The sequence below is a fragment of the Oreochromis niloticus genome, linkage group LG23 (genome assembly GCF_001858045.2).
Source record: "Oreochromis niloticus isolate F11D_XX linkage group LG23, O_niloticus_UMD_NMBU, whole genome shotgun sequence".
Lineage (NCBI taxonomy): Eukaryota > Metazoa > Chordata > Actinopteri > Cichliformes > Cichlidae > Oreochromis > Oreochromis niloticus.
Window position 1 is genome coordinate 4,765,664 of NC_031986.2, and position 72,089 is coordinate 4,837,752.

The 72,089-nt window shown below is 41.1% G+C and overlaps 1 protein-coding gene and 1 long non-coding RNA gene across 5 annotated transcripts; both read right to left on the reverse strand.

Moving 5' to 3' along the window:
• Positions 1-4,284: 4,284 nt before the first annotated feature.
• On the reverse strand, positions 4,285-9,137 carry LOC112843756 (uncharacterized). The gene is made up of 3 exons (XR_003216246.1): positions 9,092-9,137; positions 6,460-6,561; positions 4,285-4,414 (listed from the first exon to the last, which is right to left on the reverse strand). It is a non-coding gene; the product is annotated as an uncharacterized LOC112843756 (long non-coding RNA).
• A 15,395-nt stretch (positions 9,138-24,532) lies between these two features.
• On the reverse strand, positions 24,533-56,500 carry LOC102078426 (fidgetin). Of its 4 annotated transcripts, none has more exons than XM_025903222.1 (3): positions 56,213-56,500; positions 55,338-55,370; positions 24,533-30,765 (listed from the first exon to the last, which is right to left on the reverse strand). In XM_025903222.1, exons 2-3 carry the CDS (start codon positions 55,360-55,362, stop codon positions 28,484-28,486), a joined length of 2,307 nt encoding a protein of 768 aa, XP_025759007.1. In that variant the 5' UTR covers positions 55,363-55,370; positions 56,213-56,500; the 3' UTR covers positions 24,533-28,483. The 4 variants fall into 4 exon arrangements, with proteins under 4 accessions (XP_025759007.1, XP_019207780.1, XP_025759008.1 ...); XM_019352235.2 differs by having other exon boundaries at positions 55,338-55,368; positions 56,209-56,500; XM_025903223.1 differs by lacking the exon at positions 56,213-56,500 and adding an exon at positions 55,592-56,200 and having other exon boundaries at positions 55,338-55,368.
• Positions 56,501-72,089: the final 15,589 nt, after the last annotated feature.

A 72,089-nucleotide genomic window follows, 5' to 3' on the forward strand; every position in this document is an offset into this window, starting at 1 on the left:
AAGGCCAGAGTGGGCCATTAGAGTGGTGTAATGTTGCTCTGGGGCCTTCTGATGGATGGCCATCGGCGCTACGGCCCTATTTGCACACAGTCACCTCTGTGGTAGCTGCTATTAGCAGGACATGGGAGGTAAGGGCTAAGGGATGGTGGTGAGGTTTCTGTACCAAGGTTTTATTATTAGAGAGCTGTATGTGTTTGTTTTCCACTGTATGTGCCGGTGTGAGTATGTGAGTGCGTTCAGATTTGTGTATTTGTGAGCATGTGTTACTGCAATTATGAATGAGTGTGCACGCGCGCGTGTGTGTGTGTGCTTCGACTCTTTAACAGACAGATGTTGCGCTCCCCACTCTCTACTCTATCTAACGTGTCTGTCTCTCTCAGTGGACGGCGGTAGTAGGCAGCAAACACACTCAGTGTAATTAAGACAAATTAGCCCGGATGGCAGCTTTCAATAACACCAACATATGTTGGGAGGTTTGTGTACAGAAGAATACAATCAAAATCATCATTAGCTAATCAATTATAGAAAACAGAGTCAAATTTTCCATCTTGAAGCTCTTGTCGATTAATAAGCATTTATATTTTAAATAGGTTTATTTTATTCCTCTCTCCTTCGTGCTACTTTCATAACTCTTTCTTTCTTTTTTTCATTTGGCTGAAAAACGACAAATTGGAATCAGAAAGCCTTTATTGTCATTGTACTTGGCAATACAATTTAATTAGGAGTTTTAAGCCTGTGTGCTGATTTAAAATAAATAAACACATACAAGCATAAAAAAACAGTTCTCAGATAACACATAATATAAATGAAATGGATGAGGTAGCATCAAGTGCAGGATAAAGGTTACAGATAAAATGACACATGTTAAGTTCATGTTTTGGTGCATGGTAGGAAACAAACAACTACTAACAGCCCTGACAGTATAAAATGCTTTTTCCAGGTCTGAAAAATGTTGACGTCTCTGGTTGTAAAAACACTTCTGATCTTATAGAAATCTACGGGAAAGTAACTTTAAGGCTTGACTTCTGATTCTTCTGATTGGCTAATGAGTTTTCAGCCAAGTTGTTAGGTAGTGTCAGACCCACCCAGTGAAGACTCCCAATGTGAGTATTCAAAACAGGAATTCAGATATCAGTGAATAACATCCTGGTACCTGGATCCATCTTTCATACTGTCTATGATTATAACACTATAGTTGCCTTTGCTGCCTCCGTACTTGGCTTCCAGTTATCAACTTTCTTAGAAACAACACGTTTCCAAACATCAAATAAACAATCCTGCTTAATTAGACATAGGGTTTTAAAGAGCTCAGCAATGGCTTTTCATGACTGCACAATAACATTCATAACTGCAGTCAGTTTACAGTGTTGATTAGTCATCAGAGTACTTTTTTGGGGAAGGCATAAATGCTGCAAGTTGTTTTTGTTGTCTAAAAGCACAAATCCTCCCGTAAAATGCTGATTGTATAAACTGGAGGTGCACAGTACATAATGTATTGTTAAATGACTGACTCAAACCTTTTTCTACCTTGAGTTCAGTTAAATAAACTTACTAGAAGCCTTAATTCTCTTCATGTCAGCTCTCCTTTGTTACGACATGTGCTTTCTTTTTTGCCACTTTCTCTGATTATCTTCACTTTTGCCCCCTCCCCCACATTTTCACTTACGAAACTTTTTGTTCAGATATGCAGCTTACAGTACTACGAACAGTTAACAGTAAGTTCTGAACAATGGGTGCTTGATTTCAGACAAAAGCAGCTTGTCATTTCTATTTGGCCCTTGTGAAATGAAATGAAACAAATACATTGTATCATGCTGTCACTAGGTAAACTAATAACTAGTTGTTTGAAAGCTCTTGTTTAATAGATACTGTAATCCTAGAAGAGTACCACTAAAACAGTTTCATCCCTTAAGATTCTTTTAAATTTTCTCACATTCACCTTTTTTTCCTCTTTGTGCCCCTTTTTATCTATGCTCTCTATCGCTCTTTGTTTCTTTTGCCTCATTCCCTCCCCTTCTTCTCCATCTCTCTGTCTTGCTCTATCACTCTCTATGTCACTCGCCTTCTCCTCACATCTCTCTCCATCCCCGCAACATTTCAAAAGAATGAATTACTTTGGGCTGTCACTTGGCCCTGGCCGAGAATTCATTTTTGTGGGTCAAGTGTTTCAAACTGTCATTTTTGACAGGAACCTTCTCATATAATAACTACATGGATGGACCTTGACTTGGGGAGTTTTAGTTTCTCTCTCCCCCTCTCTCACTCACTCTCTTCTCCCTCTCTCTCTTCTTTTCATATGCATTCCAAAAAGATCTCATTGTTGGTGCCAAAAGAAGGAGCTGGAGAGACGGGGAACGTGGAGAGTGAAGTCTTGAAAAACGTGGCGTCGGAGAGATCAGTACTCGATTAATAGATTCAACTTGACCACATGCAAAGTTTTATGAGGAGAGAAAATATCAAGGGCCCTTGCGAAAAATACGTCTAAGGAGAGGGTCACTCAACAGTGCCAGTATTTAACTATGGCAAGGTCTACACATAAGTAAGTCATGGAAGAAAAGGAAAGTGCATAAAAATATTATGCTCACATGTGTGAAGTCAAGTAAAGATGGAATTGAATGAATTTAAAGCCTGTGTGTGTGTGTGTGTGTGTGTGTGTGTGTGTGTGTGTGTGTGTGTGTGTGTTTGTGTGAGGACAGAAAATTGGAAGTTTACTATAGTTGTGGGGACCAACACTTATGGAGACAATATACCTGTCCCCACAAGACTGAAGGCACTTTTGAGGCTCAAAATGTGGTTTTAGTGTCAAAGTTACAGTTAGGTTATGGTTAGGGTTAGGCTAAGGGTTAAGATTAGGCATTCATCTTTGATGGTTAGGGTTAGGGTAAGTGGCTAGGGAAAGCATTATGTCATATAGATGTCCTCGCTAAGATATGAAAATTAGTATGTGTGTGTGTGTGTGTGTGTGTGTGTGTGTGTGTGTGTGTGTGTGTGTGTGTGTATTTGGGTGTGTGTGTAGGTGTTTGGGCATGTGTGTGTGTGTGTGTTTGCTGGGGACAGCAGGGCTTCAATGGCATTGGACTTGAGCAGACAATCTATTTACAGTGTGCTCAGGGGAGCTTATAAACAAATGTTGAGTAATTTCAGCCAGGAGTAATTACCCTTGCTGCTGACAAGGAGAGTGTGTTAGCACTCCCCTTCACCCTCTGCCCTGTCCAGAAGGCTCCAAGCTTATGTGCAAACACACACACATGCGCGCACACACGCACACACAGAAACTTGCACAGATATGCACAGTAGAACTTCCTTGCATATGTGTGGCGTTGTTGCAGCAGTTAATATGGAAAGCACCCATTCAGGCTCTTGGTTTATCCTCATATTTCAAATCATATTTGAAATCCACCTGCATTCTTGGAAAAAGTACTTTTGTTTTCCACTCTTGAGCCTGAATATTTCAAATTAAAAGCTTATGAGCTATATGCTCACATTAAGCAAGGCCAATATTTCAACCAATAAGGTCAAGTATGTAAAGGTAATTCCAGTTACTGTATTCCCACAAAAAGATTCTGTATATAAGCATCATAATTTTTGCTGCTATGAATTTGTGTCATTTCCACTGAAGAACAAGAAGTTACTTAATGCAGTAGATTTCAAGCTTTCTTTAGATTCCTTTACACTGGCTACCACAGTGCTTTGAGAATCACAAAATGGGCTTGTATTTGACATTTCTTTCCCTAGAATCACAGTTCTCAAAGTCTGTGCTAATAAGACAAGGAAAAGAAACACAATTGCACATTTTATACATCTGCAATTTATGTTACAAGCCAGTGGTTTTTTGTCAAGACAAGCAAGGAAAGCAGTACTTAGATTTTCAAATCTAAAAGCAGACAGAAATCAAATGTACCATAGTTTTGGCTTGTTTGGCACATTTAGATGTTTCAGAACAAATTACAACAAACCTAACCCATGTAAATACTAAATACAGTTATTGAATGATGATTTCATTTATCAAGCGGGAATAAAATATCTGATTGTACCAACTTTGGCAGCAAGAACTACAATGAAGCATTTGCATTATCTGGCAATAAGTATTTCATGTTGTTGTGTAGTCATCAGGCCAACAGATCATGTTATTGAATAAAAAAATAAATAAAATAAAAAAGCAATCAAAGTCACATTCATTGTTCTATTGTTTTACATTTTAATCATTTGAAAGACTTAATTAAAGGATTGAAATGTAACTAACAAACAGGCAAATTAATTTTCACCTTAACCTTTGAAAGCCAAGCAGGCCAGATACAGGCTTTATCCTGTCTGATCAATTACAATCTCTCAGCTCGCATGGAATGGATTCCCATGCAGATTGAGCTGGATCAATCTGCATTCCTCATCAATCGATGCAACAGCTTTTCCAGACCTTTGAGAGGTATGATTAGGAGATGAGAAGATAATGACTGGAGGAATAACACACAGTCAAAACCGACAATTTTGAATCAGAATGGGGCAAATATAACCAGTTCTGAGTCAAGAAAAGGAAATACACCACATGGTGAAGAGAAGCAAGAGAAAAAGTGCTTCTGGTATTCAGCTTTTAAAATTCCAATCACTGGAGCTTTAAGGGCAATAGATGAAGTCTTTTCCTCCTTCATCCGTTTCTCTACTCCCCCAACCTTTGATTCCCTTTTGATGTGAGAAAGGTGACTGCTTAGGTTTGGTCTCATGACAGCTGAGCGTCACTTGTATTCTGGTGTAACAATTAAGCACGGTGTTGTGTGAAATAAACTGAGCAAAACCCAGTTGTGAAAATCATTAAAAAAATATTGCTGGGTGCAAGTTCAATTCAATTCAGTTCAATTCAGTTTAATTTATACAGCGCCAAATCACAACAACGGTCGCATCAATGCATTTTATATTGTAAGGTAGACCCTACAATAATACATACAGAGAAAAACCCAACAATCATATGATCCCCTATGAGCAAGCACTTTGGCGACAGTGGGAAGGACAAACTCCCTTTTAACAGGAAGAAACCTCCGACAGAACCAGGCTCAGGGAGGGACGGGGCCATCTGCTACGACCGGTTGGGGAGAGAGAAGGAAGTGGTCAATTTTTGGTTTGGTCAAATCAGTTGTAATCGCTTTTTTTGCATTCCTAAATTTGAGGCCTTTCCACAAAGGCATGCTGGAATTAGGATTACAACCAACATTTTTATGTTTTGTTTTGTTTTTTAATACCCTCACAAAGCAGGTGCTATGATTCTGTATACATTTTTAGCAATGAAAAGAAAATTTAACTAATAAGTGGGAACTGCAGGATAGGCAATCAGTGTTAGATAATCGCAATAATGGAAAAGACTTATTATTAATAGACCTTTTTAAAGCAGGATTTTTGTGCACCTGATGAATGTTACCTATTTATGTTCCATTTTGGTCCAGTCCAAGTCCAAGAAATATATATGGATAATTCAAGGCCATTTCACGTTCCACATATATATTTAATGTAAAATATTGATTATATCAGCTTTAACAATATTTTCCTGATATTAATAATATCTGTCTCAAAATGTTTTTCTTTGAGACAGATGCTGACCTAACAAATAGTTAAAGCATCCATATAGGAAATAAACATTGGCACTGGTCAGTATCAAACATTGTTGACTAATGATTGCCTACTGACATATTTATTTATTCATTTTCAGTGTTAACAATTGAATATGGAAAATAGCTTCACCAGTGACCTTATATATATTGAGTATATACAAATATATATATATATATATGTATATACTCACAGTATAATTCGTGTGTCACTGTAGAATGTAAAGCTTTGTTCATGGCAACAAACCTACATCCTTTACCTCTGCTGGGAATGAAAGTGGAGGTTATTGGAGGGAAAGTCACATTTTCACATTCCACTGAACCATTTCAATGTCAAACTTCTCTGCTGCATCCTTCACTTTATATATGGTGGAGAAATACATTCTATATTTTTTGCTTTCTACTTATAGAATGCATCATTTGCATTTTAGCACACTCTGCTCAATTGACATATCCAGCAGACGTGCACATTCGCGAGACTCTGCACGTATATACTGCGCCAGTATATCTTGCTGTAAAATACAATCTGTACTTCTTTGTCCTGTCTTTGAACATTTTTTCCCCCAGCTGATATAATATGCTGGGAGGGTGGTGGGCTACGTTAGGTGCCATTGTGTTGCTTTGGCTGCGGACTGCAAGAAGTTGTGCTTGGCATGAGGCCCAGAAGCAAGGTGAGGACAAACACTCCCAACAAACACTCAATGACGTCCACAAATTTATAGACGCTGCTACAGATTATGCATTGTTAGTCTGTGTGTGCGTGTTAGTTTGTGTAGGTGGTTGGATGGGTAGGTAGTAGGGATGAGTGTTGTGACACCTGTCAGCATGTGTTTGAGTGTGTGCACATATGTCTGAGCAGGTCCACCTTTTGTCTGAGCTGAGATTTGGAAAGGCTTCACTTTGCACAGGCTCCTTAATTCTCCCTTAATTCGTTTGTGCTCCAGATTCACTTGGCTGCTAGGATAACCTGGGAATGATAATGAGGTGGGAGGGAAAGAAACAGATAGAATGAGGCAGAGAGAAAGACAGAGAGAGAGTGAGGGACATGAAAACATCACAGCACACGGCACCTCCTTCAGTTCCCCCTTTGAATGTGTTCAGAATGGATTTAAGGCTTTTCACTGAGTCTTTTAAGAGAAGATGGATCTTATTAGTGTTGATTGCTAGTCATAGGACGTTTTCTGCCTCGGGAAACCACTTAACCCTTTCACAGATGCCCACAGACTGTAGCATTAGTAGGGTTGGGGTTTGATAACATTTTATCAAATATGAATCTCATATAGACTCCACGTGTCAAATCCTTTCAAAGGCCTTTTCCAATGTATTATAATTAGGCACAGCCCTGGTACCACACACGGATGTTGGCAGTGAAAGATTGTGTAACACCTCAGATTTTATACATTGCTATATTATTAATTACTTCATGTAAATACTTGATGCCTTAGTTTAAAGCTTTTACTCGTCAATTCAAATTAATTTATAAAGCACATTTAAAAACAATGTGCTGTCATTTTCAAGTCTAGTTTTAAAAGACTCGCTGCACGGAGCATATTTGACTGTTAGAGGAATGCTCTTCCACAGTTTGAGGGCAAAGACAGAGAACACCTCTGAGTTTAAATCTAGAGGGGGGGGGGCAGTCAGGGACTGGAGGGACCAGGAAGCAGAGTAGGAGATCTAAGAAGGAGCCACACCATAAAAGGCTTTACAGACAAACCTGAAGATCTTGAAATCAATTTTAAACCTCACTGTCAACCAGGGAAGAGAAACTAAAACAGGTATAATATCTCTTTTTTGGGGAGCTAAGAAGTTGAACAAGTTGAAGATGGGACAGACAGGACTGACTGTAAAATAAGTGCATAAAGTAAATAAGAGCATGAATGACAATTTTCAGTTCTATCACAGAAAGAAAAGGCAGAATCTTTAGTATAGAGTATAACTAAGTATAACTAAAATTTCATAGTATGATGAAGCATTCAGAGGTCCTGTTTGAAACTAAGGGGCTGAGCCCAACTCCTGAAAAACAACCCCCATAATTCTGCCTCCAATAAACTTTACATTTGTCACAATGCAGTCAGATAAGTACTGTTCTCTTGGCAACTCATCTATCGGATTGCCAGACAAGGAAGCACAATTCGTCATTCAAGTCCAGTCCAGTGGTGGTATGCTTTACACCATAGCATCTGATGCTTTGAGTTGGACTTGGTAATGTAAGGATTGAATGCAACTGCTTGGCCATGGAAACCCATTCCATGAAGCTCTCTACATACTGTTCTTGAGCTAATCCGAAGTCCACGTGAAATTGGGAGGTCTGTACCGACTGACTCTCCAGAAAGTTGGTGACTTCTGCACAATATGCAACTCAGCATCTTCTGACATCGTTCTGTGATTTTACGTGGCCTACTACTAGCTGAGTTGCTGTTGTTCCCAACCGCTTCCATTTGGCTATATTACAACTAAGACTTGACTATGGAATATTTGGCCATGAGGAACTTTCACAACTGGACTGGACTTATCATAATAACAAGCAATTCACTGAACTCCTGAGGGTGTGACCTGTTCTTTCACAAATGTTTGTAGAAGCAGTCTGCATGCCTATGTGCTTGATTTTAGGAACCTGTGTCCACAGAAGTGGTCGAAATACCTGAATTTAGTCATTTGGATGGGTGAGTGAATACTTTTGGTAGTATAGGGTAGGTTGGTTGCTGTTGGGTAAGGTCTTGGTACAAGGACTGGCAGTGAATGAGTTGACGAGGCCGGTCAGATCCATCTTTCTCAAGATGAAACCGGTAGGGTTATGTTGACTGAGGACACGTTTTCTCAGAATGACCTAGATGCCGGGATCCTTCCCAGACTTCCTGGAACCTTCTCTCTGGTGACAGCCAGAGGTGTTAACCCAGGGACCTTTAGTGTACTGAGGAGTAAGGAATGGAAAGGGCCATTTCTGACCAAATTCAAGAGTGTAGGAGTACATGAGAGACACTCATAGATTCAGGAGAGTTTGGTGGTCATAAACTATGACAACTCATACATCATTCTTCAAAATGTTACAGAGAGACAAGAAAAGCAACAGAGGCACCAGGTGGTGGCAGGCAGCCAGACACAGAGACTGGCCATCATCTGGTCGCTGTCTCATTAGGATGTTTGTTCGTTTAAAATCAACCAAAATCAAGCTGTGCCACAGACTGTGTTGAATGACAAAAACACACTATCCAGCAGGACTGGACTGAAACAAAAGTTCAGGCCAGGAATTTGACTTCATCCCAGAACAGATAACAGAGTGTCAATTTTATAGGCTAACCGTTTGCGTTGTTTGGGGATTATGACCTCCAATTTTTGGATATTGCTTCGTTTTATCACTGTCATTCCTCTTTTTTAAAGAGGCATGGGCAGCTGTTTTCAGCTTTAAAGGCAAAACTTATTTTCATATGTGTTGGTATAGGAAAAATGCACATACATTTAAACAAAACAATTTATCTATTGTCCATCCACTGACTCACCTTCATATGCCAGTGTCAATGCAGTTCCATTAGCCTGGAGTTCAGGGGTGGAAGAACACTGAACTGCCAGACCTGCAATTAACTGACAGCCTCCACCTGCTGTGGTAACATTGATTAGTCTAGAGCTCGTGTAGCCATGAAAGACCTGATATACATATCATCAGCATTTTAGTTTATCCATAACTTAACTGACTTGATATGAGTACAGCTGAGAACAGATGGCATAGGATACACTCTTTATGTCTAATATGGACCAAAAAATTAGATTCATTTATTTTACTTGCTCTCTTTAATTATGTTGGTTGGTATTTTGTGAAAATATAGATTCTCTGTCTCAGTATTTTCCATTTCTTTAAATCTAATTTATTTTGTCTTAAATATAAAGCAATTAATTTGAATTTAAAAGTCAATTATTTTGGGATGAATGTCCTGTCTAACAGCAAATCACCCAGAATTTTCAGGCTTTGCTTAATTGAGCTATATGCATGTCTTGGATAAATAAGTATTTCAAATTGGTTCACTTACCTCTCTGTAACTAATTGATCTTGCCTGAAACAATGGCACTAATAGAGTAGTCCCAGCAGGACACAGGCTTCCCCTCCAGGAAAGCGAACACAAAATGCTGCCACTAATTGAAATCATTTCGATTAATATGAAGCCTAATCGAGGCTAACAATGCAGCATCACAACGGGTCATGCAGTTAGAATGTATTCCTGTTCGCTCTGTCTCTTTACTGTTTTGAACCTGCACCTCTGTGTTTTGACAGTCTCGCCCTCCTCAATGCACAAAGCAACAATTCATCCTGTGGAGAAGAATGAGCAGACGGGGGGGGGGGGGGGGGGGGGGGGGGGGGGGGCTCGGAACAGGGCCGATCGATAAGTAGAGTCGGAGCTGTGATTTATTTACCGCTGTGTGTTATGTTGAGGCGAGAGGAGGGAGAAGAAAAGCCTTCTGATATGGCCACGGGCAGCCATCATAATGGGGCCCTCTCAATCTTCAGTGAGTTGCTTGTTGGATTGTCAGGCAGGTTTCCACCGCTGTTCAAAAGCGCTATCCGATCAAACCCATGAGACGCAATGACCAGACAGATGATTACTCACTGTAAACGATCCAGGAGGGGAAAAAAAAGAGAAATAACTACAGCCGATATTGATGACTCAATAGACTCAATGACAGACGATTCCATTTGTGTCTAGATAAAGTGTTGACTGTCTTGGATCAATCATAATACAGGCCTGTTATTGAGCATAAAAACCATGTTTAATATCATTAAATCCAGATCAAGCTTTTCCCTCCCTCTGCCTCCTCCCCTGGCTTTCCCTTTCCTCCTTTCCTAGAAGCTTACACATATCTGGCAGCCTGCCTTCTACAGTACAACCATGTGAGCACGAGACGGGGGGGATGGGGATATTAGTTGTTTTGTTGGTGGTGAAGGCAGAGGAGGGTGTGTGTGCGTGTATGTGTGTGTGTGTGTGTGTGTGGGGGGGGGGGGGCACAAGGAGAGATGGGAGAAAAAAAGAAACCTCGGAGGCAATCATTTCTGGAAAAGTGGTGGCAGTCAGTTTGGGTGTATGTGTTCTCTCTCTCCCTCCCTCCCCGTCTCTCTTATTTATTTATTTTGTGATTTCAGACAGTTCAGACATGGCCAACACTCAACTAAGGCCAATAACAGTTTTTAGACTCCTAATGTCATCACATTTTGACAAACTTCTCAATCTGAAGTGACCTTGTGGTGCATGCTCGCCTCTGTTCTGCATCTTCTCTATACTCCCCCTCATTTCTGAGCAGAAGTCGCCAATAGCAGGGGTTATCTGTGTTTACTGCTGAGATTTGAGTATGAAAACTATGCTTTTTACATAGCAGCCTGCTTTTGTATAGTAATGAGGGATATAGGTTCTTAGATAGCCTGTGGAATATTCTGAAAATGAAACAAAGCAGAGAAGCTGTTTTGTGTGGTAACAGAAGCAAATAAGTTCAAACTGAAGGTGTGTGTATTAACTTTTTTCTTTTTCCAAATTTCCAAATTCACTAGTGTGCGCATGTTTTTTGCATTTTTTTTAGGAAATAACTTTTGTCCACTTCTTTTTAAAATTGATTTTGTATTTAGTGTTTAAGCCATGTGAGTGACTCAAATATTGCTTACTTTTCAAATGATGTATATTACATTATATATACATTATATTCAATTCAGTTCAATTTTATTTATATAGTGCCAAATCACAACAACACAACAACAGCTTCACTGTTTCACAACAACAGTCGCCTCAAGGCGCTTTATATTGTAAGGTAGACCCTACAATAATACATACAGAGAAAAACCCAACAATCATATGACCCCTATGAGCAAGCACTTTGGCGACAGCAGTAATGAAAAACTCCCTTTTAACAGGAAGAAACCTCCAGCAGAACCAGGCTCGGGGGGGGGGGGGCATCTGCTGCGACCAGTTGGGGTGAGGGAAGGAAGACAGGATGAAAGACATGCTGTGAGCCAGAGATTAATAACAACTATGATTCGGTGCAGAGAGGTCTATTAACACATAGTGAGTGAGAAATGTGACTGAAGGAGAAATACTCAATGCATCATGGCAATCCCCCAGCAACCTACACCTATTGCAGCATAACTAAGGGCAGATTCAGGGTCACCTGATCTAACTATATGTTTTAGCAAAAATGAAAGTTTGAAGCCTAATCTTAAAAGTAGAGATAGTGTCTGTCTCCTGAATCCAAACTGGAAGCTGGTTCCACAGAAGAGGGGTCTGAAAACTGAAGGCTCTGCCTCCCATTCTACTTTTAAATACTCTAGGAACAACAAGTAGGCCTGCAGTGTGAGAGCGAAGTGCTCTAATAGGGTGATATGGTACTATAAGGTCATTAAGATAAGATGGGGCCTGATTATTTAAGACCTTGTATGTGAGGAGCAGGATTTTGAATTGAATTCTGGATTTAACAGGGAGCCAATGAAGGGAAGCCAATAGAGGAGAAATACGCTCTCTCTTTCTAGTCCCTGTCAGTACTCTTGCTGCAGCATTTTGTATTATATATATATATATATATATATATATATATATATATATATATATATATATTATATATAGTATCTTACAACTCTATAATTCTGTATGAGTAAAAATTCATATGTAAGGTAGATCTAAACCTCAGCCTGTTGGATGGTTTGCAGTTGCCTTGTGTTTTAAGGGGTTTGCACTCCATCGTCACATACGTTGAGCCAGCTGTTCTTGTAGAAAAAGATTCCTTGAAAGATAGTTACAAAGAAAACAAGGAAGTTTAAACAGTGTGCTACAAAAACTTGAAATAGATAGCTAAATGAAATACTGTTAAAATATTTTCTTAAATATTCTTAATGAACAATAAAAACTACTTAAAGTAAGTCAAATTAGAGCATAAATGGTTTTAAAAAAGGGTTGAAAAGGTTAGTTTGCTGTTAAAACTCATGGATAATTATTCAAATATGTAGCTAGAAATGAAACTTACGCAGAAGCTCAATAAGGAAGATCTGTAATCACTCATCTGGCTGCTTTCCTGCATTAAGCATTTACGATTAATGCTTTCTTAGCTGTCAATTGACATCACTATTCTAGTCCAATCATCTTCTCGCCCGCGTTGTTTGAGCCATTCAGCCTCCGCTTTGCATGGTTTAAATCTTTTGCTCTGTCATTCTCCCTTTAGACTCTGTTTCATGCAACCCACCTCTTCCCCATCCCCCCATCAGCTCTATTCAAACCTCAGTCTTCATCTTCGCTACCACCAGCCTCTAGACTGCGGAGGGTGGTGTCCTAAGTCCTATCACCACTGGAATTCCTTTTTTAAATCTCCAAGTACATTAATCCCTCTATCACAATAAATAATGTTTACTTCTTCCAAGTGATCTCTCCCAATTGAACTAATGGATAAATGGTTACCTTAATAGATCAACTGTTTAAAAAAATATGAAACTTTTGGTTTGTCATTCGGAATGACTTCTTATTTATTCTGTGATTGCTAAGACTTGGGACAACACTTTCATTAAAAAATATATATGTCTGATTGCCTAAGTTAAATAGGTTAATTCGGCTGATTGTCTAAGTTATGGTTTATTATCGCCAATGACAAATTTCATAACTGAAACTAGCTTTTAACTAGCTTAAAAATGATAAAAAGCTAATGCAAATCCACTAAACCAATGTGTGTAAACCAGGAAACGATGTGATAAACCTGTGGAAAAACCCTGGGTTGACACTCAGCTCATCAGTCAGACCCTGTCCTTGCAAGCCCCCACTTTCCCTCTCATCCTTTCCCCATCCATCCAACCACCCCCAATGCTGGAGGCCTTTGCCCTGGGGCCCATCTGACTGACAACTGTTGATTTGGATCTCTCCATCACGTGCCAGATAAAAGAAGGATTCAGGATTTATTCCAGCTTCTCTCTCCACTCCTTCCTTCCCTCTAGTCACCACCACAAATGCAATTCCCAGGCACCAGGTTTCTACAGGCCCTCCTAATGAAGTCATTCCCACTACTCATGATTTGGTGAGATTGCCACCATGACCATACCGCTCCCGCTGTTGCTGCCGCCATGATCGCCTCTTTTCTCCTCACACACCTCAGGTTTCCCATCCCCCATTCCCAATGAGCGCACTCATGTGGAAACAGCAAGTGGTTATATGCACTTTCTTGGTCCATTCCTTCCCTGCATGCATGTCTGTGTGTGTTTGTACATTTATGATGTGTTTATGTGTGTGTGTGTGTGTACATATATGGTCTTAACTAAGCTAACATAACCTAAGTGCTACTAATTGGATGCTTCCAACAGCAGTTGTGCATGATGTGGTATTATGGCCAAAATAAAAATCACATAAGAAACTACATACTGTGGTGAAACAAAATTATTGCAGCAGTAATAAATTCTCCCCAAAGTAAAGAAAAACACAAAATGACGAACAGATTTCAGTTCTTGTACAGTATGTGTTGTGATAAGAGAGGTAGAAATCAAGTTATTTCAACCTGTCAATCACTGTCTGGAAAGATGAAACCCTTTGATGAGTAATGATCAGAAAAAAACAGTAGACAGCTAATGAATCTCTCATAATGTCAGCCACACACACACAAAAAAAATCTCTTTGTGGAGGTCTCTTGCACAGCCTAATGCACATCACAGTCTCTGATAGTTCACTCAGCGACACCTCCTCAGTAGGAATCCTCCAGAGACAGCCTCACTGGCTGTCAGTTGGTCGGTCTGCCACTCACCACTATGCGCTCGTCCCCAAGTGCCTGTGAACATTCCACAAGCGCCACCAATCTGACAACAACATAAAAAAAGCAAAAGAGTGTTTCTGAAGGTATTCTCCTGTGACGCTGGCAAAAGCTTGTTTTAAGTTTTTCTGCTAAGGGAAGCGGGCATTGGAGTGAGGATGACTCACATCTTACTCCCTGTTAGCAAGGGGGCCGTGCGATCAAATGGATCAGATTTTGGCTTTTGAAATTCGATGATGGCTGCTCAGGAAGATTGTAAGAGAAGAACTGGATTGATAACAGCCAGCTGTTAAACCTAGCAAAGATCTATGATCTTGAATAGGGAAACATACCATAAGACATATAGGCCTAAAAGAAAGACTTAAAAAAGTATGGATAAACAGCCTACTCATTATTAACCAAAGTAAAGAATATCTGATAAGTGCCAATTAATATGCTTCTAACCTAGAATTTGCATGACAATAAATGCAATGCATTATCAGTATGCCAACATCATGCATTATTAAAGTTGGACACCATTAACATAATAATATATTTGCATAATCAAGACCAACATTTGCATGGAAGATGTTGTAGTGAACCATGCACAATCTCCATACTTCAGCGTAAGGTGAAGTTGTTTCTACTACACGTCCTTATTCAGTCAGTTTTAGAGTTTTGTGACATCTCGCATTAGTTCCAGTCCCATCAGAAGCACTTGTTGCTCTAATGGGACTGGGGGCGACTAGGGGCGATCATGGCTCAAGAGTTGGGAGTTCGCCTTGTAATCGGAAGGTTGCCGGTTCGAGCCCCGGCTTGGACAGTCTTGGTCGTTGTGTACTTGGGCAAGACACTTCACCTGTTGCCTACTGGTGGTGGTCAGAGGGCCTGGTACCGCCAGTGTTCGGCAGCCTCGCCTCTGTCAGTGTGCCCCAGGGTGGCTGTGGCTACAATGTAGCTTGCCATCACCAATGTGTGTGTGGATGACTGGATGTGTAAAGCGCTTTGGGGTCCTTAGGGACTAGTAAAGCGCTATACAAATACAGGCCATTTACCATAATTCAGTGCCTCGGACAAGTCTACATTGCGTACCACTTCATTTATCTGATGACAGCAGTTGTACAGTGGTTAGTTCCATTCAAACCAACTACTGCATTAAAACACAGTCCTGATATTTCCATTCTTATATATTTTAATACAATAATAATCATACATAGAATAAAAGATGGAAGTAGGTAGTATCTTAAACCTGGATTATATCTGAAGCCCACCAGATGCTGTGATTGCAAAAATACTTCTGGTCCTATCAAAGTGCCCAGAGACTGCAGATGAAAATTAGCGTGTAGTTAAATCTGGTATAAAGCATTAGTGTGATTAATGTATTTTGTACAAAGAAATAACCAAAAAAAAAAAAACAAAAAAAAAAAACCCAATAAACAAAACGGTTCACTGAATAACCCCTATAAACATTTACCATTGAGTTTATGGTCTTGTTCATTTTGGGTGAATAGAAAATTGTCAAATTGTTCATCTTGGTCATTCTATGTTTCAAAATGAAGGATTATCCCTAGTATGAAACTACATGCTCACACCTGTTAATCACAACTCGTCAGTTAAAGAGTGTCTGGCTTCATGCTCAAACCCACTCCTACTTCTCATATCTACTTAATGGTAATGGTGGAAACTGTTATTTTGAGGCTTAAAAACAGGACTTCAAAGACCAACATTGATATCGCAGTCATCATGTCCATCTTTTATACCATCTATGATGCTGTCATGCTTGGGAAAAAGGCAAATCCAAAGAGCAGACCCAGGAAAAAGTTGGAAAATTTAAATTGTTAACTGTTAAGGAGTGAATGGCTTGCTGATAGAGAGTAGTTGGTGGGAAGACTTAGCAGCACTACAGGTTTGCATATGGGAGCTCTGTCAGTTGTTGATGCTCACAAACCTAGAGATGGGTATGCAAAGTTATCACAGTTTTTCCAAGTGTCAAGCACTGGAGTGAGTACTATCACCAAAAAACTCACACATTACAGAACAAGCCTTGAAAGTAAAATAGTGTGAGATGTGTCTAAAGACACCAGGACAACTGGCAAGACACTAGTGCATGACTTAGCCAAGTCAGGAATTGTGGTAACCAAGAAGACAATCACTAGAAACTTATACAGGAATAAACTGTGTTGTTGCAGACCAAGCACAACTCTTTGTCTGAAAGTTCAAGCCAGACTGAAGTATGCTAAGGGCAACCTGGACAAAGATTATGTGTAGTGGAAGCAAGACCTTTGATAAGATTATGCAAAGCTAAAGCTCTTTGGCCATAGAGATATTGCATGTATTTGGAGGAAGAAGAGAGAGGGTTTCCACCCAAAAAACACCATCCCCACAGTGAGACCAGGTGGGAGTATCATGCTGCAGGGATGCTTCAGCATGTCTGGAAGTCTTGTCAAAGTGGAAGGAATCATGAAGAAATAAGGATATGTGAAGATTTTGAAAGAAACTGGATCTGGGTCATCAATTTGTCTTCCAAAAAGACCCAAAAAATATGTCACTCCTGATGAAGAACTACCTCTAGAAGACCAAAGTAAATTTTACTGAATGGCCTTCACAAAGCTTTGACTTGGTTCTCATTAAAAATCTGTAGGGTGAACTGAAGACCAAGGTGCATGCCAGAAGACCATTGAATGTGAAGGTGCTTGAGAAATTCACCAAAGAAGAATGGGCTGGGATTTCTCAGAAGAGGTGTGTGAGGCAACAAATGACTGCAGGACATCTAGCAAAAAGGATATATAATTGACTATCAGATTTAGGGACCTACAATCTGTAATAATTTTGACCCTGGTAGGTCTTTTGTTTTGTTTTATTTTTGTGAAATTATTTTGTTTCTGTCTTTAAAATATGGTAAATGGTAAATGGCCTGTATTTGTATAGCGCATTTACTAGTCCTGCCTAAGGACCCCAAAGCGCTTTACACATCCAGTCATCCACTCATTCACACACACATTCACACACTGGTGGAGGCAAGCTACATTTGTAGCCACAGCTGCCCTGGGGCAGACTGACAGACTGTCTTTAAAATATGATGTTTGGAAAAGCTGTGTTTTTAATTCCTTGCACTGTTTAACAGCACTTTGGATATACTTTAAAAAAATGATATATAGGCTAATAATTCTGTACTCCACACTTGATTATCAGATGCAAGCACCTGCATCAAGGACAGAAATTCCACCCAGGCACAGACCCAGAGTGAAGAGCCAGCCCACCAACACCATCTGATACTCAATAGTAAAAAGAGTTTAATAAACAAAAAGTCCAGTCCATCCAGCTGCCCCACAATAGTGATCGCCTTTAAAGCTCTTGCCGGCTTGTCTAGGTGCACCCTGTAGAAGTCTTCAGTTAAGAGATGGATCCAACAGGAATGACCAGGGAATACAACATCTATCTTCTGTTCCATATGCCTCCCAGTCCACTAGATATTGGAGTCCCCAACCTCGCCAATGGACATCCAGGATCTTGTGGATTGTATATACTGCTTCCCCACACATGTACGTGTTGAAGGATCTGTAGGGGGACAAAGTCAGTCATAATTTGTCTGCAAACGTTTAGACAATGGGAAAAGAAGGTTGATGTACTGCCACTCTGGAGTCTAAAGCAGCCACCTTGACTGCAAAGAGCTTATGAGGATCAGGTAACCAGGACAATGGTAGACTTGACAGTCTCTTGAGCTCAGAGAAGGCTTTTTTGGCTTTGGGATTCCATTTAAACGACCTGGAGAATGAGATGAGAGAGGTTAATTGTGAAACAAACTGGCTTCAGTTTCTTATAAAACATCTGTAAAAGCAGTCTTTGCACCTGTCTATAGGCCATTTCAAGACAGCTTTAACTTTCCCAAGGTCAGTCTTCATCTGCCCACCCTCAGGAATGTAGCCCAGAAAAGACACTTTTGTGACATGGAATTTGCTTTTGCTTTTTGTCACATAGAGCCTGTTTTCCTATAGATGCTCTAATACTTTCGTTACATTTTCGTTGTGTTGTTGGAGATCTCTGGAGAAAATTAGAAAATTATAAAAATAGACAAATACAAAGTTGTTCAGAAAAACCCTCAGCACATCATTGACTAAAGCCTGGAAAACTGCTGGTGCAATGATTAACCAGAAAGGCTCTATAAGATATTTAAAATGACCCGGGGGAGCACTGAATGCAACCTACACTCATCAGCTTCCCTTTTGTGCACCAGACAGTAAGCGTTGAGCAAATCGAGCTTACTGAACACAGTTACATCATTCACCGGCACAGGTGATGTGTCTTTAATGGTGATCTAAGTCATGTACTCAATAAACGGTCTCAGTGTTGTATTCTTTTTCTCAACAAAAATATAAGATGGCCATATAATACTGACAGCAAGTGAGTCTTTGATGCAGGTTTCCATGGCTTCTGTTTCAGGATCAGAGAATTTGTAGAGCCAGGTTGAAGGCAGAGGAGCTTCAGGCAACAGATCAGTGGCACATTCGTAAGGTCTGTTAGGAGGGAAAGAGCATTTTCTCCTTACAAAAAAACTTGTCCCAGGTCATGGTATTCGGGGTGCACCAATGACAAATCTGGCAGAGAACTGGCTGAACGGAAGTTAATTGGCAGGAGGCATAATCTAAGCAATGAGAAAGGCAGAAAAAACTCCAACTCTCAATTCTCCTGTCAGTCCAATTTATGTGAAGGTCATGAGTTTCTAACCAGGTAGAACCAAAAATGATTGGAGTTTGTGGTGTAGAGAATCTATGAAACTCCAGGTACTCACAGTGATTTCCTGATAGCATGAGATGAACTGGCTTGGTTCGGTACAAAATCCTGATCAGCAACTGACTGTTTAATGGAGACACAGAGAGGGGTGAGGAAAATGGTTCCAAGGGAATTCCTAACTGAAATGGCAACTGGTCCCATTTGATCAGTTCCAGAGTAAAGTAATGCTTGCAAAGACAGGCTAGTTGCAGGAAGTCGCCCACCAGTACCACCACAATTCCTGACGGACTTGGTCTTTTAATGGCATGCAACATAATGCCTAATCTGACTATGATACATGCAACCTTTTTCCTCCCTCTCTTCCTCCAGGGAAAGTTTGGTTCACCCCAGCTCAGCTCCTCAGCGATCATGAGGAAGCGCATGAATGGGAAGGTAAAGGAGGTTTCGGAAGCTGAACTTGGGGCAACTGTTGTTTTGATTTGACACTATCTAAGTATAATTGAAATGACTTAAAGTGTAGGATTTGTAGTTCTTTTCTTGTGCCTGTTCATGAAGCTGGTTATCAATCCCCCTAGCAGTCCCCTATATTCTCAAGGGAATCTTAGCTGAGTGTCATCCTTAGTGGCTCACTTACCCTTCAACTTATCACTTAGGAAATGATAGAAACCGTTTTTAAAGCCTTGTCTCCCCAACCTGCTTCATCAACCAACACTTTAAACTTGACAGGAAATTCAGATACAGATCTATTCCCCTGTTAATCATTAGACACTTGAGATTCAGCTCAGGATTCCTTAAGGGGATTGTTAAAAACCTGTTAAAACTCATCAATGAACTCATCGTAGGTGACTGAACTGATGAGGTTGGAGAGTAAATGTGAGTCCACCCAGAGAGGAGCTTGATCAGAAATGCTTTTGGTGAGCGATTAAACAACAGCGGGCACTGAAGGAGGAAATCCCCTCAGCAACCCAACTCACCCCTGAATCTCTCTGAGGTTGGAGGATGGGGAGAGCTGGAGTGACTACAGGACTTGGGTCTGGAACTGTAGATGAAGAAGCTTGAACAATCGCTCAAGGCTGAGTGATTTCAGCATTTACAATCTGGATAGCTTTGTGGCTGTATCATGAGTACTTCTATAACGGCAAGACAAGGTTAAAAATACAGTATAATATTAAAAAGGTAATATTACACTGAGTTCAGTAAACTCAGGAGATTTTTTTACAGACTTGCTCTTATGTGACAAGCAGTTAATATTAGCTGTAAACCAATGGTTCATTGATTTTATTACCTATTTTAGTTGGTTCAAGTGTTACATTAAGCATCAGAATAAAGCATTAATCTATAATTAGAAAGTATGGCCACTATTGACAACTAGTACATTGAAATGATCAACAACAACAACAAAAAAGTGAAATTAATCATAGACTGTATATAATATATTAACTTCAGTGTTACTGTAAGTGTTAACAAATAGGAGGTTTTAATGCCTATACATACATAAATACACAGTGTTAGGTGCAATTTGTTCCAAAGTAAGGTGTTACTATAACCACATTTCATTTTTCAGTAACACTTTACTTTGCCGAATTCAACAATTACATCACAGTTACAGTTATGCTGTTGCTTGTGTTACAAAGATTTTGTGCTACAATCAGCTGTTTTCAGTTCCCGTGCTGGAGTGAGATAAATGGTTGACAGTTCTGCAATTTTTGACGAGGAGTGATATGAATGTTACTTTTTTATTGCATTTAAGGATAAGAGTGCAATGGTAAAGTGCAAACTATATCCGGATCACAAACAGCTATATTATACCGCTAACACTATTTCCAAGCATTTGCGCAGACAGCTTGCTAATGCAAAGCTAGCAAAAAAGCAGAGTGAGGTTAAAGTTAAGTGTATGCTAACTCAGATCAAGCAACCAGAGCCTTCAACAGGTATCTAAAGCAGTGAACAGTCAGGCTTGCAGCACTGTAACCTTCTTGTAAATGTCTCTACAGTAGAATGACTTTTTGCAAATTGCTTTTCAGCCTCTTTGGGCTGGTTTTCAACTGTGTTGTGTTGCTGGTGTTGTGTTTATGAATAAAAATACATACAAAGTAAAAGAAAAATGGTATAAGTGATTTGTGCTGGTGTGTAGAACTGTAATTTAACATACACGGTAATAAATTACAGCTGCTTTGGTGTTAATGAAATTAACAACAGTTCCACTGCAGGGGCAACAATGAAACATGAGAGTGGATTTTTGGAAAATAAGTCTTTTATTCTCTTAGCCTCTGCTTCTCTTGTTTATCTATTTAGCCTTGTGGGTAGAGCTATGAGCATTTGTTTGGCAGTTTCTCAAGCCTCAGGTATGGACATCTTATTGTACCTGTTTTTCACGTTAACTGACCAACAGCCTTCCAGGCCTCCCTCATTGTGGCTCCCAGCTTGTGCTTCTAAGATTGCTATGGCAGTGGTGAATGTGGTGTACACTGATTTCAGTGATACTGCTAGTGGTGATGATGTGTAGAGCAATGTGCACATCTGATACAGTTTAGGGCTCCCTGTATATAGCCAGTGTGAGTTACGGGGTACTCGATTAGTTGTTTTCTGTAAGCTAACCATGAGATGATACTAAGGAATGGAAAAAGGCACAAAAGGCAAGTATAGACTTCATGATGTCACTGTTTTACTCAAGTATTAATGTGAATGACTGTTAATATAAAAAAATCTTTTTTTTCAGCTTTAATGAGAGGTAATTTCGAGGTCTATGACATTTATTGTACATTTTTCAATTTTTCATTTTTCGTAACTTTTCGTTCCACTTTCTATTATACTACATATCATAGTTTCACTGTATTATGCTTTAATGTGTATTTTGATCCACACTGCACGGGTAATTGTCAGCTACATATAGAAAATAGGCAGCACGATTAATACAATTATATTTGAATACATGGTATCATATTGTTATTTTTCATCAGATAATTTAAATTAGATAGGTATGAGTTTTCAAGTTATATTCAAAGTGAAGCAGTGTGCCCCTGATAAAACAAAGTAAAGGCACTTAGCATGTGTTCGCCTAGTTAAGATTCCCTCTCAGCAGTAATACAATGTTTCTAAGTGTCTGCTGGAAAACAAGTGGAAGGTCAAGAACATGAACAATAGCTGTTGATTCCAATTATGTGTAAAGCATTGAACAAGATGCGCTAATGATGGCGTTGTAGGGAGAAAAAAGGTGTTTATGTGCTACTCTCCCAAAGCCTGTGAAACAGTTTATTAAGCAAAGGCTTTATTTCCATAAAGGCTGATAAGACTTCAAATGATTCACTGAAAAACAGTCCTGGCATCAGCACAGCAAAGCGGAGTGTGTATTTATCTCTCCCGACGTTGGGAGACAATCAAGACAAAGATGATAGCACATTTTGAAATGCAGCACAGAGACATAATGAGATTGCAGCTACTTCAGGAACAAAACCAGACAAAATGTTTTTGTTTTTTTTTTCATAAATGACTCCTTGTTTTATTCACACGCACCAAAAAAGGGCCATCGTTTTCAATTAATGAAGCAGGGAATTGAGTCCGAGGTCCTGCGGGATATGGATTAACTATGATGGCTTGAGGGCCCAATCTCACACTGAGTCTGTGCTGTGGTGCTGCGTGGAAGAATTTTTCATTGAAGGCCTCTGCTTCCGCCCCCCCTCCAACTCATCCATCCATTCCTCATACTAAGGTGAGTTGCTTCAGTGTAGACCGCTATTAGTGGTAGGGGGAGATAAAACTGTAAGTGTTGCTCCCAATTAGTGCATCAGTGACCGCTCTGTGCCTCCTCCACGGCGAAGCCTGCGAGGAAGGGAAGGAAGGAGGAGAGAAAGAAAGATGGGAGGAAAGGATGGCAGGAAAAAAGGGAATTGTGTGAAGATGATGGCCGTCGAAAGGAATAAAAGAAGTGAGCTGGTTAAAGAGCTAGCGAGATAAAGAGAAGACAAGAGATGAAACAAAGTGAGGATAGTGAGTGAGTGGCGGTGGTGTAGGAGGAGGCGGAGGGAGACAGAAAAGTGACTAAAAATGGCTTAACCATTCATTTTGAGTGGCGAGACAGGTCCTATTAACATTTAACAGCGTTTGCGCAACTTGGTGTGGAGGTTAGGATGCAAATGAGGAGGAATTAAAACTGGCCAGAGGTTTGTCATTGATGGATTGCAGTCTGGCGGTACTCACCACTTCCTAGTGTCCATCACAGACGATTACTGTATAATTAAACCTTATTTCTGGACTCTCCGACGCATAATTACTTGTGTGGGAATGTAACCATCATCTAAAAGCTCCAGCAAAATGCTTTAGCATTTAGTCTGGCAGGCTGCAGTCATTTCACAAGAGCAGCTAGACAGATAGAGCCATCTGATGATCGGCAAAAGAACAGTCACTTTTAATAAGAGGTGGGAAAAAAAATATTAGGCGACAGTGTGCTGATTATAGGAAAATTAGGCTTTCAAGTGGTAAAGTCCTTTGTGTTATTTGCATAATTTATTCCAGCTTTACCCCCGTTCAGTCGCCTCCGATTTTTTTTCTTTTTTTGTGAGCTGTGGGCAATTTCCTCTCATATTTGAATAGATTGCACATTTAAGACTACTTAAGGAAAATGATCACTTAACATATTTTAATTGTTGTGCAAAAGAGTGAGCGGAGGTGTGAGGCACAGCTTATGGAGGGAGGAGGACCTTTAGAAAATGAAGAGGACAGTGTTTTGGCAGATAACCTCGGGGTGCAAACGCACACACTGGAAAAATGTAAACCTTTAAATTGTGAGTAAAGCTCAAGTCCGGCTGCTGGACTTAATTTTCCAATAGTCCCCTGCTGATCAACCATAGCGTCATAAATACGGGTTATTTCTTTGTGTCGAAAAAAATCAGATGGGGAAATAGCTGTATATACGTCATGAATTATTTATGATCATAGCATGTGTAGCATATTTCAAAGTGGAAAAATAAAGAAAACGGCAGCCCTCGATGCACTTTAACCTTGTGACGTGTTCGAGTTTTCAGAGATAATTACGGAGGCTACGCGGCAGCTTCCCACACTTCACCAGTAGCTATATAATGACACCTCGGAAATATAGCGGGTAAATGCACATCATTTTCATTAAGAGCACTCACATAATCCAAATTCTTTGTGATGGAGAATCATAATTAATGCTTTAATGTTTTGGTCTTGCCACTCTTAGCATAGCAAGAGAAATGAATTGTTACATTTTAATGAGAGAAGCGACAGTGCTGGCTTCCTGTGCAACACGGATGATTTTATAATTGCACACAAGGGTGACTAACACAAGGCTCATTAAGGGGATTTTTCAGCTGGGCTATTTTTTGGCAGGACAATACATTTATTTTTCCATTCTACTGATAAATAAATTCAGTTATTAATCTTTTACCTCCAATTTATCCCTCAGAGCCTTAACTTTATGCTTCCAATAAAAAAAAAAAAAAAAAAACATATACAAGATGTAATCTCCCAAGAAAATGTCTTTAATGAATTGTTTGTTGCTGCTTGTATCTCAGATTACATGAAAATACATTTAAGTTGACTGCAAGTATGGCAACATATTCACACATATAAACAAGTGGTGCATTTGTATTGTATGTATAGATATGTACAACAGAAACACATTACACTCTGTTTTAAAGTTGTGCAAGTGTGTTATATATACTAACAATTTATAAAATTTAACACACTAAATCAAAAAAATAAAATTAAATAAAAAGAGTGTGCCCATGTATATACACATTCACACGCGCACAACCACAGTACTTCACAGAAGATTAAAGCAAATGTATTGGATTATACATTTCAGGTCATGTTTAGGTTGACCCCCAACCGTTCCCCCGCCCCCTTTACGAATCGCTTGTGTGTTTTCACATCAGTTTTATCACGAGTGTGTGTCTGTCTCGGAGAGGACACGTGGTAACACACACAAACGCGCGCACGCACACTAGGCTATGCTGCAGCCTCCGGTCGCACCATCAGCTAAATGTTTTTAAGTACAGTCATCTGAGGTAGACTGCGCAAAACTTCATGGTGTTATTCTTTCCTCCTTTTTTTGTCTTTTTTTTAATACGTTTTCCACAAATGTCTGACATTTGTAAAAGACATAAATCAAATACCACGTGTGTTTTGTAGCCATGAGGTAGAAATGCTTTAAAGAAGAACTCTATTTAAAGAAAGGAAAAAAAAGGGGAAAAGATCAGCACATCATGGAGAAAAAGACTTGAAAAGAGGACCGCTAAACACGCAACAAACAAAGCGTAGCATTGACCAGTGTGTTTCAAGTGGTTTGTTGGTTGGCTTGCGGAGAATGGCGAGGGATAGAGAGAGAGAGGAGGAAAGGCCTGTGCTGCTGTTGTGTGCTGTGAAGTGCATTAGTAGGTTTTTCTGTCCAAAGGGACTCTCTCTCCAGAGGATTTGCTGACAGAAGGAATTCTGGTACAGATTGTTTTGAGGGTGGTTTTCTGACGGACCACTCTGCTTTCCCCCCTTGTGCTGCTGCTGCTGCTGCCACACTGCCTGTCTGTCTCTCTTTTCCATCAGTTTGCTGATGCTCAGCAGAACTCCCCACCCCCACCCCACACCAGGTGCCGAACTGATGGTGCCTACGAGATAGCGACACGAGGCATACACAACAAGCAGCTCGTACCTTTGGGATATTTTTCTTATAGAAAAATCAGGAGGTACAATAAAAAGGGTAAGACTGATCAGCGGTTCAGATAAATAAAACACCAACTAAATAAGTGCTGTCAATGCCACTGAGAAATTTCAACAAACCCCCCCTCCCCCAAATTACACACAAAATGCTTTAGTGCACGTGCAACAGACTTAAGTAGTCCCATACCACAACAGCTCCTTAAACGGTGGCAAGGAAGAGACAAAAATACATTCCAATGTGATACAAAGGGAAACAGATATTGTTCAGTGATGTAGGTCTTCAAAACTACTGCCAAAATTCCCCACTCATGTTAAACAGTATGAACTCAAATGTAGGTAGATCATGTGCTTCACACCATCTTAGTAACTTGCAAAAAGAAAGACAATACGGATACAGAAAAAAAAGGGCTGACATTGTTTAGAATTGATTTGTTTTTCTGGGGTGGTCATCTTAGATTTAAAAAAACAAAATAAAACACATATATATTCCAACTGCATATACCTCCTGGCTGCCCATATTATGGTTATGACAACTGCCGTGCAACCGAATTGATTTTTTTAATTTCTACTTTCCACATATGTAATTTACATGAGTGGCATCCCATTGTGAAGCTAATCAATTTTTTTTGTCTATAGCAAAGCGTCATCTGTGTCTTGGAAACTGAGCCAGTGTTTAACAAGGGGAAATTCCTACAAACGTATCTATGATACCAAAGTCCAACTGAAATCATTGTGTTATCTTCTACAGCACAACTATCTCTCAAATTAAATTTTTTTGTTGTCTGTCCCAAAGAACCGTTAAAGTCGTTTGCTAAGAGGGCCTTAGAGGTCACGTGACTAAATCAGCAAGAGAATTTTTTTTTTTTTTGCAAAAACTGTAACCATATTCTTATATTTCACTTCTTATTTAGTTTCATTTTCACAATGGAAAATAGACTTACTATTAATTTTCAATTTTTTCTAAATAAACACCAGTAATAGTTGAAGACCTCAATAAAATATAGCAAATAAAAGCAATAATGTAATTTTTGTAAAATGTTGCACCTACACAGTTATGATATGATCCATAATTTCGTAGCGCTCCTATTTTAGTCACAGCATAAATGTTACAATGTCTGATTGGTATTTATGGTTGTATGAGCATGTTCTGTTCTTTTAATGATATCAAAGTTAAAAGTTAATTTAAAAGCATATTTATATATGACATTTTTTTATATTGCAAAAAATAACTAAATATGATTTCAGTTGGACTCGGTAAGGGCAATATCCAAGCCTCGCTTTCTTGATGCTGACTGACAAACATGCTTTCCTCAAGACCATGCTAACAAGACCAAGTCAAACAATAATCTAATACCCACACAAAAAGACAGTATTTTTTCTTTCATATCACTGATATTTTGGAGAAATACATTTATTTGTTCTCTTTATGAAAGATAGCCAAGTCTACAAACATTTGCCCGTTAGCTTGGCATTGCAAAATCCCTGTAAAAACACTGTTAAGTGTTTAAAAAGTTAACTGGTTAACTTTAACATGCTGTAGTCTTACAGGCTAACATATTTTATGCCAAGCTAACGTAAACAGCTGTTGGTACTAGCCTGATCTCTCAGTTAAAAAAGCAAATAAGTATATTTATATGAGGAATGATTCCTTCCATTTGTTTAAGTTCATCAAGATCAGAGAATACCTCGCTTATTGTATGATGAATATTTTGCGCAGGAGTTAGCTGATAAACTGATGCGGTTCCATGCAGCTAAACCATATAGCCTAGATCATGTATTATAGACAATGTTGATTATGGTTGTTTCAATTAATGTACAACTCCCACCACCCCAACACCTGCCCATCTTTTAAAACCCCAAAACAACACAGTTTTATATTTTGAAACAGCAATGGGAATAAGCTCACAAGGATTGGTCAAGTAGAAACAGGTAACTAAAGCACCTGCAGTCAGGGGGAAAAAAGGACAAAATGTTTTTACTCTCACTATAGAATATGTTCCGCCAATCCAGAACACATTTAGTACATTCATTGCCACCTCTTTGCTATTTAGCCTAGTCTTTTGAGGTACACCTAACACTGCCAGATTCTCCTCTCAGGTCTTAGTGCTTTTCGTGAAAATGTCTTGAGGTACTGTACAATTCACAAACGCTTTCCTGAGTGTTGGTTGTTGGTTCGTTACGTTTGCTTGTTTTGCAGACACAGGATCAGAAACATGGGTGAGAGTCAGGGGCCCAGGTTACTGCAGTCCAAATGGATTTCTGCTCTTAGTAAGACAATAAAGGTCAATTGACCACCACCAATGGTGACTGTCCGTCTGGCTCTTTCAGACACGCCGCTGAAGTTTTTAAAGCTCTTAATAATTATCAGCTCATGCCATGAATGTAGATTGTGAGGCAAATAAACAAATAAACTCAGAAAGCACCACTTCAGGCACTTGGATAGCCAACTAAATCTCAAGAACAACAACATAACAATATATACACAGACACTGGGGTGTCTTGTCTGAAGCCAACTTGCTTGCAATGTGTAAACAATCCCTGGCTTTCTGGAGTGTCGAGCATTCAAATAAAAACTCTTGTTCATTAACTGCAAAATTGCCAGTTGTCTCATCAAAGCGACTCTCTTGGTGCATCTAAACCCTGCTTGTGAGAGCTTGTGTTGGCCTTTTGTGTGCCTTTCCCCTTCAGCACAATGCTTCTGCCCTGAGGGGAGGAATTGTGGAAACCTCTTCTTCTCAAGGGCGAAATCTATCTTTTCACTGACTGCAACCAAACATTTTGTTCCACTCAGTGTAAGTGTCAATCTCTTTCTGTGATACACTTGCTTGGAATTTACAGAAGACACTCTCAATGTCCTGGTAGGTGAGGGGCCTGATTTGTCCCCTGGGCATCATACCAGTCATGTCCACGCCCTGTGCAGAGACATGTAACAGACCTACAAGAGCCTCCTGGCAGAGTCTGGCCAGATCCAGTCCTGAGAAACCCTCTGTACGCTGGACCAGCAGCGCCAGCTCCTCCTCGCTCAAACAGTATTTGTGCTGAGATTGGGCCAAGAGCTGGTTCATGATCTGGTGTCGAGCTGCGCTATCCGGCAGAGGCACCAGGACCCTCCGGGAAAAGTACCTGCGCAGTCCTTCATCCATATCCTGTGGTCTGCTTGTGGAGCAAACCACCAATACTTGGTTGCCTCCATCTTCGCCCGAGCCCATAAGAAGTGAGTCTAACTGGGCAAGAAGTTCACCTTTAAGTCGATTGATAGGGCTCTCTTCACTGAGGTGGGCAGACAAGAGCATGTCCACTTCACTAATGAACAGTACTGAGGGCTGCCGGCACCGTGCCACTAGGAATGATGCTCGGATGATTTTTTCTCCATCCGCCAGCCACTTTGTGGCCAGTGTTGAGCCGCTGAGCTGTAGGAATGGTGCCCCCAGCTGACTTGCCAGGCAACGTCCCAGCAACGTCCTGCCACTGCCCCTGGGGCCAAACAGCAACACACAACGCGGGGCTGGTCCTAAACTGCTGAACATGTCTGGACGCAGAATGGGCCACAGGACCTCTTCCTTCAGGGTAGCCTTGGCGAGTTCTAGACCTGCAATGTCACTCCAATCCACCGGGGGACCCTGCTGTACAATTTCAGAGGTAACCATGTCCAGGAGGTGAGGATCACTGGTTTTTAGTTGTTCTTCAGCAGGCCGGGAGTTGGAAGTGGATGATGAGGAGGTAGGTCCAGGTGCTGAGTGAGAAAGGTGGAGACGGTGGTCTTCAGGACCTTGCTCACTGAGGGAGGGGGAGGTAAAGCTGGGAATAGAGTCTGCTGAGCGGGAACCCCCCAGGGTGGAGGAGACGTAGGCTGGTGGAGTCAGTGGCCCACCAGTTGCCTGGCTGCTGTACTTCCTCTGCTGCTCTGATGCAATGGTGGATTGTTTCTGAGGATTAAAAGTTAAAGATGACTTCTCAGCACTCCTGTCAAACCCACCACCACTGGCACTGTTGGAGCCTCCATTTGTACTGCTGCTATCTGCTACCCTGTACATGGGACTCTCAGCTGAGCTCCTTGCCTGGCTGTAGCCAAAGTTACCATAAGAGGAGTCTATCTCTCCTTGACCTGTCATGTAGAAGGCTTTCCTCTTTAGGGAGTTGGAGGAGCTATTGTTGAGAGGGGTTGGGGCAATTGGGGTCAGGTTGTGGCTCTGGTATGGGTATCCAGGTAAAGCAGAAGAGGGAGCAAGGGGTGTAGGTGCAGCAATGCCTGAGGGAAGGTACGAGGAGGGAGGGGGGGCTCCTCCAGGGCTATATCCTGGCCCAACTGAGTTTTGAGCTGGGTAGCCTGCTGGGGGGTAATTATAACTAGACAAGTTGGGGGAGCCTCCATTGTAAGCTGGGACTATAGTGGGGTGGGAGGGTGGAGGAGGAGGAGGTGGTTGCAGTAGCCCAGAGCTGTGCAGTGGGGATGGAAGTGCCGGGGCGGGGGTAGACTGGGAGCTGTAACTGCTGTGCAGGTACGAGCTGCTGTACGCGGGGCCATATTCCTGAGAGGGCATGGAGGAAGAGTGCAGGGCAGTTGCCGTGTGGCTCCCACAGCTACTGCTGGAGTAGCTGGGCTCACTCAGGGTGCTGGAAGCCAGGCCCGGAGAGCTGCACATGCCAGACACCACCTCTGAAGCTGCCGCCACCCCCCCTTTCCTGACGGAAATGCCCTCTGGGATACAGCTCATGGGGTAGACACCATCCTGCCAGGGCTCAGATTCACCTTTCCGTCCATTCATCACTCCTGGGACACCAGGCGTCTCGGAATATGAGCCCGGCATATCCAGAATACCAGAGTACTTCTCAGCGTACTTCTTGAGCAGGTTGGAGGCAGTGAGGGCCGAGATGTCGTCATTGGCCCAGGCATATTGGTAGGTGGCCGAGCGCTGCAGGTGGCCAGGTACTGCCCTGTATGCCTCAGCCTTGTGGGCTGGCGAGCGCGTGGTGGACGAAATGTCAAAATGCTGTTCGGCCCACTGGCTGTGCTCGGGGGTCCACTGCATCTTTACGCCTGAGGAAAAAAGACAGATGCGTTAACACACTGACAAGCTAACATCATTTGAACAATAATTAAAACTGTCCAAAAAGGTGATATTTATCCAGAGGCGTATTTGGTGTGTTATTATGGATTTGCATGCAACTAATCAAGATTTGTTAAATCCTGCAGCTCACAAGGACTCTGAGAGAACATCAGCAGGTAAAGTGCGGTACAGACAGACGCTGGGATGGCTGGTTACGGCAGCCTAATGCACCCTGGCCAGACCAATAAGACAGAGGCATTGAGGGTCACTCTATAATCCCGGGCTCATCTGAGGAGGCTGGAGATGGGTTTGAAAATGTGCCTCGCCGAGTGCCACAAAGCAGCACACACACACATCTCTGCTTGTGGTACTTTCATTCAATACACACTTAAAGACAAACCTGTGCTCAGACACATAGGCGTTTAAAAAAAAAAGAAAAAAACCATCTATCCCTGCACTCAGGCGTGCTGATGTCCATGAGCACACGCGCGCGCGCGCACACACATCCACTGACCCAGACAGACAAACACAGGCACACACGCAGGAGCTGTAGCGAGCTATGAATTACAACACATTGTGTCTCAAGCTTAGTTCCTTTCTGCACAGCTCCACCTTGACCTCTCTCTCTCTACCATTCTCTTTACCATTCTGTCTGCCTCTCTTCTTCATGCCTCCCTGCCGCCTTGTTTTCACTCTCAGCCTCTCTCCTCTTTGCTTTTGTTTGTTATCCATTTTCCACCTCCCCTTCTGCTAGATCTGTCTTTATTTCTCTTCACCTCCTTTTATTCCGACTCCATCTATTTCGATATATATCTCCACTTTTCACTCCCTTTCTTCGAAGCCACCCCTCCTCTTATTTAGTCCCTCTGTGCTCACTTTGCCTCCCTCCCCTTCCCTCCTTCCTTTGCACCTTCTCATCTCAGACATACTCACCTGGCTCTCCCCTTTATTGCCTCAGGAGGCTGGAGAGCCACTGTTTCCTTTAATCCCAGCCAATGCCATCTGCAAACACTGACAGTCACACAGTGGCTCCATCGTTGTCTCACTATCAAAGCCGTGGCACTATCAAAGGCTGGACTGGGCGTAATCACAGCAGCCACACAGCAGATTGAACCCTGTTTGATTTGACTTAGTGCACACAAATAAAGGATAATATCGGTGTCATTTAAGCTACTTCCTCCGACTTATTGACTGGCAGTGGATGCATGTAGAGACCCACAGCTGGGGGTCTAGTAAGCAATCCCTGTTTCAAAATTGGTTTATGTGTGTGTTTTTGTGCTTGTGTGAATAAAGCCGGCACGCACAATAAAATGCATTCACGGAGGAGCAAATCTTCCCTTCCTCCCATCCATTTATGCTACTGCAAACACATAAACAAGGGGAAAAAAACGCAGAAAGCAAGCAGACACAAACAAATACACGTTCACACTCTCTTGCTCTCTTTTCCGAGGCCCTGTGTTTGTTTGGTAACAACACAGGCAGGGGTGGGGGTGGGGGTATCCCTAGACTCCTATTTCCTCTCTGATTCTTCTCTCTAGCCATCTCTCAGCAGACGCCAGTGGCTAATTAGCAGAATGGCGATCTGCTAATTGTGTTAATTTACAACATTTTAGCCGAGGGGAGTCTTGCCGGGGCTGGCGTGCCCATCACCCTCCCAGTGTAGCGAGCAGGGAACACCTCAGACAGAGCTGGGCGAAGTTTTGTACTAGCTAAGAGGCTCTTTTAATATTGAGAATATATTAAGTGAAGGCAGGAATATAAAAAGGGCAGTATTTCTAAGAGGAAATTACGATTCCAAAAACAGGAGAAAATAAAAACAACACTCCAGACAAAATTCAGATTTTACACCAGCAAAGAAAAATTTAACAGATATAAAAAAAAATGGCTGCACAACTGCCAAAGAGCACTATTTGCAAAGACAAAATGCTACAAAGTCACATTCCTCTGTGATGATTCCAATGCTTTCATACAGCAGTGTAACCATTTTAATCTCAGTAGCTCAGAGAGTCCACAGAAAAAAATTCATCTGTTTGCAGTCCATCAGAGGGTGCAGTTTTGTTATTTTTCTTGTTATTTTGTCAGTAAGCCACTGTCAATGAGTATTGATCAATCCTTAATAGAACAAGATCACTGAAAATACTAAACAATTCAAGGCTGCTCTCAAGCTTGTATTCTGAGCATCATGTCTGATCCGTAGCCAGGAGCAAAAGACTGGACATAAAGTCTGTATAGTTTCAACATTAGCTTTTAAACATTACCAAATAAATATAAAGCAGATATGGATGAGGACAACAGATTCAGCCATGTCTTCAACTATCCGTAAATACTTGTATACATGTATACATATATATATACACATACATATGTATATGTATTTATTATAGACCTTTTCTTACAAACCAACTGTCCACTCCCCATCTGATTCAGGCGCTATAATCACGGTATATCCTTTCAGAGTGACTCTCCTCTCTGCAGTGACACAAACCTACAGTGAAACAGCATCGCTGACACAGGGTGAATCTGCAGCGTGATTCTGCCACAGAAAAATCCACCTTCAGATGTTTCTTAAATGGACATTCAACAGTGCTTCAGTTGAAGATTATGGACAAAACATAATATTAATGTGCAGAGCAAGTGGCAGCAAATGTTATAAATATATATTCTATGATATGACACATTCTTTTTAAAGAAATTAAGGATATCACACAATCTCTGTAATAGATGACACCATCTGGGCTGAAATAAACATTTTTCTATAAAAACTGAACAGAAGCTAACTGTTGACATCTAATATATTTTCATATTAATGTCTAGAAAACTGTACTTTAAAGTTTTGGGGTTTTTTTTGCTTTATTGTTAATGCCTGGATATATATGTTTAACTTTAGAGTAATTCTCATGTCCTCTTGCAGCCAGACAGTAAGCCGAGAGCTACATCAAAGGAAAGTTAGCAAGACATGTCCCTGTTAACCTTAGATATATATGAACAAAACAAAACTGACATTTAAAATAAAATAAAAATCAACTTCAAATGTGCACTCAAAACATTTTATTTTCTTAAATAATGCCATTCAAAAGGATCTTAATGTGCACTTGATACAGTAAAACAATCAAATAGCTATGAGTAATATATCAAATAAAAGAGCTAGCCAAACTAGCTTTAGCTAAGTTTTTCTTTAGCCATTATCATTTATGAATGCCACATCTCAGGTATAATATGTCAATCACATATACATAAATGATAAATTGCCTTCTTTGTAAAAAACAAAAATAATGAATGCATTTTTACTGATGTGGTGAAAAACAAAACAAAGAAAAGCAATGTAGCTAGCAAAGCGAGCATAGCTTAATATGGTGCCACACCTTTGGTGTTGCTACTTTTTAAATCACATTTTTTAACATAATTTAAATCTAACTATTAGTAGAAGACTCAGAGAGATGCTAAAGTATAGAAAAAAACTGTTCATTTTCTCTTAGACTTATCTGTTGATTACATTTAGGCATTTCGGCATACCTTTTTGTCTAGCTGTGGTATTACCTAAAATACTCCAGCTTATCTTATTACACAAAATAATTCAAAAAAAGATGTGAGGACAGAGAGAAATAAGAGTAATATATAAAAATGATGAAGGTAATAAAAAGGAGGAATAAACACAAAAAACAAAGGCCTTGTAAGTCTCAGTCTTCACTCCCTGTAGTCGACACGCACCAAACTCTTATGTGCTCTGTTTAAAGAAACACGATCTTTCTAATACTGTCATTAATAAAGATAACATATATAAAAAGAGTATGTCAGGCTCCATCAGGGCTTTCATCTCTTCTATAATGAGGTTAATGCAGAGAAGCAGTGATTACCCCAGCAATGCAAATGAAGGCCAAACGATAACTTGCACTATTTAAATAAGGCAATAGCGATTACGCTACATTATTCAAATGAGGACGGATGCTTTGAACTGAGCACTTTGAACTTGCTGCTCCTTCTCCAAAACATATGGAAGAGATGGAGGAGGACTGACTTTGGTATCATTCAGGGGTGTATCCTTTAATTCAATGTGATGTAAACCAGGGGCAATGAGCAAAGCAAAGCAGCCTAATGCGATGGTGCAGGTGGGGTGGGGCCTTACTACACCCCTTTACTTGCTATGAATGACCTTGAAAGACATTGAAAAAAAGGCATTGAATTAATTGTCAAAGGGTGATTCAATATCCCTTTTTTCTCTGTGTTATAAAAAGCATCACACATTCATTTTCACAAACTGTCAAGGCTCTTTTCTTTAAAACATAAAAATTGTTCTGTTAATTGTGGTGCCCAATTTGAGCTTTGGCTACAGCGGCCTTCATTAAGGTTACAAGATTACATGCGTGGGGCCTCCGGCTTAAATATTTAACAAGAAATATTTCCATTTATTTGTTTTTGGTCTCGTTACAGCACTTTGATGGAGCTGCAAGGCTGCAGACCTGGCAGACATATTTACAGAGCATTTGGACAGACACATGCAATAAGGTGTGCAGGTTTTTTAAATTTTTTTTAAACCAAGAGTCATATGCGTTGCAGAGAAAAAGGGAGAGAGAGAGAAACCATGCACTCGGCTGAAACATCCAGCAGAAATCTTCTCCACCTTCTGAAGCATCTAGTCTGCCAGCTTTTTTCACCCCTCTCCTCCAGCCTCCACACAGAGAAGCCTAATAATTCTCATTACACTCGGCATCCATCTGCATCAACAGAACTGCCTATTACTCTGTGTGTGTGTATATGCAGTAAACAGCTCTTTAGAGAGAGCTAATGAGCTCTTTTAAGTCTGTCTGCTATGTGATTCTGCAAGCGGGGTGTCAGAGCAAACTGCCTATTTCGGTAACGCCATAATTAAGCTGTATGTGTATGTGTGCGTACGAGAAAAAGACATGCTGGCACACATGTTGCCACCGCGTGCGTATACACACACGCCAAGACAAGACGTACAAATGTGCACCCCTCTTTGTCTTTCTAACATAAACACTCACCAGAGACCTTCAAAAACAAACTATTGTGTCGTAATTCTTTTTTTCCCCTTCCTTTAAACAAATGTGTTCCGGCCGAGCGTTGGAAGAGAAAGAGGAGGACGAGGAGGAGGAGGTGGAGGAGTAGAAAGAGCTGCATGACAAGCGATAACTTCATCAAGAGAGACCCGTTTTCACGCACCACAGGGGAAATCTAACCAGCCAGTTATTCAAATCCTTATCAAATACACCAGAGGGCATCTTTTAACCCGTAAATCACGGCACAAAAAAACCTCGGTACACGACATACAGTACGCAGCTATTGTTTAATGACATATGTGTGTGCATTTTTCTATGCACGCAGGCCTCGTGTGTGTTTGACAAATCTCCGGACTGCCTCGTTAATGAGTCCGGCACACTGTGACTAAGCCACAGGCTACGCTGTATTGGCACACAACCTACAGTAGAGAGTCAAATAATGTGATTAGGTCCTCCAAAAGGCAATTAATTATAAAATTAGTCATGAGCTGGTGTCTCTCTCGCCCTCGCCCTCTCTCGCTCAAACATAAATGTGTGCACAAAATCAAAACTGAAATCATCTTTATTCTTTGGAGCAGAAATTGCAATCCAGAAAGTGACAGAAATGTCATTATTAACAACCTTATTTGAACCGAGTCCAAACTACAGACAGAAGTGTTGCTAGCAGAAATTTAATTTCATTTCCATCCTCCATGACAGACTTTTTTTCCCTCTGAAAATAGCCTGAATTCACATCTTTGAAGCCTTCGATTCAAGTTCAGCCACAGCTTACCATTACAACGACTAGTCTGCCGCAAAGCAACGACAGTAACGACAACAACAACAACAGATAAGGAAGTAAACAGAGCGAGTTCAAAGTCTAGACGGCGAGCAGTGACCGGGAGAGATGAGCTGTCACTAACTCAAAGACGGTGGGTGGGGGTGGGGATTCTGTAAAGATGACAGCTCGGAGCTGCGATATAAAGATATTTGACAAATGACAGCAACTTTAAAAAACTCTAACACCCATTGTAATCAGCGATCTGTGACCTTGGGATAAGTTTGCACGGCTTTGACCAGCAAACTCTAAAATATTTCTGGAGCAAAAAAATAAATCAATCTGTTTTTGACACTTTCAAAATATTAGGGCATGTTTAATGACGATACCAAGTTTAGCTTACAGGAGAAATCAGACCAAACCACCATAAATCTCTAACTAAATTCCAGAGGCGTATCCTCGTAACCCCTGCCTGCCCATATCAGATCTTCCTTAGAGCTGTATAAATTGACACTGTCTAAATTTCCTTTTACTAGACAGACCATTGAATGGGTGGGTTAAATGGGTAGGGCGCAGTTAAACAAATGCTCTGGATCAAGGAAATTGTGCGTGGCTTCTTTTGTCATTCAGAGAGGAAATTGAGAGATATTCGGCAGGGGCTCGGCGCTGCTAATGCACGACATTCATCTATAATGCACTTGGCCTGTCCGTCAGATACTCCATTTCCTGTGACTAGCGCAGCGTGCCTAATCACCCAGCTCCACGCAGGGTTCCTTCCTCAAAGACAGCCCTGCACACAGATACATACACACACACACACACACACACACAGTCATGAAGTAAAAAAAGAAGACTGACACATGCACAACACACGCACGCACACATTGAGCCCGCTTAGGCAAAACAGATTATTCTTATCGTGTGAACAAAATATCTGTAAAGACTCTCAACACCAGTGTGCTCTAACAGTGTCACGACCTCAGCAGCATCTCCATAGCGTCTCTTTCATCAGAAAAGCCTTTCACAAGCACGCAGAAACCAGACACATCATCAATAGGTGGAAAGATATAAAGTATGTGACTTAAACTCAATTGTTGCTGCTTAAACATCTTATGGCAGCTGTTTTTTTCCCCCCTCTGCATTTATGCACATGTATTTGGTGAGAAAGCTTCTACTTGAGAAAGAAGGCAAAATCAGCCAAAAGTCATTTTTTTAATCTGTGGCTCATTACTCATCCACAAGCTATTAATGAGTAAGTACTCCAATAAATCTGCAAATACAAATTAGCTTTTTTTTTTTTGCTATATACATAACGTGACATAAACAACCTAACACAGAGTGAAAATTTATAAAGCTTTAATAACGCGTTTCTACTATCATTATTGTGGTATCAGCTGAAATTATAATGATTTCACTGGTCTATAAAGATTTAACAGTTAATTTGATCATTTGTAACAGTTACTCATGTGTTAAAAAAAACTAAACTTAGCCATACTGTGGTAACTCTTACATTTATAAATCATTTACCATTAGCACCTATTAGTGATGCATTAACATTAATAAACAGTTTGACATAATGACAGGTAAAGGTACTAAAGTCTGTCACAAATTCTTGTTTTATTACTCATCCATTACTAGCGTGCAGCTAATGGGGACGCCAACAAATTCAAGTATTAACCCCAAAAATACTAAAGCCTACACGTTTATTAATGCTCTGCAAATCTTTAATCTTATTACAGATTAAATAAAAAACAAGCTCATTGAGTTTTAAATGCCTGAGTTTGGTAATGAATGCATGGGATATACACACAGACAACTTATCCATGTATAACCCTTATTAGAAGGGTTATACATGGATGCACAATCTGTATGGGAACACGAGCCGATGCTGAAGCTGGCAGCATCTGATTAATTGTAGTAAAATGCGACACACTAACACCGCAATGCAACAACTTGCTACACAGTATGTAGACTTCAATCTGTTTCCATCATCGCTGCGGTCTCCGTCGGGTGACGGCAAAAGCGGTCGCGGAGCTACATCGGCATTCCCCGCTTCCACCTGGGGTGCAGCCGGCAGGATCTTTCAGAGCGGCCCCGAGGTTAACATGGGGCCACACGCTATCAATACTCCTCTGACGCGCAAATCCATACCTGTGAACCACCACCACTTTGTTTACCTGTGTGTTCAGTAATTAAAATAGATTTCTGAGAGGAGGCCTAATCCTTTCAGAAATGGCATCGATCTGACTACCAATGCACGAGAGGTGCGGTGTAATTTTGTCGGCTTTTTTTTCTTCCCTTCTCCCCTACACTCTGTTCAGCACAACCGAGTGCGCTGAGGACACACTCCCCTGCCTCTTCCTCCTAGACGGAAACTTTGGAAAGTCCTCGACATGAAGGACATCATTTAGGGGCAGAGGAGGGAGGGGGCTACAATAGAGGGGTGGCAGGTGGAGATAATAGAGAGGGAGCCTCTAACCTCGTCTAAAGCTGTCTGTCTTCGTAAATAAAATGAGATAATTATTGAGTGAACAACATTATACGCAGACGACGCACTCTTTCTTCTACCCCCCTCCTACTGGCGCAGTTGTAAATCTCAACAAACACGGTGCTTTTGGACATTAAGTGCTCACTAAGCACAGTGGATGCATCATATTTCAAGAGCAGGCGTTGTGTGGGTGAGGAGCTGGGGAAAATGGAGTGTAATGGTTATCCATTATCTTATATGGCAACGGCAGCAATGATCATTTTCAAGTGACTCATTTCTGGAAGTACCTATCTATTGGCCACTTCGAGAGAAGACTTTGATGGCTAATCCAAAACAACTATTCAGAGGTCATTTACTGCAGCAGCGTGGAGACACTCTGCACAAGAGAACGCTCAAGCCTTCCTCATTATTCAAATACAATCCTCAGGAAGATCTACATGACAAACAGCAGTGCAGCAGCCCCGGAGTGGGCGATTACCTACACAGCACACTCCGAACCAGAGTGGAAACATTAACAGCGCATCAACAAATGAATATATCACAATCCAAGTAAGAGTTTGAAAGCGGCACAAGAGATATTTGTCAGGGGAATTAAACAGCGATACTGGAGATGTATTAATACGTCGACGCTTGCTCACGGAGAAGCTTAGTAGTCGGTAATGTGGCCACGAGTCATGTCTGCCAGAGAACTTTCATATTAGTCAATCATATTCTATTCATCTGGCAAGGTAAATGTATTTTTATTAGTGTCGCTGCGCTGTTTGTTTGTGTGTGGTCTCAGCTCCACATGAATGGTTACTTAACACCACACTGATTTCCCCTCAGCAGTTAGAGAAAAACCAGCCTATGCTCAATGATGCATCACCGTGTTTGCTGCCGCCAGGTCGTGTGTGTGCGTGTGTGCATATGTCTTTGTGTGTTTGCGTGTGTTATCGCTGCTGGCATGTAGACAGCCAGCCCAGGAGTGACTGCCGGGGTGTCACCATCTGTGGATGCATTTATGTCTGTCTGCACCGAGTTGTGTGTGTGTGCGGTTTGGAAGGGGAGGGGGGCTTAGGGGTAGGATGGAGATGCACTCAGACAGTAGACTGGATGGCAATTGTAACATCAGTAAGCCAATTTGCTACCAAAAAACTTCAAATTTCAAATTCTTTTTTCCTATTAAAGACCACAGAAATTGCCATGATTCAAAAAGTCCCCTTGTACCAATTACAGAAAGCTAACTGTAAACTGTCATTTTGTCACATGGGCAAAAAAAGAAAGAAGAAGATTTTAAAGCCTTTTCTACTCGTTATGATGGATTTTGCAGTGTATCAAACACTTGGCAAGCAAGCCAGATTAGAGTTCAACAGCAGTTGGTGGAGATTAACGCCCGCCGTGCTTAGCGCACGTGCAAGGCTGCAAAAGTGCATGTGTGTGTATATGTGCCTGTGGGATGTGTGTGAATTACTGAAGAGGCCCTGGCTGGGATAACCTCTACCCCCAGCCTGTGAACTTGCAGGATCCTTCACGGTTCATGTTTGAAGTGTCAAATTCTGCACACTTCATATGGATTTTGGCACGATATGCCAACCCACACATCTTACCGAGTCTGAAAGAGTCCAGTCTCACAGTCCAACTGTTTGGAAGTGTATTAAAACACATAAATGGAACCCTCCCCCCAGGCCCCCCCAAAATGGAAAGCTTTCATGCCTGGCTGTGATGCTTTAGCAATAAAAGGGACTTTAGTGAATAAACAACCTTTTCTATCATTTATTTGCTGTTGGATGGAAACAAAAATTAAAAAAAGTAAAATTGAATGAAACTAATTCACAGTTCAGTCAAAATGAGGTCTGGGAAAAGGAAGGTGAAAAGTCATGGCCTTCATGCAACTGTGCAATAATTTTTCTAGATATTTGGGAACAGCAAGCCGTAAACAAACACAAGTCATTTATCTTAATCTCACACCTTTGCACACTGTGGGAAAATGTTATACACGATGTAGGGGCGACTGACAAGGGAATGAGCGGACATGTTGGTATATGGCGCTCGACTCAGACTCCATCAATATCTGCTCTGAGCTACAACCTACAGCTGCTTATTCTGAACTCGGATGCACAAGTGTGTGCACGTGATGCTCCGAGCATTAGAAGGAACGAGCTCTCCAGCATGACAGCAGGCGTGCGAAAGACAGTACACGAATGCAAGGCAGTGCGGCCTGCATGTGCATCTTTAAATCCAGTGTGCTGCGCATTATGCTGGAATTCACACAGGTTGTCTAAACAGTCAAACAGCGGATCAATATGCCCATCGATCGGTGGCATTGAGACTGAACTGGTCGTGGCGAGGGGGCAGGAGATTCTCACTAGAGCTCTCTCCAGGCTGCCGGCTGCCGGCTGGAGAACGTATACACACATACTCACACACTCCTTTACGGACACACACACATTTACTGCAAAGGTGAAGATGAGACAAATATTTGAGAACACGTGTATACAGATTTACGAACGTTAAATTTCTTCCTCTCTGCCCACTTGAACAGAAACTCAGGCTTCCTTGGGACACGGACTACCTCCACACCAGCACAACGCTGCTCATCTCATATGAGCAGATTCAGGTCCTGTCTGTTCAAGTCAGAGCAGTCTGCCAGCAGTTTGTCTCAAAGTGAGGGCATCCAGTCAGCTTCAGCAGCTGAATATCAAGCTGCCTGCCGCCACGTCTCCTTGCGCTCAACTGACACAGTCGATAGCTCTGCATTATTCATGGGGACGGTGGGGGCCGATGAGATGGCCTCTCACTGAGGGCTGGATTTCAACAGTTCCAAACTTTACACGGGCTGGCAGACGCGTGACACCTTCAACAACTGCTTATCGTCAGCGAAAATGACAACCTAAGGCACAGGGAAGGGCACGGACTTTAAAGGGGAGGAATTTGTCAGAGGCGAATCTGTAGGTTTTGAACGAGGCTCGAAGACTGACGCCATGGTTTTAATGCGACCCTTTCACAACTGACTGATGTGCCATTTAAATAACAGGCAGCGGAGCAAAAATAGCCCCTCTCTAAAAAAAATAAAGTACATACGACTTTCTTGTCAGCTCTTCTTGTTTGCTATCAAGTCAATAAACACGGATCACAAAGCTAACATGAAACCCCCGAGTATCTTTTAGCGATAATAAAAAAGAAAACAAATCATAATTTGAAATGTTGCTCAGCTACGTTTGCTTATTTCCATTACACAGACTCAAAACATCAATTAGCTAAACTGCGTCCGTTCAAAAAAGGAGGAGGGGGAAAAAAAAAAGAACAAGTTAGGAAAAAAAAAAGAGAGACTGTTATTTGGAGTAAATCAAACACGACGCAAAGAGAACCAAAGGCAATAAAGAACGTCAGGCTGCTTGATATCAGATCTCGGAGGAGAAATTTGATGGGCACCGATGAGCAGAAGGCATCTCGGGAGGATTGGACAAGGGAGAGATTTAATGTGATCATAGGGGACGCTCATCTTTCAGGGAACGGGGTAATAATGAGCAATCAATAACATCCCTAACAGAGTTAGAGCGAGTGGCTGACAGCAGATGTAAGGCTCCGGCTAACAGGCTACGTCTGATCTCACATTACCACACTGGATCTGAGTTTAACACACACACAGGCGTGCAAAGTGTGTATAAATGCACAGGCATCAGCATATGGACACCCCACCCCTCCACCCTACACACACACACCTACTCTCTCTCTTCTTTCTGTACTTCTTACACACTGACACATGCACGCAGCGCACAATCTCCTTAGGTGACATCCAGCAGCAACGTGTCACTGTCTATCGATCAAGAGCTGTAATCACATTCACGGGTGATGAACACTATTCGGTATTGTGAACACAGGCTTCTGTTTATCCAGTGACTGCAGATTTCACAGCCTAAAATGACAACCAGGATATAAAAAGTACCCAGTAAATAAAGCTCAGTGTCCTGCCCACTGTTGTTGCCACCAGTTAGACTTAGCTATCATGTAGACTCAGTTTGAATGGTTGGAAGTGACTTGACTAACACTTTTTACAGAAAAGCATTTCAGCATGGCTTAAGATTAAATGTTCAACAATCCCAGGGTTTCCTCCAGAAATATTAATTTAACTGTGAAAAGTGTTATAGGAGAGCTTATTTCCCACTTTAGAGGACACACCAGCGAGCCATTATTCACATGGAGCAATGCATGCATAAACTACCCCACTGTTATCTGCAATTATTTGATACAAGTGGACAGATAATGGTTAAAGGCAAGGTAGTAGACTAAAAAAAATATATCCCCTAATTTAATAACTGTAGCTATTCTATCCAGAGATTCAGCATCACAGAGGTCTAGAAAAATACTTAAGAGTCAAGAAAATGGCTAGAATAATAAAATGCCTAATCTTCTGTTAATCAAAGCATTTTAGCTGGAAATATTTTCTTTTGATTGGATAATTAATCCTTTTATACTAAGATCTGGCCGACAGTTAATCCGCACTGAAACAAAAGTCGAATCTACTTGTTCATTCAGATCATCACAGAACAATGCTGCTGATGTAACTGGCAAATAAATTACCACTAATTTAATACAATACATGTTTACAAAAGAAACATAGCATTAAGGTTAGCTTTTACAGTTACGCTCATTTCTTATAGCCCGACTCAAGGAGCCAAAAGATGATTAAAGAATGCATTCTCAATGACCCTGAAGCTGTGAACCAAAACACCAAACACTATTTTCTCTGCCTATTTTGGAGTGACAAAGACCAGGGGCTTGATAACAGTCTGGATGTGCACGTTTGCATGTGATTTCACATATTTGTGCCACAGCATGTCTCACAGTGGTAAAGCAGTTTTAGAAAATCTAATATTTTCTTCTTCCCATATTACTGTGCCGCTTTGCTGTCGGAACCTTTTCACGAGCATTTTCTGCTCCCTAAAAGAAGAGCCGGACGAGGAGGGGGAAAGAGAAAAGGGCACGAGGTATTTATTGAGGAGATGAGTTGGGACACAAGATAAGGAGTGACTCTGCTGGCCTGTTCGAAGAGGAATGTCATTTCACCACTGAGGTCCCATGAGGGAGATGAGTCAAGGCTGAGGAACGAAGAGGCTGACAGAGGAGCCAGAAATTCAGGCTGTGATATTTCCATTTTTGAAAGTTACGATATTTGTTACTGGAAAACAAAGTCAGTACGGCGGCGCTATATAACATCTGAATTCTGCTTTTACGCTCATTTCTTCTTCACCTTGAGTTCTCTGCTCCGAACATCCTCCCTGCACGCTTTCGTTGAAAAAGCTGACTGACACCAAGCCTATAGGGAGCTGCATTTTGTAAACAGTATCATGTCGTTGCGGATGCTCCAGCTTTTGTTAACAACTTGTACTAACAGCTGACCAGATGTGTCCGAGGGTTGCAGCGTCTCCTAGCAACAGTAAAATGTTCTGGCAGTACGGGCAAATCTGAAAGCACAAAACAGATTTCTATACTGTGTCTGTCCTTTACTGGCCAGCAGAACATCAAACAGTGAGGCCACTGGTAATGTAAGTTTAATCTGCGCTCATTCACTACCTGTTACACTTTGCTGTCCCTCGCACCCTCCTTAATCAAAGCTATAGCACAGCACCTCATCAGGTTGTTAGTTACTCTGAACCTCTCAGAAGTTGCTATGGGCCTCTTATCTTATCAGTCAATCTGCAACAGCGTGCAGGAAATGAGACACACAACAGCAGTACTGCCAACAACACTCATCTGTCAAGACACACTGGCTCAATTACCATACTGTAGCACAAAGCAGGACGTGCGGAACAGCAGCCAAGTGGATAAATTGAATTGCTGACGTTATACAAGCTAAGTCATTAGCGTATCTGTCACCGGTGTATCTGTGCAACAGTGAAAGTGGTAAACTTTTTGCCGCCCGGACATAAATCTGCATTTTTCTAATCATTGGGAGTGTGCGTTTGTTTTGATTCGGCATCTTCGTATTACCGACTTGTTTGCTGGCTCTGTCTGCAGACAGAAAAAGGCAGGGGGGAAAATATATATATAAAGAGGAAGGCGAGCAGATACACAGAGAGAGAAACAAAGAGTGAGACAAACCCATACAGTGATACGGAGAAAAGGGGAGAGAGATACACATGCAGGGAGATAAAGAAGGATGCCTGGTGTATGTACTGCATCCCAAGGGATCACTTACTCAGTATAGACACTTTCATTGGCCAAAACCTCTTCTCTTTACACACACACACACACACACACACACACAATCCCTCCAAGCAATATTCCTGTAAGCACTTGTCCACTGAAAATCACTGCACTAAGTGAAGTGGAGAAGAGGAAGGAACGGAGGAGGCTGATAGAATACAGGGAAATAAAACAAGGAAAAAAAGGGATCAGTAGGAAGCAGGAGGACACCTGGCTGGTGTCCAGGGGAATTAAACAGTCTGTTTACTGCTCTCAGCACCTCAGCACTGCTATGTTAGCCTAATGGCACGGACATGAAGCCAATTGATTTGTAGACCAATAGACCTCTCCCACAGCACAGGCAGATTACCTAGATCACTGGCTCTGCATCGAGTAGACATCGCTTCTCATTTGCGCCCCACAGGCATTGGAATGTGAAGAGGGTTTTTGTGTGTCTGTGTGGGGGCATGTTTGCGTATATGTTCGTGTGCACCTGGGATTAAAATGTGTTAATTCGCAAACTCCATACACTTACAGCCACGTGACCCTTATTTCAATTATTTTCCTTAAAATGATGTAAAATCCTCTATGGAGGATTAGCTACATTATATATTGTATATATACATATATTAACATTAGAAAAAAACATTGGTTTAATTCCGTAAAAGGGTTAAAACAGAAATTGTTCAACCTGTACAGCAGGTAATGTCCTACAACTATATGGGCAGGGGTGCACATAAGTGGTCCGCAGGTGCGCATTCGCTGTCAAAATAGACGCGCACCAGATAAGAAGTTGCAACACGCGTTTGCATACATATAAAAGGCACTGTTTTTGTCCGCTAGAGTGGGATTTTCACGGCATATTCTGCACCAAATCTCTGTGCGTTCACCATTTGTTTAAAGCCACCTCACCTCCTGCAACCACTTTTCCGAGAATACGAGCTTCTTTTGCGGTTCGGACTCCTTCTGACATTTCTTTGGAGGTGGAGGAACAACAAAGTAATTGCTTAAAGGAGCTTGCTTCTTCTGCATCTTTAAGAGTTCTAAACAAATGTCTGTCCTCCTCCAGAAAATCTTATGTACGCAAACGCACATTGCAACTTCTTATCTGGTGCGCGTCTTTTATTTTGACAGTGAATGCGCACCTGCGGACCACTTATGTGCACCCCTGTATATGGGATATGACCTGTCATTGTAATTATCAAAGAATGGAAGCTTGAAGACAGGAGACGTGTACCTTCGACCATGTTATGAAAAGCTAACTTTGGCCAACATATTACCTAATCAAATAATTTTAGTGCCTAGGCATTGAACAGGTTTCATAACTGTGGTCAAAAAACCCTGAAATAGTAAGCAAACACACACACACACTCACACACACACACACAAAAAAAACAATAAATAAATTTAAGCCATGTTCCCACACACAACACAAACAGGTCCTCTGGCTGAAAGCCAAGCCACCACCACACTGGGGCTAGCGTTATAAATGTGAAAATGCCTCACTATTATTTCAGGTGCCACCAAATATCCAGTTATTGTGCCATTTATGTCTAAGAAAACAATGATTTTGAGGCTTATAGCATCAACACATACACTCAACAACAGGTTAAAAGCTAGCCCCTGGAAAACAGCATGTCTGATAGTGACAGGAAGAGAAAAAGAAAGCACTAGTATGCAGAATGTATAAAACGGACAAATATCATGGTAGTCTTCTGTTTTTATTGTTCTATGCACAAAGTATAGATAGCAATTAGTTAAATATATCTATAGTTGAAATGCTAAGCTAGCTTAACTGTGTCTTGCTAAAACCATTTTTTGCAGCCACAATCAGGGATAATAGAAAACACAGATGTAGCCTCAGGTTTTGAGACATGAAGCCATTTCCAAAAGGAACACAATAAATCTAAATCTAATTTTGGTTCATGATGAATAAAAAACTTAAGTCCGTTTTGTACAACTCGTGACAATCAGACCCGCCTCGCCCCGTCACGTATGGTTTACTTAAACCAAGATGGAAACGTCCATCTTAAACTGGGACTTTAGAAATCAATGAATGATGTTTCAAAAACTACATCTATCTTTTACAAGTGGGTATGAAAATGTCATTTAGATAATGATTCCAATCCAATTTAGAGAAGAAAAAAATATTCCATTGTGATAAAAAAGAAAAAAAAAACTGACTGTGGTTTAAAAGTATTTTTTCCTGTGACACTAAACAGATGATGCTTAAGAACTGATAGTACAATTACTGTGTAAGTGTAACATATGGCTCCATGCGTGATGCACATCTGTGGCATCAGCAGTGAATGTGGTTCCAAACGGAAAAAAAAAAAAAAAAAAAAACTTTCTGCATGACAATGACAGACCACACACACTTGAAGCTACATTTATCCCTGTGTACAGCCGAATACTAAGAGCAATTCCACATTCTCCACAGTTTTCACTCATGTTACTGTCCCAGTTGATAAGCATGAAAAATCCATTTATCTACAAAGGAACTGTATGGTCTGTATTTGACAATGTCTCTTTCATGGTCCCTTGCAAAACCCCTTTTTTGTTCACAAAGCCACCCAACTGACTCCACCACGTCTGTAATAGACCACACTCATTTGATATAGACATATCAAGCGAGTTATTGCAGCGGTTTTTGCCGTGCATCAACAGGAGCGGAGCTGGCTGACAGAAGCGGTGATATGCTCTGAACATAAAAGAACAATGGGCGCGAGGCAGATGCAGATAGGCGAGAAAAAGGCACAGTGGACACCATACAGGGCTGCACATATGTTTGCTGGCATGAATGCATGGACAGAAAACCTAATGGAGACATGCTAAGGGTCACTGTCATTCAGCTTTCTCCTCCGTGTGAGTCATTCTCCTGACTGCTGGGTGTGCAGGAGAACAGGGATCCAGAATTAGGCCTCTGGGGAGGATGAGGAGGAGGAGCCGTCAGATTACTGATTAGAGGGTGGGGAAGTGGTGGGATTAAAACGTGCATAGGTATAGACGGTAGCCCGACTAATGCAGCTCACAGCGCAGGTAAGGGCTTTGTCAAGCTTAGCTCTGGGGATTATAGCGTGCTTAATGCATTGACAAAACTGCACAGGTGGAAATGTTGCAAAAAAGAAAAACAACTCTCCTGGAGATTCTTATTGAAACACCTTCCTCAATGTTATTCATTGCTCATCTAATCCATATTTGTGTAAATGAGCTGCACGGAGCTTTACAACACAAGGCAGACAGAAAAACCTTTGAGACTTTGGTATTAACAATGATGCTACGTCGTAATCATCCTCTGGCTAATGCAGCTAATGAATGAGAAAACGCTAGCAGGCTAACGGCTCTAATTCTCCTTCACAGGCTATCATGTTGCAGCCCGGAGACAGATCAATACCATTTGCTCAACACACAGGAGGCCTGGGAATCTATAAAAGGGCTTTTATTGAGTAATTAAACACCCATTACTGTCCCGTGCAGCCAAACAATAAATTTGATCAGCCTCTCAGGCACAGATCCAGCCCGTGATTAATACACAGTGCATGCATGACATAAAAGACCGCAATGACATTTTGGCTGTTTTACACCCTAGAACAAGAGTTTGGTCCTTACAGCGGTTGTTTTCAGGTTCCACGTTATAGTCACACCTTTGGGAAGCTCAGAGAGCGATTTTGTGCCTGTCCAGCAGCCTGTCTGACTGTCCTGGCCTGTAGTTTGAATCCCACCAGTACCGCCAGTTAGAGACACACCCTGCTTTTAAAAGTCCGGAAGTGAAATTTTAAACCTCGGTCAGTAACCCTGTAAAGGCAGTAATGTACTTCCAGGTGTTGTTGCTGAACAGATCCTGCAATTTTTAATATTTTAAAACATTTATATTGTGTAGAGGGTTTCATTTTTCCAAGAAAAAAATAACAATACACACGACTAGTTTGGAAAATGCTAGAATTGTCCTATGACTTCTAATGTCTCTACTTATTTATTCACCCATTTCAGAGTTACTGAAGGCTGGATACTGTTCTTCTCAACATCCTTTTCGAACACTTGCACAATTGAAAATCCTGTTACAATCCCATCCTTGTTGGAGAATATTTAGCATTGTTATGCCAACAATATGGCATCTGGGTGATTCTCCTAAATATGAATGGCCCATTCACAGGGCTCAATGGAGTTGCTTGGCAATGGCCCTTCTTCCCCTCCCTCCTCCATACTCAAAACAATATTCAGCGCAGCAGTCTTGGCACTTTTCCCCGAAATCAACAAAAGAGGAACTTGAAGCTGTCCCTGAAACCCTCAAAGCATTAAGCCTCTGTGAGATGCAAGTACTTGGCACAAGCAAAGCGATTTATCGACAATGGGCAAATCATACAGTGCTTTGTGAGATTTAGGGGATACAATAGCACTCCGTTTCCAAAGCACACATTAGTAAGCATGTCATTGGGACCCCCTGGGGGATTTGAGCAGCCTAGAGGATTGTGTAGTGAAGAGGATAAATATATGTTACTGGGCAAGAAGATGGACCATTGCCAGTGACTCCCTCCCTCACACAGCATACTGTGGATTACAGACTGAGGAATACATTAATAGAATAATCTTCTGACCACATAAACTAACCCACCAACTGAACCCATTTGGCTTGTTAAGTGTATACATTGGAGTGCATCTAAAATCAATTTACAACCATTTAACAGAGCTCAAGAGGTGCAGATGAGGAGAGATTCTCGCCTCACGCATGCACGCATGCACACACGCACACCGAGGGCTTCTGCCACGAACGACAAAAAAACAACAACAACAACAAAACTTGTTATAAATGTGCAGCGCTTGCAGCCATGCTGATCTCTTAGTGCTAAACAAAACCAACAATGGACAAGCAGACGCCCACTCAAAAGTCAATACCATGCGTGCCTCCTCTTCCTCTTGTATGGTTAATGCATGATGCCAGGTAGGGGAGACAGACGGAGAGTAGGATCTCATTATACGCTGCGTGCTATCATTAGCCATCTACCACATGTGTCCATCCTGCCAGCAGAGTCATACAAGCAACATCCTAATGCTCTCGCCCGCTTCCAGTGGGGAAACTTGGCCACACACACACAGTGCAAGCATGCAACAACATAATCACACACATTCCCTCCTTAGCAGGCCAGAACACACACACACACATGCAGATGTTAAGCAATTTCTCAGCGATTGAGCTGCAGAGCGTTTCCTTTTTTATGTCACTGGGAAAAAAAAACATATGTACAAGTTTTTGATTGCTGGTCAAACAAAAGACAGTAAACAGTTTCATTTTGAAATTGAAGCTGAGGCAAATTTAGAGCCTGGCATTAGTGTTGATTTTACAGCACTTAAATGCAAATAAATGGAAATGTTGAGAATTATTGTCAAAAGCATGACAACAGTGAAATTTCTGTTTTACCTCCTAACTCCTGTACGTGCAGCTTGAGTCTTATCAGACAATGACGCTCAAGCTGAATTGATTCGATCATTTATTGATTAGCAGAAGCACAAACGCTACTTATTCACAGCAGAAAAAAAATGAGATACATAAATCTTTTGTGTCTCTTGCTTTGTTTTAGAAAGCCACAAAAAGACTATAAAGTTATCACCTCAAGCTAGACAACATGTGACTCTCATTTTTTTTCTTCTTTTTTTAAAAACATTTTACAAACCAAACCAGTAAAAAATAAATAGATTAAAAAAAATGTAGCAACCCTGCAATACCCACAGTCAAATTTGGAGCTCTTTAGCTATAGAAGTTGTTTTTGCTCTCGCTCCCAGTTTGTGTCCATCTCCCTGAGGCCACAGGCAGCTAAGTGATGCTGTGCCACACGCCCAGCCACTCAACATCCTTTGTGTCCATCCCCTGGCAGCCTTCCAAGCTCACACAGACACCCATACACACATACAAATTCACTCTCGCGCCAAATGAGCCATTGTTCATTAACACGCATGCACACCTCCGCCGCCTCAGACAAAAATAAATAGATAAATAGATAAAAATAAAATAAAAATAAGAAGTGCTGCTGACTTACTTTCCATTTGCGCAAGGTGTCCTGCTAATCAAGATGTTCAAACTGAGTGGCGGATTGGGGGTTTGTGGGGGGGGGAGTTGCAGACGGTCACTATCTGGCCAAGCCTCGCTGTTAGCAAAATCAGATCATCCAGTTAGAGCCGCAAAAAGAGAGCAGCAGCAAGGCATTACAGTCAGCTCCTGTCTTGCTCTTTAGCTGCTGTTTTCTTTGGGCCAGTGCTTTTTCATTCTTTAAAAAACAAAACAAAAAAAAGAGGCTCTCGTCGGGGTCCTCCGTCGTCAAACTAAATGAGCGGCAGCCCCTTCGCATATCAATGCACACTTTAACAAGACTTCCATGGCAATAACCTAATTAGAAATGGTGCCTTCTCATTTCAAGGCACAATGTAAAGGATAAGCTGTGAGCTGCCATGTCTATTAAAGGTCTAATGGTGTGGAATATTTTTCCTTTTTTTAATAAGTCCTTAGCATATTTAACACTTCCAAACGCAGAATGCTTTAATATCTGCCAGAGAATCCGGGCCACGGGTGGTGGAGATTGCTGGTGAAGAGTAAAGGGAGGTGAACGGAGGTCTGTTTAAAATTCAGAAATAGGGGAATAGCGAAAGAAGGTAGGAGGGAAGAAAAATATAAAATAACTGTCGCTTTGATTTGATTAAAACCTACAAAAAACGATGCATTACATAAAATGAGAAACTTCAAACATTTTGTGGAGATTCAGAGTTCAAAGAAATGGAGATAATGCTTTTTAATCCTGGAATTAACATGGAAATGAATTTGACAGGATGTCTTTTAGAGGATGGTGTGTGTGTGTGTGTGTGTGTGCGTGTGTGTGTGTGTGTGTGTGTGTGTGTGTGTGTGTGTGTGTGTGTGTTGGGAGGGGGGTAATAAATCTGTAAATTTGGTTACACTGGTCGTAGATCAGTTTCTGCTGTATTTGTTGCAATTCTTTCCTCATTTGCGTCAAACTTAAATTCATTACTGCACATCTTTTAACGCCTAACTTTTTCTTACATGTTATTTCCCCCTTTTATAATAGCACCAAAACCTGATTAACCACGTCTGGCATTTCAAGTGCAAAAGCACAATCTTAGCACTGAGCATCACAGGTTACAGCAGGATCTTTGGTAGTAAGCTGTAGGTATTACTCCTCCACGGAGTCAGTCTTATGTGGCTATCCCTTCACTTAAGAACCCCCATCAGATTTTGACTGGATAATAACTAGTCAGCACTGAGAAGGAGAGTTGCCAGGAAAAGTGAATAGGAATCAGAAGAGTGTGCAAAAAAGGTTGAGTCGCAACATGAGGAAAAGAGGAAAAAAAAATAAATTATCAAGCGGCAACTGTCAGTCACAAAAAACAAAACCCCCATGCGAAACTATGAAAAAAAAAAAAAGATGCAGGCAGTGTAGCAGGGAAAAGAGGGGAGGAGGGGGAAACATAGAAAGAGGAAGAGGAGGATAGAGTGGATCACAGTGTCAAGGATTTTAAGGAATTGGTGTCCACTCATCTATGGAGAAACACAGGCAGCGGCCCTACCGACAGCTACCTGCCGTCTCTGAGAAGAGGAACTTGGACCAGCGAGGAGGGGGCTGTCAGCTAGCACGCAGGGAAACACACAAAGACTACACAGCCTCGCTACAGTTAGCTGACACACAGCCCCAGCACTGTCTTCTGGGACAGAGAGAGAGAAGAACGAGGGAGAGAGAGGAAGAGAGAGGGAGGAAATAAGTGGACAAAGAGTGAAATAGATGAGAGAGCAAAGAGACAAGATAGGCTGACGCACTGTCGAGCAAACACGGAGAAAAGAAGGGGAGCAGGGAGGGGAGGAGGAGAGATGGAAGAGAGTGAAACAGACAGACAGGTCCGAGAGGGATTTGTTCTATTTGCATGCGCCGGGTTCCCATGGGGTCCAGCTCCGCTCGGCAAGCCAAGAGCACAAAAGATAACACTTAACATATTTGCTAAAAGATGACAACCCTGCCTAGATCTCATTTGAAGAGGCCCCTTTGTCAGGATGCTCAGACAGGAGAAATCCACTGATATGGATGTGGCAAAGACTAACAAATGTCTCTCTTTCTTTCCTTCCTTCTCCCTCTGTCTGAAAAGCCCAGTATTCCTCCCCCCCCCAACACCCACATCCCCTTACATCTGGCAGGAGTCCCGCGGGGCAGACTGGATCGCATGCCGGTGGTTGCAGGATGGTAAAACAGCTTTTAATGGTAAACATTACATACTGATAGAAAGTGTCAGGATAATTTATTTATACGGCCCCGCTGGGAGTAGCTTAGCCACCCTTGCAGCACACCGACTCTCTCTGTTCATTTGAGGGAAAAGTCCACATTTAGATAGATAAAGTCAGAGTAAAGGGCCGCCTATTTGTAAAGCACTTTTTCTGCTATTCCTATTATTTCTCCACACTCTGTCCCTATTAGCTTTACTGTGAGGCCGTTGGAGATGTGAGGCGATACTTTATGTGTATAATGAGGGGGATTATTGTGACTGTCACTGCAACAAGCTCACACAGTGGACGCAGATCTTACGCTGAGGACTGGAGCAAAGGAATAAACAAACCGCTCAGTATCTACATTATTTACAGTAGGCCACACACACACACACAAAAATCAACAGCGCGTGTAGCTGCTCCTGCATTTCCTTCTTGTGCACACACACTTGCCTTTGGAAAAACTCATGCTCCCCATCTCAAACGTCAGAGCCCGCATTTCACACGAGTCTCAAAAACAGCAACAAAGCGAGTGTACGCGAGTGCCCAATAAAAAGAACAGAAAAATCACATCTGCAAATCAGACCCGCATGTGCAAATAAAATCAGTTTGGACTAATTTAGGAACAAAAAGCTGCAGAAAGTGTTCAGTTTTAACTGTTCGCTGCTACTTACATGTGCATACCTGCATGCTAATTTGGAACAATGAAACCAGTATCAGGATAACTTCCACATTTTCACAGAAGTGTGAGAACGTCAGCGCGTGCACATATAAAGAGAAATAAAGGCGAGACACACACAGCAGCAGGAGAGAGGAGGTGAGGTGAAGCGAACGACTGCATGTGTGAGCTCAGAGATCAGAGACGAAAGGTTGAGTTCTCACTAACAGCCACTAGAAAAAAACTAAGACTGTGCAATTACAGAACTTGGCCGTCGTCCATCCTAAAACTCTCGCCCTCAACGTGAACCTTCTTGTTGTGCATCGGCACAACAGCAACACGCGTGCAGGGTTTTTTTATTTGTGTGTTTATGTGGCTGAAATTTCAAAACTGAATTTAATTTTGGAGCAATATGCGCTCTCAATGTTACATCAGCATTCTTCTATCACGCAAGAAATCCCTCACCTTATTAGAAAAATAATAACTAGCACTGAATATTTCTTTAGTACAATGAAGCAAAAAAGATATGGTGCAACTAGGGGAAAAAAATCATAAATATGTATTTTTCACTTTGTAAAAATGTGACAGAGGTCTCGCGCACAGCGACTCCAGTCACATCCATTTGTTTCATTAAATGATCAGTGAATTTCTGAGCACATTATTCTGTCTCAATGATATTCTCAAATGTCAAGGAAAAAAAATAATTAGCCTACTCAAACTGCTGTATTTAATCTGCAGGTCTGAGGATTTTTTTTAAAAAAAAGTTCAAAAACAATATTCCATTAAAAAATATGTCATTTATTTAATATCTTGAAAAAAAATCTAATTAGAGCTGCAAAATTAAGCCATGTGTAATTTAGATGTTGCAGGCTTAGTCACCAAATATTAATTACCAGGTAGTGTGTGTGCTACACAAAGCTGTGTTTGTGTTACAGGAAAAAAAAATGAGTTTTTAAAAAATTAAGAGAAAGAAAATTAATCCAAACAACACAGCTACAATTTGGACCTCCATCTCAAACATGAAGAATTCACTTTTTGAGTCAACACTGAAAACAATCTGAGGTCATCAGCTCCCCCAACCCCCAACCCCAGCTGCCCAATGTTATTTTAATAGTTTTACATACATAAATATAAACACACACACACACACACACACATATATACATTCATACATAAATATATACATATATATATATACACACACACATATAAAACATCAACCTACCATAGACGCTGCTGCTGCTGATCATGTCGTGCTGGAACAGAGAGAAGAAGAGAGAGAGGAAGAGGAGGAGAGAGCATTGGAATTAATTTGTGGAAGAAAAGGCGGAAGGAAGGATTCCCTCTCAAAGAAAAAAAAAAGCTTTACAATAGGAGACACTTTCTGGGTGCAACACTGCTCGGATTTCAAGCCGTGTGAGAGGTGGGCCCTGCGAGTCTTTGGACCAAGCAACTCAATAGGAGAGCCATCTAACCTACATGCATCTCATTAGAAAGTGGAGCCCGAGATGACAGGCAGCGGTGGAGGACGAGGAGGAGGAAGAGGAGGGCGATATCGGAGAAAAATCAACTGGTGCGGATCTGTCATCCGAGTTAAATCCGCTCCTTACGACCACAAATGTCCAGTTTGCGAGATTCATTAATAGCTACACGTGCCGCGATATCACCGGTTCCGCTGACTGCACGCGCAACTTGTTGTAACCGTACCCGCCTCATGGAAGCTAACGGGGAGAGGAAAAAAGCCTCCGTGTGTGTGTGTGTGTGTGTGTGTGCACCCAAGTTGTGGCTTTTTTCTGTTCGGAGTGCCGCACAGTCGACACACACAAACAGGAAGCCAACGGTGCAGCCTACGTGTCCGTGCCTGTGCGATCCACGCGCGGCGTGGCGCAGGTGCGCTTCACCGACAGATGAATAAATAACCCGTTACGCAGAGGGCATCGCTCGCAAATCGGGAAACTTGTCAAATCACAAACTGCACATGCACTATTCCGAGATGAGCGGCGGGCTGCTCCGAGCTCGTCTCCTCCACACAGACGCGCTGTCTGCTCTGACCACTCGCTCTAATTGCACACGCAGCGGATCCCCGTTCCTTACCTCTCTCTCTCTCTCTCTCTCTCTCGCCTCTCCAGTGACAGGTCGACCTCTCACGTGTGTGCGTGTGTGTGTGTATGTGTGAGAGAGCGTGTGTGGGGGGGCGAGTGTTATGGTCGCATCGATCCCTGGGAGGGGTCCTGCTGATGAGCGAGGTGCCGAGGTTAAGCCGGGTTGCGTGTGAGCTGAAACCATCCCAAGTTAACGCAGGAGACACTGACCACAGCCACTGCCATGTTGGAATTTCACCAGCGCTGAACAGCTGCTTCTCAGACTGACCAGTACGCTCGCCAACGCGCATGCGTCAAAAGGAGGAGGCGGGGGTGAAGCACGTTGGGGGGCGCGGGGAGGAGGGGGGGTCCAATTGTTACCCATAAGGTTATTGTGGGCACTTGATTTGTATGTTAAGTTTGGAAGTGGTGATGGGAGATGAGCCGAAAGAGGCAAACACAGAAAGAGTGAGGACGCCTGCGCTGGAGGAGAGACGCCTTTTAACAAGTCACTTCCACTCAGCTGTATTAGGATATGAAAGGTCACACACACACAGACACACTTTAAGCGCGTTTCTGGCGCAAAAGACACGCCTTTTAATCTTTGCACATCACCGACGAACTGATTTGCTCACATGGACACTGATTTAAACACAGTGCTCGCGATCGCTTAAAAGTTCTCACTGATGATAAACTTTAGCATTCACCTCTTAAACCGAGCAGAGAAGAAGCAGCAGAGCAGAGAAAAAACACGAGCGCACGCAGCAGTCGCAAATATCTCCCAGTGATAATTATAGCAAGCAAAATGGAATTAGCAATTGAAGCCCTAATTAGAATGAAAATGTCCCAGTTAGCGCGTTATCAAAGCGTCAGCGGGGAGACCAGGTTTAAACAAGACATCAAAGATGGAAGACCTGTCACTTCATTGTTCCTAATATCACCCCACTAAGTAGTTAGCGCGCGAGGGGGAGAAAAAAAATAATCGTCAATGTAGCCAAGTTTAAAGTGAGGTTATTAAAAAATGTGCTTGAAACAATAATAACTCGGGGTTAAATGTGCATCCATGCTGAGGTCACGCACACCTCCACCAGTGGCTTCCTTCCTTCCTCCTTTCCTTCCTTCCATCCTGCTTCTTATGGCTCGGGCCTGCGCTGCAACTTTCGCTATCAATAATTATTATTATTTTACAATTCCACCACTTCATTAAAATTGTCAAGCCGGCAATGCAATCAAGGATTAATTAAAATTGATTGAAACCTCAGTTAATCACTATGTAATGGCTTCATGGAGGAGTGATCTTTTTGTTAGGCAGCGCTAATTATTAGTTAGAGGGAAAAAGGCTTCCATGCATCAGGTCTGAAATGTTTAAATGGGGGGGAAACAGGTCTCTGTGTTACATTACAGTGTGTAAGTACATTACAGAGCATACTCTTCCCCCCCCCCTCTCTCTCTCTCTGATTTCCATACTGAAGGCAAAAGGTATAATTCAAGTGTTTTGAATATTCAGTGTTGCTATAAAAGGCTCCCACACTGCTATGGAAAACCTTGTGTAAGGCTACTTTTGTGACGTGTAAAAGTGTGTGTGTGTGTGTGTGTGGGGGGGGGAAAGATTTAACAGCAACATAAATCTAAATAGATTTTAACTCATTAGCCATTGGAGAGGTAATGATGTAAGTCTGCCACTAATGAGCTTAAGCTCTTAATTGAATAGGAGGGGGGTGGAGAAACACAGTCGCACACACACAAATATGGACACCCACACAGTGCACAAAACACAATGCACATACGCACCTACCAATACAATCTTGCTTCCTCTGTTCCTCCTCTCTGTCTTTCTCTCTCCATCTCCAGGGTCATAAGAAGGGGGGGGGTTAGAGTCACATGACTAGCTAAATTTCAACCCCAGTGCCTGCAGACTTCAGTGTCGGCCCTCATCATTTCAACGCTTCACTTTTTTTGGGTGAATTTTTCCCTCCCTCCACCAGCCCCGAAATTAATTAAATAAATAAATAAAACCCAAAGAAATCTCTCGTGTTATTTATGAAATTGCAGTGCTAAATGAAACACGAGGCCCTGTTCTTTAATGCAAGGCAAAGACAAAACACCTAATCAAAGGAATCCCCGAACGTCACAATAATCAAGCTTCGGCTGCAAATGTACCATATTCCCACTTATAAGAGGCAGAACATGCAACAAAACCCGTTACTTTGATGTCACCTCCCTGCATATCATATTTTTCTTCATCTTCTCCAAATAATTATCAGCACTTAACCTGCCTTGTCTGCCACAAAGTAAAAATGTCAGAATCTATTTGGATAAAGAGGAAGGCTTATAGAATAAAATGTTTTTCTTTACATTATGAATAGGTTATATTCCCTTGGTAATACAGGCTGAAAATGAAAATGATGATATCCAATTTCTCAGTGTCTTCTATCAAATATACCCTGATGTAAACAAAGCCCATGTGAATAGGGTACAATTGTAGGGGAATCTCAAAGGCAGAAAATCCAAGGGGAGAAAACGGAGAGATTAGAAAAGCCCAGACTGTGTTTCCAGTCTCTCAGATAAAGAATAATAATATAGGGAAATAGAAAAAGGGATGAGTTGTCTGTGCTTCGAGGCTAGAGTGTGGCCAGTCCTCTTTTATAACCCAGACTAACGGCCTGATAGGACGCGGCGTAGATTTGAGCAGAGCCTATTGAACATAAGCTGCTAAATTTGGCAATAAGGGGAATGTGATTTACTGTAAGCTCCAGTGGTCCAAGTGTGACGCAGCCACCTGCATGCACACATACACACACACACACCTGAGAGCATAAAAACACACACTAACAATAACTCAGTCACTCTGTTACTGTCTATTGCTCTCTCCCTCATTCTCCCTGACACACAGTGTGAACGTTTGGCCTGCTTTGCCTCTGAGCCTGTGCACACACACATAGACACACACACAGACACGCTCGCACGACCACTCATGCGGCTCAGCAGCACTGACTTTGACAAATAACCAGGAAGTCCTGGTGTTGGCTTAAAAACTCCAACTTGTTCAGTTGCAATTCTGCATTTGTCCTGCTTTAATGGCTGTGGAAGTGGCTTTGGAGGTAATCTGTCAGTGATTGATTAGAGCCTGGCCAAATCCCCCCTCACTGAACGCATTGGTAGGCTGCAGGCCCGCCTGCTGCTGCTGCCGCTGCTGCTGCTGTGTGAGGCAGAGAGAGACAGAGAGCAGGGAAAAGACAACACGGAGACAGAGAGTTCTTCGATGTGCAAGTACATCTAAGAACTCAATAAGAATTCAGCTGGGAATTCATGTGTCCTTTTTTGTAAAGGCCAAAACAGCCCCAAACTCATCTTGCATATATTATGAAGCTGACAAAATCAAAGCAAGTAAGGGAATGCTTTATCTTTAGCATTCTTTGCAATATATTATTTCACAGAGTGCCCCAAAATTCCTTATTTTATGTTTGGAGACGATCAACCCCCCAAACCACCACTTTTCTTTCTTATTTTTTATATAGCATCATTTAATAAAAATTATGTTTGTAAGAATTCAGCTCCAATATTTTGCAATCATTAAGCATCAACCTGATAAAGGTCAAAGTCCTCATCAGTGGCGACTCCAACCCTAGCGCCACACCCTAATCTAATCTTTTTGTTTTAGAGACAAACAAAAGGGACTTTTTTGGAAAATGTAAAAATATTTTTTGTGAGTATCAGAATGATTATTTTCTTCATCTCCTGATTGCTGAGGCTTTGGAGAGTGATACAAAAAAGTCATGTTCTGATAGCATAGGGTTACATAAGGTTATCCTTTAACTATATCAAATTTATAGTAAAAAAAAATTCAAAAGATATTAAATATTTGATATAAAAAAATGTTGATATAATGTTTAAGATTTCAATGGAATATTGATATATATATATATATATATATATATATTTACACTTGATGCCAAACTGTCAGTGTTAAAACTCCTATAGGAGAAGAGGTATTTAGTTTAAATGGAGTGCATCCTGATGTAAGAATATGAAATATACTGTTGCCTGTGCAAAAGTACTGTGCAAAAGTCTCCCCCATTTCTCTGTATTTTGCTTCCATGTAGCCAGACTTTAACGTCATTTTTTTAAAAGAGTAAAATAAAAGGAGCAATAGTTCTCTAAGCTTTCTAAAGGTCTGTCAGAGCTTTTCTTTGGACATTAACTGGCTTTCCAGTTCTTGTACCTGAGCATTTCAGAGGAATGCTTATTTTCGTTTGTTTGTTTGTTTGTTAAGTAACTTAACACTGTTCTTGAGCATAGAAAAAGCACATAATTCAAAAAATGACGGAGTTTTGAGTCTATATATAACAGACAACTTAGCAATCTTACCATGTCCAAAGACCTGACAGATCTGCTGTTGGGGAAAACCTCATTAGAAATAGTCTTTGTGGAAAAGTGGATGTCAAGAAACAATTCTTAAGGAAGGCAAACAGGGAGAAAAGGCTGAGGCATGCTGAATTACATAAGAAGCAGAATGAAAATTAGTGGCGACAGGTCTCAGTGATGAATCTGAATTCATGAGGAGGCTCTGGTTTGGGGCTGAGATCTTGTCAAAAGTAAAAGTGCAGAAAAGTACAGTGGTTTCCCAGTTCAGGCTGTGTTCAAGAATAGACGCGATAACACCAAATATTGACTTTCAAGCTCATCAGAATGGTGCTAACTCTGTTTTTGCCTCATATATTGGATTCATTTTAAGCTTGCACATATTTTCCTACCAAAACATGAAGAAACGAGGGGAAACTCGAGACTTTTCCACAGTACAAAATGCTCCTCCTTCTCCTGCTTGAGTAGGCTACAATGAACATAGAAAACTAGGCCATACATTTGTTGACAATAAAAGAATCATCCAAAGATTGTGCGTGAAGAGATAAAATACGGGTGCTTGAAGCAGCCACGTCTCACGGATGCATTTGTTCAGTTACAGAGCACTGAGGCCTCTGTTGACTTCACAATTGAATGAAATACAGTGTCACCATGTGCTGACATTAGTAAGAACTCTTATTATGTGTCATAAAGAACTGTTTCTTGTTGGATTCTTCTGACAGATTCACAAAGCAAAGTCTCTTTGCAACTAAATGACCGTGTTATCCTCCATTTTTATGGCTGCACAGATTTAATCAATGAATACACTTTATTTCACATGCTGTAAATGAATTAGTCCACTGATGGTTACACCTCTAACGATGTAAGCATCACTTTTATATACTGACTGGATGAGTGCTTTTGAATTTTTCCATTTTGAACAAAAGAGGTTATGCTGTTCATGAAGTAATCAAAGTAAAAACAATAAAACGATGCATTTAAATGTGCGTGTAATATTCCCATTTGGCATTTAAAATGATCTGCAATGTTACCGTCTCTGTTCTAATCAGTCACAACTCATTTCCACTTCTTTCTGCTTTTCTTTTATAATCAAAGACAAGCAAGTCCTTTTGCACATGCACCGGCTCTGACCATGAAAATGTTCAGCATGAATCTTAATATCACTTAAGTGATAATTATTCTGCTCGCCACAAACCTGACTAACAAAATGGAATTCAATCAGAGCCTGTGCATAATGACAGTCATTATGAAAATAATGAATAAAAAAGTAATAATGACATCCCTATCTGCATTCATACCTTTTTTCTCACACATCTCCATGGTGATCGGAGTTCTTTTTCTCTTCCCAACTCTACATTCTGGCTGCCCCATGGCCGCTTTAATCACATTGTTTATGGTAAACCAAGCGTAGTGTGCTAGCTCTGTGCGTGGACTCATTTAATTAACCACTTGAGAGGTGTAGCCGAATAGTGCAGCATTGGCTCCTGCAGTGGTGAGTGCAGGGTTATTGTTGCTGACCGGTCCGTCTCTATCTCTCTCTGTTGCCTCTTTGAAATCAGACCAATCTCCCTCTGAGCAGGAATTTGCTTTTTTACCACTAATGCAAATCCACATGTGACAATCAGGAACAATATAATTATGATTAAAAAAAAATCTCTTCAGTGTTGTGGGAAGAACCGATGACACATGCTGGGATTAAATGATAAATCACAGGCTCCTCTGCTTCAATCAGTCATTGAATTTAAAAAAGAAATTTACCAGACTGTAAATTGAAGTTTTTAAAACAGACACATTTACAGTTCTTACAGATCTAGACGTTCTTGGACATTGATGCAGTTTTCACAGGTTTACCTTCGTAACACCGCCCTATTTGACGTGATGCAGCTGGAGTGCAGACTCTCAGTTTTAATTCAAGGGGCTGAATAAAACCACTGCATTAACTTGGGGTGTGCAACATAGCCTCAAAATTATATCTGACGATACAGAAAAAAAATACTAGACTGCATTTGATCATTCAGCGAGCTGCTATCAGTGATGAGAGACTACCAAGTTCAAAGAGTGAATCTAGGTCCACAAGTTGCAAGCAGCAGTAGCAACTATATAGTATAGCTCTTCCACAGCATGTCTTTTATCCTGTCTTCCGTCTCTCTCCCCAGCCGGTCACAGCAGATGGCTGCCCCTCCCTAAGCCTGGTTCTGCTGGAGGTTTCTTCCTGTTTAACGGGAGTTTTTCCTTCCCACTGTCGCCAAAGTGCTTGCTCATAGGGGGTCATATGATTGTTGGGTTTTTCTCTGTATGTGTTATTGTAGGGTCTACCTTATAATACCTTACTTGAGGTGACTGTTGTTGTAATTTGGCCCTGTATAAAAAAAAATTGAATTGAATTGAATTATCATGCAACAGTAGTGACGCAGCAATATGACACAACATAAATCAAATGTAAACACAAAATAGATAGAATGCCTTTATTGTCACTATACAGTTGTACAATGACATACAGAGCATCTCCTACTCAGTGCAAACATGCTGGGGGGGGGAGTACAGTTCTGCAGCGCTATATACATATGGACAGTATTAACATGGGGAAAAAGATATATATATATAAAATGTACAAATATACAAGCCGGTTTTAAAAAAAGTAATATATAATAAATAGTGTTGTGTATATACAGTTGGGTTATTGCACATAGAATTGGTATTGCACAGTGGTGGTCCATAGAGGAAGTGGGAAGAAAAAAAATTAGGGGGGGGGCTGTGTTATCGGTGCATGTGTGAGTTCAGGGTGGTTATGGCTTTGGGGAAGAAACTGTTTTTGAGTCTGTGGGTTTTTGTGGGTAGGTAGTGTTTTTCCTGGAAATTTTAGGTAAAAGCAGATTCGTGTCATATGGCATGCAACCAATGAATGTTCAAGTCATCCTAGGTTGAGTCCTTTGTTTACTTCTGGGTTGCACTTCTGCAACTGCCAGCGTCTCGGCTTCATGGCCCTTCACAGTCTGGTTGTACTTGACAATGTGTTTTTGCCTCAAAACAAGTCTACTATTTCTGCCTTAAGCCAGAACGGATTTCTTGCGTATTTTGTAAACCATTGTGCTTCGTTGGAAGCTGCTGAAGTCGAGGATCATCAACTGCTGGGACTCCGATCTCATTCTCAGGCATTTCTGGGCTCGTCTCATTGTAACATCACTGTTACAGTGGCATTATTGTGGACAATACGATATGGTACAAATGTAAATATTTTTAGAATAAATAATATGCTGATTTCTACCTCTTTGTAGAAAACCCCTTTCAGGCAATAACTGGCTAAAGTCTGGAGCCCATGAACATTGTCAAAGAATGGGTGTCCTCTTCTGTAATGCTTTGCCAGGCCTTTACTTCAGCTGGCTTTGGTTGTTGCCTGTTTCTAACCTTTCTGGCTTCAGTTTTGTAAGTGAAAATTCCTGATTTGGCCACTTCTGTATGGTACACTTATTTTCAGTTGCGACATAATGCAAGATCATGATCTGTTCTAAGTCTTGCCCAGATTTGTTTTCCTTCCTTATTTGTCACAGGTTGATCACAGTGTCATCTATCCTAAGAAAACTGTTCTGGCTGCTTTAGATGTGTTTTGGCAAAGTCTGAGGCTTTGTGGGGTGATCTCTGCATTTTCTCTTTTTGAGTCTTGTCTCTTTTTTTAGACTTGGATAATGATAAGCCTACCGAAAAGTGTTTGTCACTCTGGTGGAGGGTTTTCTGCAGCTGTGAACATTCACCATTGCTACAGTATCAAACATGGACTTCCAGGCCTTATTATTTTCTCTCAGAATGTACCAGAATGACTTATATTGACACTCCTAATGTTCTGGCATGACCTGTTTCACTTGTTTTGAGAGCTCCTTTGAATGTAGGATCTGGATTAAGAACCACAGCTTTCCCATTCAAATGCCAGACTTGGAATAAACTACAGATCTTTTACCTGCTTAATTTTTAAAGCAGGTCTTCTGAAAAGCATTTCTAATTTCAGCAGAGCGCCTGAAAACAGTTGACTGTGTGTAAAAGTAGCTTCCTCAACAGTTTAACATCTCCAATTACAGCTGAAAAGTCTATATTTATCATAGCACTGTGAGTTGAACATGTTTCAGTCCACAGCTGAGTTACAAAACTTGTGTGACTGCCCAAACATTTCTAGGCCTAACTGTAAGTGTGTGCACCTGCTTATAATTCAGAGGTTTTGTGTGTGTGCTGTCATTTGTAAGTGTGAGGATTTATCCTAGCTCACACACACAGTGTGTGTGTGTGTGTGTGTGTGTGTGTGTGGTGGGCCATATCCTTGAGGTTTACTCTTTTGATTCAATAGCGCTCCACATGGATGGACTCAATCAGATACCTCAAACCCAGTGAAGAGTGATGTTCAATGGAGCTGAAGTTACACTACAGGTACTCCCCAGAGAAAAGACGGGCCGGTTTGCAGACAATGTTAACATGTAGACACAGCAGAAACCTGAATCTTAAGCACATAAACAAAGCTATTTTTACTTGTTGACATGATACAGCGCCGTTAATTTCCTTAATTGTTGCCACTGGTGCAGAAAATTATTTTATGCCTGGGAAAAGACAACAAGTTTACATACAGTTTCCTACTTCACATACTGTAGTTGTGTGATTGTCAGTGAATGTGGAGAATTTCTTGCATGATTGGAGCATGCAAGAACCAAGGCCACACTTAAAATAAATTCTCTGTGGCTTTTTTCCCCATACTTTTCTGCTGTCAAATCAGCTTTAAAGCAAAAGATTCCAATGTGTATTTAAATCCTCAAAGGAGCTGCTCAGAGATCACGTCTTTTACTACCGCAATCAGACGTACAGCTGCAGTTGGCCGTGCGATTCCGTCTCTTCAGACACTTGCACACAGTTCTTGAACAATAACAACAAAGGTCTGGGCAAAGAACTTGAAATGGCCAATAGGTTTGTGGCCCTAGAAGCCATTACTCCTTGAATACCTTGCGGATAATGAAACTGGGCCAGGCTAGAGCGGAGATGGAAAACTGTGCTGTTGGAGTGCACTGAGCCATTGCAAATTTCTGTTTGAACCCATAACACTGTAGCCATGTGACAAATGATAGCAAACACAGAGCTTGAGCCACTTGGAGAAGACTACAGTCAGCTGGATTCATTCTGAGTCCACCATACAAATGCATGTCTCTATGGTGAGGTGAAATAAGGACTAGAGAAAATCAATGTGTGTTGCTTTGAAACCTTTTTCTATGTATCTGACTAAAAGTAAAAAGAATCCATATTGTAAGCCAACACGATTTACCATTATGGTAAATCATAACCTGCTGTTGCATTTACTTTTTTCCATAGAAGGTAGAACCTCAGTAAAAGTTACCCTCACATATATTTATGAATTAAAATTTTAAATAAAGCGGGTCAGATTGATGTCAAAATTGATTCTAGGTTCTTTCATTGCCCATAACCCACTTCATAACCATTTTCATAAATTGAAACTGGCCATCAGAAAACCACTATTTTCCCATTGGCCATTTTAAAGTGGTGTGTGTGCTGAGCCAGACACGAGCTACAAACACTGTTAAGTGAGTAGCTGAACAATAATTACTTTCTGCCACGGTCCTGGGTCGTTTGACCCAGTGTTTTGAGTTTTCTTATATTTTGATATTGTTTGTTTAAGTTATTGTGGTGTGGGTGTGGTCTCTGGCCGGCTCCTTCGCCCTAAATGTGTTCTGTCATCAGGCTCGTGTTACTACGTCTGCATCCTGTTATGCTTCCTTTTTTATTTTGACGAGTTCTTGTGTCCTATGTTCATTGTGTTTAGTTTCACTTCCATGGTAGCATCATGATTCCAGTCAGCTTTTTCCCCATGTGTTTCCACTTCCCCTGATCACCTCCTGTGTGTTTTCATGTATTTCTCGTCCGGTTGTCTGCTATGTTCACGTCATGTTTGTAGGTTTTTTACATATCCACGTCAGAGCTTCATGTTCAGGTTCAGGTTCACGTTCAGGGTTTTTTCATGTTATAATCTTAGTTAACCTAGCCTAGGTTATTGTTTAGTTTCACCTTTGCCCTTTTATTTTTGTACTGTTAACCCAGCCTTGAATAAACGGCTCGTCCTTAGTTAAAGCAAAGTTTCATTTTTGATGTCTGCACTTGGGTCCTCCTGCTCACTCTACACAGTCAGCTTCAGCCAGACTGTGTAGAGTCTGAGTGATTGTTGGGGTTTTTTCTCTGTATGTATTATTGTAGGGTCTACCTTACAATACAAAGCGCCTAGAGGTGACTGTTGTTGTGATTTGACGCGATATAAAAAAATTTGAATTGAATTGAACTTTCTAACTAGCTGCTCTCACAGTCTTGTTAATTCTTTTGCTTTTTTCACTCTTTTCTCTGGTTCTTTTCAGTTATCTTAGTAGTCATGTCTGTTGTTGAGTTTTTACTTAGCTTGTTTAACTTTTTGTTTTAAATTTTCCCAAAGACACTGATTAGATACTTATTATGTTAGATTTAAATGCAGTATTCAGCTTAGACATGCTTCTATTCATTTTATTTTGTAGGAGCTGCTGGCTGATCCCGAGTATTATATAGTATTGTGCCTAGTAAGCTATGGAAGGTTTACTTGAAGGTTTTTCTCTCTAATTTCTGCAAATGACAGTTTTTCCAAACAAAATCAAATTATACGCTTTTTTTCTTGTCTGCTTAAAACTTCCCACATCATACATGACATCCTAGTAAAACTTGCAGGTGCCAGACTAGCTGTTGTTCACCGCTTTCTATTCCTTTGCTAACATTCTCCTAATTATAATGCCATAACTGACAGCAGTGAAAGTCAGGTAATCTTTCCTATAAAACTTTTAATGTATCATATCACACAGCAGTAAAAATCTCAATTTTGGCAATAGAAAAAGTGCAATTTGTTGCGCTTACAGTGTGAAAGACCGACCATTCTGTTTCAGAATGTGAAGTCATGTGAATTTATACCAGCTCTAGCTCACAAATGAACACGAGGGGGGCACTTTGTTATTGGTCATTTTGAAGCTAAGCAGCATGTCTGCATGTCCTGACCTCTGCCTGTTGTTCTGTTGTATAACAAGACCATCACACAGCACCGACCAGAGACAGCTGTGTGCGTTGTCTTATCGGAATGGGCTGCGTGGAGTGAGATGCCTCAAGGACCTATCAGTAAACAACGCAATAGGGTTTCAGTTGCTATATGCTCAGGCGCTCATGCAAAATTCAGCACTTTTGCATGTAGTCTGAGATAGAGCCAAAGCAGAAGGCAGGGGTTATGGTTTAACTAGTGAACCTTCAGAACTCAACGATTCCCCCTCTAATTCTGACGAAAATGTTTGCAAAGTTGACCTTAGAGCATGAAATGGAAATATTAATTGCTGCACTTATACATGAAATTCAAACAGCTGCTGCTATTGCTAAGTTCCAGCTCTATCCAGTTATCTCTCGCAGTCTCTCTCCATCTTCCTCCCAAGTCCTTTAATGGTGTGATCGCCCTTAACTCTGCAGTAAATCTCTCCCCAATGGCTTATGGTTCAAATTAATGGCACTGCCATAAGTGTTTGAATTTCATGAATTGTAATAATCCTTACATCACAAGACACATGAAGTCATGTCTCCCTCTCTACAGTGGAGATATGATACATTTTAGAGGGATGCACAAAGTGGTCCCCTGGTAGGGTAGTGATGTATTCTAATAGACTGTGCTGGCCAACCCCCGGGCGCAGATATTCATGATTCATATTTGAAGGCTGCAGAACATTTAAATGGGACATTAAGTGGCGAAGAAGATTAAAACACTGTTGGCTTTCTGGAACAACCGGGACATTCACTGGTGGGGTTATGGCTTTTTTATTTCCTTTTTTTCTCTTTGCTTTTCCTAAGCAGCGAAAATATATCAAAGTTGAATACTCTTCACTTTTTATGTTAGGAAATATAAGTATTTACTTAACACTAATAGTGTTGGGCAAGTTACTTTGAAAAAGTAATTAGTTATAGTTACTTCTTCAAAAAAGTAACTGAGTTAGTAACTGAGTTACAATATTCTAAAAGTAATTAATTACATGAATTAATTGCCTTGTTTGGTATCATCCTTTTCAGCACAACCTCACGTGCCTGAATTTACAGTTATGTTTTCATTTTGACATACTGTATTAACACAGTTGATCTAAAATCAGACAAAAAACATAAAATCTGTGTAGAAAAGGTTATATTTTTTACTGTAACAACCACAAACATGTTTATTGAATCATATTTCATAACTTTAAATGTAAATATAAATTGTTTGCAAAACTTGTACATAGGATTTTAAAATTGACAAAGTTATTTGCAGCCATTTACCTTTTACCCTTTTTTGTAACCATTTCAAACTATTTACATAACAATCAGCTGTTCTGCATTCAATAAGATGCCACACAAATTATTTGTGCCACTCCAAAAAAATAATTTCTGTCCATTATAAAAGAGAACATCACTGATACCTGCAGGTCTGACAGAAGCAGGTGTATCACTCCTGTTCTCTACCTGGAGACAGCAGTCGCCTCATTGTTCTGACACACAACACAAAACTATCCACAACACTACACACTAACTACACAAGACAACACATTAACTACACACTCCAAACACGCTAAACGTAACAAATCTCTCACATCTCAAAACTAGCTCTCTCTCTCTTTTTCTGCTGTCTTTCTCTCTCTCTCTTTCATGTCACCCCTAAAACTTCCCCATCTTCCTAAACAACTAAATGTCATGTGTGGTTTTTTTTTTGATTGGTCGCGACATGGTGCATTTTTCCACCAACACAAAAGGGCTGTTTTTTGTTTTATTTTGTTTCTTGTTTTCTGGTCATAAGCAGAGAGTGCTTGCTAGCGCTGTCCTTAGACAGTAAATGTGACGAAACTATTCCGGAAAAAACGCCGTGTATATATTGTTTATCATGACTCTGGTTTTATGTGGCCTATAAACACAATTTAAAAACTGGTATATATCACCTTGTTGCTTTGTAATCTTGAAGTGGTTATGTGATTGGCTTACCACGACTACTTTATTCTTCCTCAGTCAAACAGCAGCACTCATGCGATTGTTTTGCCCCCTTAGCTCCAGGTGTTGTGCCAAAAAGTGATCGTCTGCCAGAAAGTGATTGCCGCCCGCGGGAGCGCGCGCAGCTGCTTAAAGCTGTAGCGCCCAGATTACTTACAGCTACTTCCGTGCAGCTGATATAAGATGCGGTAAACTGAAGACAGCTTCAGCCTTCTGTTTGTTGAAAAATACTAACGCGACCGCACCGCAGTTTCTTGTTAGCAACTGTAATGGCGTTGTACCGATAGGAATAGTAATTAGTTAGATTACTCGTTACTGAAAAAAGTAACGCCGTTAGTAACGCCGTTGCTTGTAACGTCGTTATTCCCATTACTGAACACTATACAGCTTTTGTCAAAAACTATAAGAAGAAGAACAATTTTCTAACCTTCCAGGCATCGGATTGTGCTGCTTTTCCAGTGGTGGATGTGCTGTCAAGGAGAATGTCATGAATTTTGGTACACAGATAGACAAGAGTATCTACAATGGCTATTAAAAGGTAATAATTAAAGTTTTTTGTCATTACGAAACATTTATCATACTAATTATACTGATGGAGTCTAAAATATGTTCAAAGTAGTAGCTCACCTAGGCAGGGTTAGGGTAGGACGAGGGTTAGGGTTTTTCACTAATCTTAATGTTATTAAGAGCTCGGTCTTCTTTTAAAAGCTGTCACAAGGAGAAAAAAATTAGCTCTTTGCTAGAACTTTTTGTTGTCATGATAACATAAAATTTTAACATAAAGTTTTAACCTTGCTCGGTTGCTAGCTACTTGTTCATCTATTTTAATGACTGTATTCAGAGACGGACTGATATGATGTCAACAGCTGCATTTAACCATTTTTACATCTGACTGAGGACACTGCATGCTTGTATGGTAGGGCAGTCACAGCCTAAATCTATTTTTTGTAAGTAGAGGAATTGCCCCCTGCTGGCCATTTGAAAAATGCAAGTTTAGGTGTAGTAAAAACAAAAATACCTGTGCCTCTGATAATTTGCTGCTTACATAAACACTTTACTTTTGTGCTTTAATTCAACTCCAATTAAATACATTTTTTAATAGTGCATACCTGTGATAATTGTAAAATCCATGCATGCATATGTCATAATGATTTTACAACTTTATTATAGTAGGTGCATGTTTTTGCTTTTAAGACATTGAGCACTTGATTGTGTGCAACACAGTCATATATGTGTGTGGTGGAGCAGGAGGACAGACTTGATGATCCCCTGTCTCCTGGTGACTGTGTGGAGCCAGCCAGCCGTGGCGAGGCTGCCATAACTACCAGTTGAGCTCTGTCAGGGAGATGACCCACTCTCTATTCAACAAGACCTGCCACGATGACAGACAGACGGACTGCGAGATAGGCAGGCATGAAGGCAAAACACACAGCATGTGAATATTTTAACTCTCGAGTGATTCTGAGAACTCGCCATCTCGCTCTGAACAGCTGAAAACAGGAAAAAGCTGTAGGTGTAATTGAACCACAACAGCACAGGTCAAGAGTCAATAGTCTTATTTGAGGGCTAACACCATTTAAGACTAATTTGAGACTATGTGTTATTGTGGCTTTAACTAAGTTTCTAACCTGATCTGTGCAGAGGTTCATTGTGCTTTTAAAAGAGACCTGCTGCCCTGCAAAAGGCCATCTAATGGTTTTTTCAAACCCACAGTATTACTTTAATGTACTGCAGATCAAAGGATAAAACATCCACTTCTGCAGATGATGGGAAAAAAGCTCAAGTACAGATAAGATTTTAGATTTTCTGCATAAGACGTCCATTTGGGTTCTCACTGTTAGGAATGATTAGAGTCTCGCACACGAATAAAAGGCCCTTAAGTAAAATTCATAACACATTTATTATGTATCTTATGTGTTACCACAATTTAAAAATCGCCGTAGTTTGCATATAGTTAATGTAAAGTTGTATATGTCTTTGGTGTTCCTATGAAATGTGAAGAAAAAAACCTCCATCCCCATGTAATGGATATTATGGGGATCAAATCAGAGCAAAGAGTTTTTGTTAGATTTTTCAGGCTTTAGTATAAATCTTAATTCTGATTTTAATTACATACAAGTATTTATGTGTTTTGAGGCACTATTTCTACAGCACATGTGTGCGGGAATATGTGCATTAGCACGTTGGTGCTGTTGTTGATGTTTGTATGTGAGCGGTGAGGTCAGGACCTGGACTGGAGGCCCATCCCTGGAGAGCTCGCCTCCAGCATGGCCAACTAACACTACAAACAATTAAAAACCACTGCTGTCTCCCCCCAGGGCGTTCGGCTTTATCCAGCTCGGGTCGGAGAAATAGCTGCTCTGTGCTGCACAAGATTCCCAACCAAACCCTTCGTATTGGCTCTATAACGATGCCGGGCAACACTGAAGATGGAGAGGCAGAATCGATACGGCTACAGCCTGTGGACCAGTATGGAGACAGGGGGCTATTAT

What these genes read in the sequence shown, in the direction of transcription:
- LOC102078426 (XM_025903223.1), bottom strand. An exon ending in CAGCAGCAGCAGCGTCTATG is followed by an intron (nt 30,766 to 55,337) that starts GTAGGTTGATGT and finishes TTTTTTCCTCAG; the next exon opens with GCGTAAAGATGCAGTGGACC.